General features: G+C 37.6%; 3 protein-coding genes across 7 annotated transcripts; 2 read left to right on the top strand and 1 right to left on the bottom strand.

The window, feature by feature from the left end:
• The first annotated feature begins 4,459 nt into the window (after window positions 1-4,459).
• On the top strand, window positions 4,460-12,836 carry ACTR6 (actin related protein 6). Its single transcript, XM_041474378.1, has 11 exons — window positions 4,460-4,720; window positions 5,149-5,266; window positions 6,467-6,535; window positions 7,881-8,004; window positions 8,797-8,932; window positions 9,037-9,093; window positions 9,749-9,847; window positions 10,013-10,091; window positions 10,785-10,956; window positions 11,524-11,662; window positions 12,420-12,836. Exons 1-11 carry the CDS (start codon window positions 4,653-4,655, stop codon window positions 12,547-12,549), a joined length of 1,191 nt encoding a protein of 396 aa, XP_041330312.1. The 5' UTR covers window positions 4,460-4,652; the 3' UTR covers window positions 12,550-12,836.
• A 1,808-nt stretch (window positions 12,837-14,644) lies between these two features.
• Window positions 14,645-27,193, bottom strand: DEPDC4 (DEP domain containing 4). The gene is made up of 9 exons (XM_041474377.1): window positions 27,049-27,193; window positions 25,687-26,113; window positions 25,019-25,170; window positions 24,327-24,513; window positions 21,833-22,059; window positions 20,851-20,993; window positions 20,530-20,655; window positions 19,274-19,352; window positions 14,645-16,792 (listed from the first exon to the last, which is right to left on the bottom strand). The coding sequence occupies exons 1-9, from the start codon at window positions 27,131-27,133 to the stop codon at window positions 16,575-16,577; spliced, it is 1,644 nt and encodes a 547-aa protein (XP_041330311.1). The 5' UTR covers window positions 27,134-27,193; the 3' UTR covers window positions 14,645-16,574.
• A 24-nt stretch (window positions 27,194-27,217) lies between these two features.
• SCYL2 (SCY1 like pseudokinase 2) lies at window positions 27,218-61,861 on the top strand. Of its 5 annotated transcripts, XM_041474373.1 has the most exons (19): window positions 27,219-27,402; window positions 27,758-27,917; window positions 31,242-31,445; window positions 35,921-36,078; window positions 39,864-40,008; window positions 40,637-40,786; window positions 41,403-41,624; window positions 42,460-42,576; window positions 43,911-44,036; window positions 45,484-45,660; window positions 49,024-49,146; window positions 50,394-50,507; window positions 50,824-50,956; window positions 52,709-52,827; window positions 53,452-53,552; window positions 54,104-54,170; window positions 54,306-54,392; window positions 55,494-55,613; window positions 56,197-61,861. In XM_041474373.1, exons 3-19 carry the CDS (start codon window positions 31,269-31,271, stop codon window positions 56,845-56,847), a joined length of 2,787 nt encoding a protein of 928 aa, XP_041330307.1. In that variant the 5' UTR covers window positions 27,219-27,402; window positions 27,758-27,917; window positions 31,242-31,268; the 3' UTR covers window positions 56,848-61,861. The 5 variants fall into 5 exon arrangements, with proteins under 5 accessions (XP_041330308.1, XP_041330307.1, XP_041330306.1 ...); XM_041474372.1 differs by lacking the exon at window positions 27,758-27,917; XM_041474374.1 differs by lacking the exons at window positions 27,758-27,917; window positions 54,306-54,392 and having other exon boundaries at window positions 27,218-27,402.
• Window positions 61,862-62,915: the final 1,054 nt, after the last annotated feature.

Here is a 62,915-nt window from a genome sequence, read left to right as displayed (position 1 = left end):
GGGGGGGAGGGGGGGGTGGGAAGGAAAAAAATATCAGTCAGAAAACTAAAGTTTTTCAGATGTGACCTCCATATGCAGGATGGGCCTCTGTAATAGAGCTTGAGCTGCAGAGGAAAGACATCAGATGCTATTTGCTCTGTTTCTCATATACATAACATTAATAATTTACAAGTGATGAACCAAAACCCTAAGGACCCTTAAGTCAGAAATATAAAGCAGAATAGAAAATAGGTCAGGAGATGAAAATTTTCAATTGATTTTTCCAGACATTTCAAAATCAGTCAGTTGTATAATACTGACCTCATTATATTCTTAAGGAGATTTATAAAGTAGGAATGAGCTGTGTATGAAGCTAACACTTTTATGCCTGTTTTACATTCAGTTTTCTCAGCTAGCAAAAAGTCTACCAGTATCATGGAGAAACAATACTCATCATCGTGATGGGTCAGCTTCTCATCAAGAGAGAAAATATAAGGGGCAAGGAAAGCAGGACCCATGCCATGTGTTCTCTTTCAAGTGTCCTGCAAGCATAGCTCTGAAAGAACAAGGGAAGTCCTGGGGCTCTTCATTGATGTCAGAACTGAAGACCAGAAATATTTCTGTCCAGCAGGATTGATTTGTGACCTCATGTTGTATCCCCATGTCCTGGAGTATATTGTGTAGAGGAATAGAGGAAAATGCACAGATTAACACCCACCACACACCACACCCTCCCCACCCAGAAGGTAATTAGAAGGGCACCAACTTTTTCATGTTGATTTCAGACCGTTGCAGTCACTGTGGACCTGCATGGTGATCCCCAGACTATTCTGGCCCTTGCTAATCCCACCAGTCCTGATCCTGATTGTGACCTGAGGATTGTCTTATGTGCTTGATGTTCCACCTGCTTCATTGTCACGTTAACCTGGGCTCTGGGCTTCACTCCCACCCCTGTCTGCCTTGCTCCGTGGCTGGGGGTGGTGGGACAGGCCCTGGCTGGCAAGGCCCTACCCTGCTGGCCACAGTATCCCTCCTGGCTCCTGGATTCTCTCCATCTCAGAGCAGCTGGCACTCATGTCACTAAGAAAGAATCCCACTTGTGAGCATATCCAGGATGCTGAAATGATCTCAAAGAAAAAAATTGTCTTATATTTGCCACAGGTATTTTTAGGGCCTATTTGTGAACACAACAGAATTTGTGAATTCAACAGGACACCCAAGGAGCCATGGATCTGGAGTTTTCCATCAGGCAGTCATCTCAACCAGCACCCTGCCCTTCACCATCACGTGGAGCACTGTTCATTGATGCCAAATCCAATGTCACCCCTGTGTCAAAGGGTGCGGTAACTTCTTCCTTGAGGTAATCTTTCTTTGGATGCTCTAAACAACCTGGAAATTCTGTACTTGGCATCATTCAGTCATTCTGAGGCTGCTCGTTCCCACAGACTGGAGCACCTGTGCTCTGTAGAGGGTGTGCAGTTTGACACTCTCAGTTTCATGTGTTCATGGGGATTTCTTAACTGTAAAAACTGGAATGGAGTTGAGAGGAAAAAAACAAAACCAACTGGATCTCAAGCAACTTCAGAAATGTGAATTTTTTTTTTAATTGTTTTTTCAATTAAATAAAGCAGTAGGAGATGTATTAAGAGAACAAATTAATTTGGGCTAAGTTTCAGTGAGTGCTTTGTATCATACTTGCAGAATGAGAAATCTGGCATGCCTTCTTATAGATAATGCAAAAGATAATGGTCTGTCTTCAAATGTAGATGTGCAAGGCTTAAGTAGTCTGACAGACCATTATTCAAAGAACATCACAAAATATCAATTCTCACTATTTTAAGGGGCAATGTACAAGGTTTGCTACCACCTGGACTTTTGAAAGACCTATTTATGTGTCCTTGCTGTGTGGCTGACTTGGTCTGTGTTATGTACTCCAATAACAACAGAAAGTCTTATCAGAAGTGCCATTGGAATATATGGGTGAATGTGTAAATCTCAATAAATATGTACGAATTGCCCTCAAGTAGCAGTGACAGTAAATACACCAACTTTAGTTTGAAGAGATTTGAAATATTTATGTATATGAACCGCTTCCTATAAATCTAAGTAAACTCTTAAAAGCCTGGCACTTGTCCTAGATCCTAGAACAAAAAAAAAAAAAAAAAAAAAAAAAAAAAAAAAAAAAAAAAAAAAAAAAAAAAAAAAAAAAAAAAAACCAACAAATAACACAAGTCATTGGATGATAACTGATGAAGCTTCATAGAGCTGGAGCTAGTACTTAGAAGGGAAACAGTAATTTACTAAATTTTGGGTTTCACTTTTACTTTCACAAGGAAAAAGTTATCAATAGATATTAGGACTTTTTGAATCTAAACAATTATTCTAAGGACTTTATATTAGTAAAAGCATAAAGTAAAAGTTATGCAATTTTAAAAGTAGTACTTTATGTTTCTCTTTAACACTGAATACCTAAGAAATTTGTTACTATTCTATGTTTTGTATATTTTGGATTTTAATTACAAACCCAAAATTTACAATGAGTATGCCTGTCAGTAGGCAAAGAAGGAAAACAACCTACAGTGTTCTTTAAAGAGCACCCAGGAGCTCCTGAACTTGAAAAACAGGCTTCTGATAATTCCTGTGACCTCTTCTCAAGAATCAAATAATGTATCTACTACGGTCAGGATTAAGGAAGCTGTCCTTAAGATACACTTCCTTCACAAGCACATAAAGAGGATTTGTCTAAAAGCAGATTGCCATGTGTTCCAATGAACATCCTAGCTCGTGGAAAAACATTTTATATTTGTTAGGGAGAAGAGTCATCATAGAGTAGCAGATATTTTTAAGTTAAGGAAAGTCAATTACACACAAATACAAAACTCTTTCTGTTTTACTGGAATACAACAAAGTGATGGTAAGTAAAACATATAAACAGAACAAAATTCATCACCAAGACAAATGCAAGGTGCTGCACCTGAGATGACATACCCACAGAGCCCAGTGCGGGCTCAGAGGTGTGTGGCACGGAAACAGCCGTGTGGAAAAGGGACTGGGGTCTGGATGGACATCAGGCTGAAACACACTTAGCAGTGCACCACTGCAGCAAGGAGTGCAAAGCAGATCCTGGGTTGAATCTACATGAGCATTGCTAGCAGGGACAGAAACTTGGATCATCCCACCCTGCTTGGTGCATTTCAGGCCACACCTGGAGTATTGTGTCCAGTTCTGCTTGCAGCAGTTACAAAAAAAATTGTGGGCAACTGGAGAGCATCCAAACTAAGGCCATAAAAGTGATCAAAGGCTCAAGAACACACAATGAAGAAAGACTGAAGGACTTAGTTTTTTTCTGGAGAAGCTTGGGGGGACCTTATAACAGTATTGTGGTACTTACAGAGTGACTACAATGATGGAGGCTCTCTTTTCACAAGAAGACAACAACAAATGTTAAGTTGTACCAGCAGAACTTTGGTCTCGATATAGGGAACTTTTGCCCAGTGAGAACAACCAATCACTGCACAAACCATTCCTCAGAGAGTTCCCACTGCAGGTTTTCCAGATGGTGTTGGACAGGGTGTTAGATTATCTCATCATGGTTCCCTTTAGTACGAAAGGTTGGACCAGATGATCTTTCAGCACCCTTCCACCTGGTGCTGTTCTGTGGTTCTGTGATTCTATAAAGCTGTGTGCTGCTATATTACACAGACTTCAGGAAAACAAAAACTGGTCAGAACAGAGAATTCCAATAATACTGTTTTCCATACTATTTGTAATAAAAATGTTAATTATGCATGCTTTGAAAGACTTTCTACATGAAGGAAGATTGTAGCCAGTTGGGGTTGGTCTCTTTTCCCGAACAACGAGGGACAGGATGAGAGGACTTTGTCTTAAACTGCACCAGCGGAGGTTTAGGTCGCATATCAGGAAGAACTTTTTTTGTTGTTGTTGTTGTTTCACAGAAATGGTGATTAGACATTGGAATGGACTGCCCAGGGAGGTGGTGGAGTCACCATCCCTGAAGGTGTTTAAGGAAAGGTCAGGCATGGCACTTAGTGCCATGGTCTAGTTTACATCGTGCTCAGTTACAGGTTGAACTCAGTGATCTCAATTCGTTTCCAACCGAATTGATTCTGTGATTCCGTAACAGTGAAATAATGATGATGTAATTTAGAGCTGTATCCCTTACCATTGTGTCACATTCTTACACAGCCCAGTCCCGTGTTGCTGTGCATTTCTCAGTGAGATTGTCACTCATCACCTGTATCCCGAGGCGCGGGGTTCCCGCACCGCAGCATCCCGAGCCGGCAGGGTCACCCGAGGCAGTCTGTAACTTTAAACCACCCCCGCCTTGTCCCCAGCCGTCGGTGCCGTCCCCGCGGTGCTGACGGCGGCGGGGAGCTGTCCTCCCGGGCCGGGCGCCGTCGGCGGCGACGCCGTGTCACCTCCCCGCCCACCCGTGTGACGAGCGCTGCCGGGTCACGCCCGGCCAATGGCTCCCGCAGCTCCGCGAGCGTCACCGGCACGGCGCGCGCCCCGCGGCAGAGGCGGAGCGCTGCCGGCACTCCCGCGTCCCGCGGCCACGCGCGCGCTGCTCCTCCGCTCTATGGTCACCGTAGAGATCCACGGCGGTGGCGGATCAATACTGGGACGGCGGCGGCCGTGGCGCCGTGGGGAGCATGGCGACGCTGGTGCTGGATAACGGCGCCTACAACGCCAAGATCGGCTACAGCCACGCCAACGTCAGGTGAGGGGTCGGGCCGGGACGGGGCGGGGAGGGCGTTGGGCGTCCCCTCACGGCTTCGCCACCGCCGCTCTCCGCCGGCCCCGCGCCCTTCGGCCGCTCACCGGCGCGCGGGCGCGCAGCACGCCTGCGCTCGCCGCGGGACACCGTGCCCCTCCGTGTCACACTTCCGGTGGCAGGGGGTGGCGGTTGCAGCTCAGCGCAGTGTGCGGCAGAGGTGGGGGTGGAATTTGGTTTTCCAGCAGGTGTCTCGTTTGCACTGGAGTTGTCAGAAATTAAAGATTTCCGTCATGACTGGCTCCAGTTAATGGACTAAAGCCAAAATACATCAGCAAAAATATTATTGAAAGTACATTGTTAAGGAAAGTGGCGTAAAGAAAGTGAATGTGTCTCATACCATGTTTAATAGGAAACTTCCCAATCTTTTCCAGCGTTATTCCCAACTGTCAGTTCAGGTCAAAGACTGCACGCTTGAAAACTTTTACGGCAAATCAACTGGATGAAATTAAGGATCCCTCTGGTCTTTTTTATATTCTTCCCTTTCAGAAAGTAAGTAACATATCTCCAGTTTAATAAAGCCAAATGTAAATTGTTCTAAGGAATAGCTTTCGTAGAGTACATCCCAACCACGGGGTTATATGTAGTATCATATAAGAATCAGTCAGCAGTGTGAAGTTTAACAGTAATAGAATTGTTTAGGTTGAAAAAGACCTTTTAAGATCAAGTCCAAAAGTTAACCTGCACTGTCCAGCCCATCACGTAGCCATGTCCCTAAGTGCCACATCTGCACATCTTCTAAATGCCTCCAGGGATGGTGACTCACCCAGTTCCCTGGGCAGCCTGTGCCAGTAGTTGACAGCCCTGTTGGTGAGAAAATGTTTCTAATCTAAAACTCTCTGGTGCAACTTAAGGCCATTCCCTCTGGTCCTGTCACTTATTCCCTGGGAGAAGAGACCAACCACCGCCTCACTACAACCTCATTTCAGGTCGCTGCAGAGAGCGATAAGATCCCCCTGAAGCCTCCATTTCTCCAGGCTAGACAGCCTCCCTCAGCTCCCTCCTCACAGGATTTGTTCTCTGAACCCCTCACCAGCTTTGGTGCCCTTCTCTGGACTTGCTTCAGTCCTTCAATGTCTTTCTTGTTGGGAGGGAGCCAAAACTGAAAGTAGGATTCAAGGGATGGCCTCAGCAGTGCCAGGCGCAGGAGGGCAATCCCTGCCCAGGTCCTGCTGGCCACACTATTGCTGATCCAGGCCAGGATACTCTTGGCCTTCTTGGCCACCTGGGCACGGCTGGCTCATGCTCAATGGCTGCCAACCCGCATTCCCAGGTCCTTTTCCGCTGGGCAATGTCCCAGCCACTCTGCCCCAGGCCAGCAGTGCTGCATGGGGTTGTTGTGACCCAAGTGCAGGACCCTGCCCTTGGCCTTGCTGAACATAATAAGATTGTCCTCAGTCCATCAATCCTGCCCATCCAGAAATCTTTACAGAGCTTTTCTACCCTCCAGCAGATCAAGTCCTACCCAACTGAGTGCTTTCTGTTGAACTACACCTTGTTGATTCCCTTGTCCAGATTGTTGATAACAATTTGTTAATCCTAGGTATCATTTACTCTTTAGAGTAAAAATGTAAATTTAGACATTTTAACTCTCAAATTTTTATATTACCAGCCTCAATTGTTGATTTTTTTTTTTGAAGTATGATTTTATTTTTTTCTAAATAGTGTAAATTTGTTTCTAAATTCCTACAGGGTTACTTGGTGAACTGGGATGTTCAGAGACAGGTTTGGGATTATCTCTTTGGAAAAGAAATGTACCAAGTAAGAGCCTTTTCTTAATTACATATTTTGTGGAGATTAAATACTGACTAATGGAATTAACAAATATTAAGTAGAACAGGTGATCTTACTGTTCTTTTTGAAATTGCCTTCAATTAGAAATCACAAGGATTTAAGTTTTTGCAAATGTTTTTGAGTTCTGGTGTAGAATTTTGAAAAATATTAAATTTTTTTAGTCTTGTAGGTATGTACTGTTGTGAGTGCAGGTCACATAAGAAATTCATATCAATATCATTAAGAGGTCAAGTTAATTAAAAATAATCACAGACAGATATAATGTAGTTAAGCTATCAAGAAATAGTTAATGTAAAAGGGAGGGATGAGCTGGGTCAGTAAGCCAAAATACATACACACTTAGTAATTACCCTTTGGCTAGCCATTTTCTACCCCTGAATAACTTAAATGTATAAAATATGAAATATCTGATACTTTATTTTTTTCATATCACGCAAACTGGATTTAGCACAGGAAGTATATTAAGATTTTATTTTAGTTTTTTTCTTTTAAAAATGTTACGTTCTCTGTTTTTTCTAACACCTGTGTACTGAGAATGAAGGTAATCCTGCAAATTAATTTATATTTTTAAATATAAAAATGTACATATCTGTACATTTTTATATTTAAAATGTAAAATGCTGGCTTTTGATACATAAATTTCATTTTAGTTTTGGAACTGTATTCAATGTAATCATGGTTTTGAGAATTTGTTTTTAATTCTTCTTCACAAGTGAAGACTACAGAGAGATATATCTGGTAATGTTTTTAGGGCCATATCCAGTTATGGTTGAAGTAACCCTATTAAGTCTTCTCTAAAGGAGTATTTGAGATACTGGTAAATGTGGGAAGTCCAGGATCTTTTGCTGGCCTCAGCAGAGGTCACTTGGAGTTTTATTATTGATTTTTCACTGTACAGGGCTTTGGTTATTAGACAGGTAATATGTGGTGCAAGTGCTGAGCTGTCAAGGAGACTTAATTTTCTGTAGCTGACAGGATTAGTGTAAAGTATTTTACATTAAAATTGTAGTGTTCCTTTGTGGTGTCTCTTTAAAATGTTGGATTAGTTTGTAAGGATGGGAACAGAATCGGGATATATAGGAAAGGCTTCCCTTCTATTATGTTTTTTACCCATTAATTAGATAAACTTGTATCACTGATCCTGAAGCCTTTAAAAAAACTAAAACATTCTAAGTCTAGCTTCTATAAACAGATATGGCAAGTGGTAATCATGTCTTCAGATTTACATGATTTTCCATGGCTGCAAAAGATGGTAAGGGATTATTAATTTTTACATTTTGTGTAATGACAATCTTAATGTGTTTTTTTATAGGTGGATTTTGTAGATACCAATATTATTATTACCGAACCTTATTTTAACTTCACTTCAATACAAGAATCTATGAATGAAATTCTATTTGAAGAATATCAATTTCAAGCAGTTCTTAGAGTAAATGGTGAGTATATCTCCTTCCAGTTTGCATTTATGTATTTTGAAGCGTAACTCTTTAAATAAATGAATAAACAAGCACACACGCACATACACACACACACACACACATATATATATATATAGTAAAAAATATTACTTCAGTTGCTTCTTGGCTCTTGAGTAAAACTGGATTAAACATTTGAAAAATTCTTTCTTTTACAAATTCCAGCTGTACTCTTGTACTACTTCCTAAAGAGTGTCATTGTATAAAATTACAGGAAATTTGAGGAGAGTAAGGATGACAGAAGTAACAGATGGATTTTGGAACGGGATAGCATTTAAAGAATTCTAGCAAGACTTTGCATGAAGTCTTTGATAATTTTCCTTTTTTAAAGGGGTAGGATTAGTTTTTTGTTTGGTTTTGTTATTTGTTAGCAAATAAAATGCAGCATTGCAATTACGAAATGTATTGTGTCTCACAGGGAATGGGTAAACAACCATACCACCCTTCTGACAGGTAACTGGATATGGGATACTCCTTTAGATGAGTTTGATAAGTTTGTAACATGATCAGTGTGATTATACTTTAGAGGAAATGGGAACATGAACTGGAATTCCTGAAAAAAATTAAATAGGGCCATATGTAACACTTAATTTTATCCACTGCCAAAATGAATAAATGCAATGGCTGTATTATTATGTATTGAGGTCTTGAAAGTCTGTCAAAGGCATTTAAAATATGAATCAAGTACACCTTCATATCATTGTAAATTATAAATGTTCATATAAAAATGGAATTAAATTTTGTGTATTTCAGCTGGAGCTCTTAGTGCACACAGATATTTCCGGGATAATCCATCTGAGCTGTGTTGTATCATCGTGGATAGCGGATACTCTTTTACCCACATTGTACCTTATTGCAGAAGTAAAAAGAAAAAAGAGGCAATCATCAGGTATACTGCACTATATATGTTCTAAAAGAACTGTTTGCTGTGCCTAAGTTAATAATGAAGAAGTTAATAATGACAGAATTCCTCATGTTACTCTTTTCCTGTAGGATTAATGTTGGAGGGAAACTCTTAACCAACCATCTAAAGGAGATCATCTCTTACAGGTAAAGCATGCTAATTTTCACTCTGAAACTTGGTATGAAATGAACCAGAAGTTTATGGGGTGTTCTTACTGGTTCTGTGAATTTTAGATTAATTGTTGTTTAAAGGAGAAGGGAATTTTTTGTCTGTTAACTACCATCTTGAGCTTAAGATCAAGATGAATTAAGATTGAAGAATTAGGCTGTTATTTTTCAAAGTGCCAGTGCTTTTGAAGTTGTTGGGGTACCTGTGTGTTCACAATTATACAAGTCTTAACATATTGTGTCTCAGTAGGTCATCAGGCAGTTTGTTGACTGATTGTGGCAATACCACAAATAAAATGCAGTAAGATCAACCTTTCATTGGGATCCTTCAGCTTGGAACTTTATCTAGGTACAGGTCTTTTCCAAAGAGCTACTGGCAGGATTACAGCTGTGCTTGTTAGCAAGACAGTGGGAAAATGCAAGTTGATGTATTTAGTGAACTGTGAAACAGGACAATATTAAGCTCCAGTAGGCCAGGAATGCTTTTGTAAATTGAATACAAGTTTAGATATTGAGACAGTAGCATCCTGCGGCTGAAAAACAATGGTTGCTTAGTTCCAGAGGAAAACTGGACAGGAAAGGGAGCACTTAATTATTCTCAAACTTCTGTGGTTTTGGTTTTTGTTGTTCACAGGCAACTACATGTTATGGATGAAACACATGTAATTAATCAAGTGAAAGAAGATGTGTGTTATGTTTCTCAAGACTTTTACAAAGACATGGACATTGCCAAGTATGTGTGTGATGGTACTAAATGTAGAATAATCTGTTTGTAACAAACAAAACTATACTCTTAATCATAAAACTTTCCAGTTAAGTTAAAGAAGTCTTCTTAGTATAAAATAGTTGGAATTTAGAACTTGTTCTTTATTCTGTTGAATTTTACATTCTTTTTCAGATTGAAAGGAGAGGAAAATACTGTAATGGTAGATTATGTTTTGCCAGACTTCAGCACAATCAAAAAAGGATTTTGTAAGGTAATAATAGTTCTGAAGGTTTTTTTGACTGTTCCCTGCACAAGTCTAGTGGAGAGGTTAAAAATACTCCCTTTTTTCTAACGCTGTACTGTAACATCTTCCTTGCTATGCATAAATTGGTAAAGTTTTTCCTCAGTAAGTTGGGATGACAACAAAATACTGTTTTTCCAGCATAGCATTTTATGTTCTATTATTTAACAGTTGTAGCTTTCTCTGTTTGTGCTCTGTCATATAACTTATCCATATAATTATTAAGATTTTTAACATTAAGTTATGAAATGTTATTTCTGCTTTGATGATTTTTTGTAAGTTTCTCTGAATTACATTTAAACACCCAAATAAGGTTGAAAGTTCAAAGTCATGTTATAGAAGAGCCTGAAATACCAGAGAAGAACAGTTTAACAGTTTTATCTCATTTACTGAGCCAGCCATAGTTTTGAAAGCAGTCCTGTACTTTAAGGCCACTCTCATGCAGTTTTATTTTGCTTTGGGCAAAACTGCAGTTGATAAGAGCAAAGTCACTTCAGATTTAATACCAGAGGTATGCATTATTCTTAAAAGATTTGCTGATAGATAATATGACAATGGCAGCACACACTGCCTACCCCTGCAGGACATGAAATAGATGTCTGAATATTCTAGGATGTGATTTCTCTTCTTAAGCAGTGGGTACTATTCATGTCTTTAATTTAGCCAAGGGAAGAGATGGTGTTAAGTGGAAAATACAAGACTGGTGAACAAATACTTCGTCTTACAAATGAAAGATTTGCAGTTCCAGAAATACTTTTCCATCCTTCGGATATTGGTATTCAAGAGATGGGAATTCCTGAAGCCATTGTTTATTCTATTCAGAATTTACCTGAAGGTATATCCTGAAAGTATTTTGAAAAGGACAGGGGGGTGGGAGAAGGAGGGATGGTGTAATGGCTTGTTTTCATTTGGTGTGAAAGTGACCAGAAGTCAGTAATTTAAGCACCAAAGAGTAAAACCTTTCTGACTCCTGTTTGTCAGAAGTAATACTAAGGCTTTAATTTCATAAATTAGGTACAGGTAATTATTATTACAAAGAAGATTTTCATAGGTTTTATGATGCCATGTAAGTATGGCAGCATTTAGGCTATTAATGTACTCTTAATATAAAAGTGTCACTTAAAATCCCTCTTGAAAGGGGAATTGTGTTGGCGAAAGTGAAATTTAATAAATACAAGAAAGCAGTAGTTATCAAAGCCAAATTCTGAAATCAGGGAGAACATAGGGTGATTGATCACCTTCTCATATTTCTATTTAACTGATACAGTGATTAGATTATCATAAATTTTTTGTATGCATATTTCTTCTGTTAAATTCATAACATAATTGGAAAAATTACCACCTTTAATCTTTAGATATATGTTCCATCTCTTAACTACAGATTTACTTAATTATTTTACAGAAATGCAGCCTCATTTCTTCAAGAACATAGTTCTGACTGGGGGAAACACCCTTTTTCCAGGCTTCAGAGATCGGGTTTATTCTGAAGTCAGATGTCTCACTCCAACTGACTATGATGTTTCCGTTGTTCTTCCTGAAAAGTAAGTCCTAAAATACTAAATAGAAGGGACTTTATCTTTCTAGCAGAATAAACAACAAAGTAGGGTTTCTTTTGGTGATTAAGAAAGTAGATTGAGTAAAAGTTAAGTGAACAAAAATAGTGCAAGAAAGATGTTTTAAATCAGTGTATTTTCAGACAAACCAAATAAAGTAGAGATCACCTGTTTGCTATGTACTTTACCCAATAAAGTTAAGGAAGTGTTTTTAGGGTCAGTCATTTAACTGTAAACAGATAAATAAGACTGTATTGTAAGTATGTAAGACTAGAACTTAAGTCTTTTACTTAGAATTTTCAGCATCTGAATGCTGCCATGTCATTATTAATGTACCACTTCAGGGATTAGGAAGGGGTAACATCTCTGCAGAAGGAGTGGAGACAAAACAAGTACATTTTGAATATGCCAGAAAAGTCTTACTTTTAAAAAGTACTGTTAAGGAGTATTTTTAAATACTATTACAGAATTAATATCTGTGCAAAGTAAATACAAAGGAATATCCATGTTGTTCCCTCTTCACACCTGCCTTCAAATAGGGCCTTTTCTAAAAACCAAGTCAGCTAGCCCTGCTACAGTTTCAAACTTTGTCTCATAACTTCTCTGGAGCTGGATGGTTTGATGTAGCAATCAAAAATGTAGTTTGAATAGGTGCAGCTAAAGAAAAGTCTTGGAAATCATCACTGCTTATTTCTATTTTAAATGAATCTATAGAGGAGTAACAATAACTTTGTTCATTTTCCAGCCCAATCACTTATTCTTGGGAAGGTGGGAAGCTCATTTCTGAAAATGATGATTTTGAAGACATGATAGTAACTAGAGAAGACTATGAAGAACATGGACACAATATCTGTGAAGAAAAATTTGATATATAGGTAGCATAGTTGGATATGTTGTTATTCCATTGATTTACTTAGAATGGAATTCTTTGAAATACAACCTCTTTTCCATCAGCTAGGATTGTGTTTTAGCTTTCCTGTATTGAATTGGGTTGAGAAAAAATAATTTTAAGTGTTTAGAAATAAACTTTTACACATGTAATACTATGAAATAATATGTTCATTGTAATTTCATTATGTTTGTATCTTTTCTGATAGCTTCACTGTATTTTTATTGCAGAACACCTCAGTGCATGAGGCAATAAAAATAGCAAGTGCTTGTACTGGTGTGATGCTAATATATAGTGAGAAGAAATGGTATTTTGTTTTTTTTTTTCCAAATGAGTATTCTAACTCTATACATATTCCACTAAAAGAGCATTAAACATGTCTCAAAAGGACCCTTTGATGTTGCCTCTCCTGAAAAGAAACACGAGTTTTATTTTTGGTTATTTTAGTGAGTTATTTTAGCTATGAGGGAAATATACTTGAAATGTGACCACTATTGACAATATGCTTAGGCTTTGAGAAAAGAGTAGTTTGAACAATTCCTTTTTCTAAAGGGTTTTTAATTTAGTAGGTTGTGGAGTTTTTTGTTTGGTTTTTGTTTTAAACAATGCCTGAGCAAATAAGCTTCCTACCACTCCCATCTTTTTGATAAGGTGCCACAAAGGTGAGCAAAGCTTGCAGCTGTGTCCTGGGCAATGACCCATCTGTGTCCTCTCCATGCATCCTAGATAAACACAAACATCCCAGAACTTGTTATTTCTGGCATCAAAAGCTGTGTTCCTTTGCCATCAGTTGTGCAGCATGGCATGCAGGAGAGGGAAGAGCCAGAAGGCTGGCAGGGCCAAGTGAGATGGGGGTGCCCCACCTGGCCTGCTTGCTTGCCAAGACAGACAGGGTGGATAAGGGACACTGGAGTATCCTGTTGTGTTTCATATTCCCTCTCTCATCTGTCCTAACATAAAGCCAGTAGATATTCCTACACAGTGCACTTACCTGGCTACCTTGCATAAGAGTAGCATGGAAGAACAGCCAGTGCTTCACAGAATGGGAGATGATCTTTCTTCTTGAGTGTGACTTTTTTTACTTTGGAAAAAGTTCAAGGTTGCTTTCCTCTAGTCTAACCTGCTGAAAGGAATGAAAGGGGTACCTTCCTCCTGCTCTGAGCAGCTACATGAGCCACACAGGAGGCAGCTAGGGTATGAAGGCATGAGACCAGCACCTACAACTTGTTGGACGCAGATTGTATGACTTCGTGGAGGACATGAGTAAGTCTGGTACACTGTCACTTCGACAGCCACATGGAGAAGCCCTTGTGTCCAAGCTCTAGTTTTTTAACTTAAGTGCTTCATGAAACTGTCAGCATACTTTAGCTGGGACTTAAAGAAACATACACATGAAAGCACTAATTAACTTTTTGTAGGAGCAAACATGAATGCTCTGTGAATAGAAGCAGGCCTCCTTTGAAGGTGGCAGCACTTGTACTTTGATAAGACTACTGAAAAGTACCTCAACTAAACTCTTCACTCTGAATATTCTCTACCTCAAACTGGCAATTCATACTGGCAATTAATTTGATAGCTCTATGCTAGAAATCATAAACAGAAATGAGTGGCAGGTCCCAAGTTTCCCTACCACATGATTCTGTGTCAGACACTATTAAAAATACATGACAGAACTTTCTATAGTCCAATAAAATTTTTCTAACTTTGGAATTTAACTGAAAATCAGTAGTCTATAGTTCACCAAACTGTTCTGTTCAGTTCTGCCGTTAGATGTAACAGGCTTCTGTCAACAGAAGATTAAAAGGTGAGTAGATCCTCCTGTTAGGGTATGTGAATAAAAGAGGGCTTGCAAGAGCTCTTCCTTTCCTTTGCAGAACTGTATCAATCTTAGCTTATTGTCCCATGAACTGAAGGGAACCACAGGGCAGCTATAAACTGCTGCTTGGAACACTTCCTTACTGTTTAATAATACCTTGTTCTACCCCCCCTGAGTTGCCTCTTCCCAGCGAATACATTATGAAATGAAAGGCTCATCACTTTTTATACAATTATTTATTATATTTAAATTAGCACAAGAAAATTCTAAATCAAGTTACAAAGTGCAAGTTTGTTTTTTAACGACACAGTTTTTACCCAAAGCAATTCCCAGCCCACAAATTACCATGTTATCACCCCTGCCTGTTACCAGGTTTAGTATTTTGAGTAAGAGACAGTAAAGGGACTGAAGAAAGAGAGAGAAAGAAAGAGAGAGATTAGAAAAAAGAACCGAGTAAAAACCTCTTTCTTCTACTGCTCAACACCAGAAGCACCTAGTTAGGAAATACTTTCCCGTTTACAAGTCTCAATCGCCTGCTTCTGTATGGGCTCCCTCTTCTGGGAGAATGACCAAAATCCCACACAGGGCTAGAAAAAGAATACATGGCCCTGTACTATAGAAATTAAGGCATTCACCTCTGGAAGGGGAAACTTGGATGTTTTTCCTCCTCTAGAAATTATTTCACACTGCTGAGTCACACTTAAATAGCAAGTGCATGAACAGGGATTCATGGACAGAGATTTCAACTACATTCCCTGATTTCTAATAGGGCCAGGTAATTTAAATAAGGCTACTTCAAATATGCAAGTTAACTAAGTGTAAAGGTAATGGGTTGTGTTGTTTATATCTTACACTGTCACTATTTCAATTTAAAAACAAAACACTTGTTCTAAGAAAGCTTTGGTATCTTGTTGACTTGACTATATTTGAAGCCTATGGGAAGATGGAGACAAAGCAGCACACTCACAAATAGGGAAAAAAAAAATCATGCTTGTAGTGGAGCTAGTCCAGCTCTGGGACCAAGAAAATGATAGAGAAGTAGAGGATCTGTCACACAGGGAAGAGGCTGAGAGTGCTGTGATTGTTTACCCCTGAGAATGCTCACAGGAGGGAGTGAAGACTGAGCCAGACACTTCAGCAGTGCCAGTGAAAGGACAGGAGGTGGTGCAAGAAATTCTTCCTAACCATAAGGCAGTTTATTTTGATTGGGTTTTTTTGCTTTTTTGGTGTGGAGGTTTGTTCGCTTGTTTTTAAATACTGTGAGAGTGGTCAAAGTCTGGACCAGACTCACCCAAGAGGCTGTGGGATATCTGTTTTTGGAGATATTCTAAACTCAGATGGAGAAGTCCTTGAGCAGCCTTGCACTAATCAACTCCAACCTGGCTGGTGAGACTAGACCAGAGGTCCCTTCCAACACCAAGTCTTTGAGCCTTTGTCCAATACATGACTAAATGTCCGTTGCAAGGATGAAAAAAGTAATGTAACCCCTGTCACACTAGATCACATATTTGTTTATTATACAAAAAGGCTGAGAGAGCATGAAAAAGAGAAGGCTTTGGGGTGACCTAATTGTTGCATTCCGGTACCTTAGGGAGAGCGTTTCTTCAAAATGTAACTTTTCCCTTGAATGAGCAGCAGCTCAGTCTGCCAGAGTGGGAAGGCAGTAACAAGAGGTTGTAATTACTGACTGCAAGCACACACAGCTCGCCTGCCTAATAAATCCTTCCTGCTGCAGATTCAAAACCCACTGACCTGCTTCCAACATTTTTTACACACTTTTACAATACCCACAGGAGTCATAACCTATGGTTTAAGATAAGATGAAGTTATTATTAAAGATAGAAAATATTAAAACCCCCTACTGATTATCAACCCAAGCATGGCTCAGAACATAGATGTGGCTCAGATAGAAAGCCATGGGGTTGTGGGACAGATTGAAAAAAGTGCCAAACCCTGAAATCAAGGCAGCCCAAGCAGTGAGCTGCTGTTACTTCCAAATAATTAAGTATATTTTCCTTAAAAGATTAATTAGATTTAATGCTTTTTAGCAGCATAGTAATTTTGATAGTTGTAGCTTCCTGAAACTGATGTTCCTGAAGATGTAAAGATGTAAGATAAAAACATTTTTAATGAGCAATTTTCATGTGCCTCCTTCACTCCTTGAAAAAAATATTAAAAAAAGGCTGTATTTAAGTCTAACCATTTGGAGTACAAAATTCACATGTAGTTTTACAACCACTACAGTAAACAAAAGAATGGTATTTTCGGAATTCTTTGATTAATTTCTTCTTTTGCTTCGAAGGAACAGTAGGGTCATTGTCTATCTCTTGAACCAGTGCTAGAAGATACTGATTGGTTTGTTGCTTTTGATCTTCATATTCTTTAGTTGTAATGCGCTGACAGAAGGTGAAACCTTTGTAAGAAATCAGAGGTTCAGATTAAGTTTTCATGCATCAAATAAAAGCCTTGTTAAAAAATATGATAAAAAACATAGGTATATTGATATTCCAGTTCAGATGTGATTACATCTGCCAGTAATGTCAAACTTACAGCTCTCCATTGAGAATGGATGGAAATCTAAACATGAATTGCAAAAAAGTTGAAAGCAGTGTTACAAGTACAGTATCATAGAAGATTCTGTATTGCAAAACAGGCCTGCAAGAAAAGAGCAAATACAGCTCTCACACAGAAACCACAATGACGAACATTACACGATAAGAACGGCACCTTGCATTTATCAGGATCCAAAGATTCCCTGTGAGTAAATCAGATCTTAGCAAGGCTCAGTACCTAATGCAAGTGAATAAATATTTTGGAGATATAGTTGCCTCTAAACCAGACTACAAAAATTTGGAACAGAATTTAGGAGCTTCTACGTGAAGCTCCTGATCTTTAAAAAACCTGATCTTTACAGAAGAGAAAAGTTTGAAAAAAAAGAGGAAAATAAAAGTTGGTTAAATCCCAGAGGACTACAGAAGCAGTTTATTATATAGCCTGTTATAGCCTACGCGAGTGGACAGCCGAGCATGATTTGGGCACCAGAAGCAGAGGTGATACAAGAGAGATACATAACCCAGCACAACTTAGCTATTAAAAGGTTGTGAATCTCTGCAATAAAGTACAGCCCTGCAAGGACTCAAGCCCCCTAACTGGGCAGGTGAATTCTGGCCTGAAGAAAGACTGGCATTCAGCTACTCCACAGACACTTTTTCTCCCTATACATATTAGAGAGCAATTTGGTTGAACAAGGGTCAGTTGCCTAAAGTGGAAAGATTTTTTACTAATCCTTCTTTACAAACACCATCTTCTTCAGGCTTCACATAGAGAGCAGCATTAACCTGAGCTGTCAGAGTTTTTATGCGGACCTGTCCTTCCCTTCTTCTAAAGTAAGTCTGTCAAACATCAATACTTTTATGGTTTAGTAGAATCAGATGAAGAAAAAAGACAACTCTTTCAAACGGGAAGGCTTAACAACTGACAAAGAGATTAATTCTTAAAACTTCAGCATGGATCTTTAGTTCTGTGGTTTCAAGTGTCTTACTAGATTAAAACCAATTCCACAGTTCTCTTGCTGGTTTTAGTCTTGTTTATTTCCAGCAGACCTAAGGATTACCTTCCTGCAAGACAGACCCCTTTTCTTATCTGGGTCTCCCAGCCTTCCCTCCCGCTCCCACCTGGACTTAAGAAGTTCACCAGCTAAGAACGCTCAATAGCTCCTAGGAAAGATTTTGGAAAGAAAAGGGAAAATGACACCAGCATATGAGGCACACAGGAAAACAGGAGTATGCCATGCCAGAGTTTACAATCAGATCAAACTATTTCAACAAGTAGATGGAACCTATATGTATTTACATATTGGAACCCCAAAACTTAGTAGGAAAAATGGAATATGGGGTTTGTATTTCTGTTGTCTCGTCAATGTGTCAATGGAGATGACACAGCCTCCAAGAATATTACAGACAGGCAGCTCTTCCCACTGCTGCTCATCTCTGTATTCTTTGGCTTCATAATAATGTGATTCTCAGAACACTGAACCAGAAGGAATTTGGCCTCATTCCAGAATCCAACACAGATGTAAAAAATTCTGTACCAAACTACTTCTCTGGCAGCTGCCGTATTAAATATATTATTACACAGCAAAATAGCTTAGTGTAATTTGTTTCCCGAGGGGTTTCTCTGCAGTGTTTAAACACACAATGCACTGGCAATACAGGAGTCAAAGAAGATAAAAGAGTCAGAGAGAAATTCAATTATTTAAGCCAACCCTTTTAATCAGTATTGGCAGCAAGGCCAGACAGAATGTTAGCTGAAAGAAATAAGCTGAAAAGCATTAACCCCACATACAGAAGGGTAGTGTAGCCTAAAAGGAAGGCATTTGACACTTGGTGTGTAAGTCCTAAGATCTTAATAAACTTTATGCTTACCCAGAAAAAGGAGAGAGTTCTTCAAAACACTTAACAGTCAAAACACCAACAATCAAAGTCTGTGCTCAAGTCATCTATCAGAACCTTGAACTATTCAGTTCTGTGAGAATTTATAGGTGTCTTGTAGCAAAAATAATACTGTTCCTAAATACAAAGTCCCATCAAATTCCCAAACCAAATTAGAAGCAAATCACTCCAGGAAGCACATTTTGCATCACTATTTCCAGAAGTAATTATTTGGTAAAAAAAAATAAATTAAAAATTGTAGCACATCCAAACCAGATTAATAGAATCCTTGTTCTCCAATATTCAGACCAGTCTTGCAGACAGCATACAATTTAATTTAGTGCATTACCCACTAATCCTCCCAGTGCTTCACTTCCAACAAAGGAAAAGAAGTCTATGCACAATTATAGTCAACAATCAGTTCTTATACAATAATTTATATTAAAATTTATCCCATCATCTACCTGAATTGATATCTGGATCTTGCCCTTCTAGCAAACTCTGAAGTCTCCTACTTGTTAGCTCCAGAAGAGTTAAAGGAGCCTGAAAATACAACCCAACAAAGAAAAAAATTACAAAAGCAATACTTCTGTATTTCAATAATCTAAAGCTTTCAGATAACCACTTTAAAAACACATAGTTAAATGCAGAAGAATTTATGCCCACATTTATTTAGGTCAAAGACTCAAAGTCTCTCATAGAATTGCACTAAAACACTTAGTTAAACTAAGATACATGTACTTATTTCTGGTATTTCTGGCCAAAGAAATAGGAAGCAAAAAGTTCTAGATGCTGTTTTCCATGGCAAAAACTGCAGTGCAAAACAAGCTGATTTTGGCTTTCACACAAGGCTCTCAGTTGCAGCTGTCAGAGTGAACCACTGTCTACTTGCTGTCACTGCTGCACAGTTCTGGCCCTAACTCCAGTGGGGAATCAAAGGCCCAACCCTCATGTCAGAACCTTAACACAAATTAAAAAAGGGGGGTTGGCTGTGTACTAACAAATACAAAACCCTCACTAACCACGTAATGCTTTCTAACTAAAATGGAGCTAATAAAAAAAAAAAAAAAAAAAATTCTCCCATGTCTCAACCTGAACTCAGCAGTGGAAATTAATGTGTTATATAAAAGTACAAAAACAGTATTTTACTGAAAGCAAATTTCTGTGTCATTACAGAGTAAAGTTTCATCTTTTAATCTGTGATAATATGATGGAACATAAATTAAGGAGTAGCATTTTGTAGCTGTATTTGTTTTCTTCAATTTAGAAGCTAACATTCCTAACTTCTGAAGGATCTTTTAGAGTTGTCAAAGCTATACATATACACTGAGGTACAACAGCATGCCATTTTTCTACCACTCAGAGTATGCCAGTGAACTTCTAAAGGAGAAAGGCACTAAGATACCTAAATATTTAGTAGGCATTAATTACCAACAAGGTGCCAAAATGACCCTATAAAGATTATTAATATTTTAATTATTTTCCTAATACAAATCATGCAAATATAAAGAGAGGATATAATTTATAAAGGATTGCAAAGCTCTCAAAAAATCTGTCCTATATAGTCTGGAATAGCTTCTTACTCTGTTTGGCTATACTAATAATCTGTAAAAAATGGAACATTAAACACAGCTCCTCAGACTTGCCATACTCAAAAAAAGGCAATTCATAGCATTTAACATTTAAAATGACAAAGCCAATGATGTAAGGAGAATGATACCTTGAAGAGCTCAGAGTGATTGTCCATCAGAAACTGAGTCAGCAGTTCCGCCTGTGGTTTTGACAGTATCCTGTTTTGTAAGATGAACTTTGTACAAGTCTTGATGATCACAAATCTGTTCTCAAACTAGAAAAAGTAGCACCCAGATTTGGCATTAGACTGACTTGCAGCGTGCTAGCAAAGACTAACTACAACAGGACACTACCAGTGGGAAACAGATTACACGGAAAGGCAGTAAACAGAATACTTCTAACTAGACAAAAATTTTAGCTTTACTATGAGAAAGTGCTATTTTTCACATTAAGCAGAACAGATACTTACTTGTTTTTGCAATCTATAGCCCTCAGATTCTGATGCAATGGCCAGGAATGTAAGGAGCCTGTGGAGTTCTTCACTGATATTCGGTGCTAATAATTTTAAATAAAGTTGCAATGCCTCTAGAGCTTGATCTGTTTTTCCTTTTTCTGCCATGGAGTAGAACAGAATATCCAATGTTACTATTCATTTTCAGAGTCATGAATACTTATTTAAATCCCAATAATAATCCCAGTTTTGGGGCTGTTTCCTTCTAAACAAAATTTCACGTTGTTCCAATTATTAAAGGATTCTTTTCTCAATTCACAAGTCTTAATTTTTTCTCCCCCACCAGGGGCAGGGTGGCAGCAGGCAGTGAGTGAGCAGCTTTGTAGTACTTAGTTGGCAGCTGGGCTTAAGGCACAACAACAACCCAATAGGACTGATGCAGGAGCAACAAAGCCTATTTAAGTAGGATTAATCTTAAACTTGTATTTAAATTAAATCCTTCTGGTTTACTTGTATGCATACAATAGGAGGGTTCTTAATAGGGCCTTTTATAATTTTAAACAATTTCTATTACTAAAAAGGACCCTATGCCCATAACTTTAAAAATCTTATTCTGGTTAAGAGGAAAAACTTTATAGCAATGATTTTAGTTATATATTATTACTTAGTAGTAGCAATACGGCAAATTCTGACCTGAGGTAAGTAACTTTCACAATGGGAGTAGTTACATATTGAAAGCTGTACACATAGAGGTTGGTGAATCTCTATCTTCCAGATTTTCAAAATTCAGATGGACCAGGCCCTAAGCAAATTAATATAACTTTGGAATTTGTCCTTGTCTTGAGTACAGGTTCATAATAGTGATCTTCAGCATTTCCTTCCAACCTAAAAAGTGCATCTGCAATGGCATTGCAAATGGTGTCATGATTCACTCAATTGATACTTAGTGGCATCCTCTACACAGCTTTCATCCTTATTTTTTGTTCCAGGTTGCTCTTACCTATAAGTTTTATAATTTCTGAATGAATATCAAAATCCTGGGTGGCAAGAAGAGAGTCCTTCTTTTGACTGTAATACTTCATTATAACATCAAAAAGAATCTTCTTGTATGTATTCAGACTGCTGGGGTTGTTAGTGCTTTGAGGTAACTGCTGACTAACCATCACTAGGAATTGGTCAGGAAAATACTCCAAGCATTCAATTGCAGCACAGAGCCACCTGTCAAGCCTGTAGAAGGAAAAGGTTGTTTTAGTGCTTGCTTTAAAATGCTCTACCTATTTTTATTTTCACAGATTCATAGAATGTTCTGAGTCAGAAGGGACACACAAGGATCATTGCATCCAACTCTTAAGTAAGTGAGATTGAATCTGTAACCTTGGTGTAATCAGCACCATGCTCTAAACAACTGAACTATCTTAGGGTCCATTTAATTCTTTAAAAGAAAACTAGAGAGAAATAACCATGCAGATATAGTCACATATATGAACCACAATGCTGAACTGGTTTATTAAGCAGTTTGTGTAACTTATTTCACTACAGCAGTTCAAGAATCTGCTCAAAATGAGCAACTTCCATGTTTTTCCTACACTAAAGGCAATACACCTGAGACAAACCCAGACCAAAACAAGATGCAAGCATGCCAGACTGTCACTGACCCCAGGAATACAGCTAGTATTTAAAAACCAAACACCACCCCACCATTACTCCAGCACACACATTGAGAACCCACCAGGGCTAACCAGGGTGAAAAAACCAGATCTTTACAGAAAAAAAGACAGTTAGTTTGAAAAAAAGAAGGAAAATAAAAGTTGGTTAAATCCCAGAGGACTACAGAAGCAGTTTATTATATAACCTACTATAAAGGCATGAGTTTTGACAAGCATCTACTGGTCTCTACATCTTGACTAAGGGAAGAAAATATAACCTAATTATGCCCCTAAAATTCGGGTGCATAATTTATTGTTGAAAGAAGCCAGAAGATCAGAGGAAAAAGTCTCTCAGAAGGGACACACAAGGATCATTGCATCCAACTCTTAAGTAAGTGAGATTGAATCTGTAACCTTGGTGTAATCAGCACCATGCTCTAAACAACTGAGCTATCTTAGGGTCCATTTAATTCTTTAAAAGAAAACTAGAGAGAAATAACCATGCAGATATAGTCACATATATGAACCACAATGCTGAACTGGTTTATTAAGCAGTTTGTGTAACTTATTTCACTACAGCAGTTCAAGAATCTGCTCAAAATGAGCAACTTCCATGTTTTTCCTACACTAAAGGCAATACACCTGAGACAAACCCAGACCAAAACAAGATGCAAGCATGCCAGACTGTCACTGACCCCAGGAATACAGCTAGTATTTAAAAACCAAACACCACCCCACCATTACTCCAGCACACACATTGAGAACCCACCAGGGCTAACCAGGGTGAAAAAACCAGATCTTTACAGAAAAAAAGACAGTTAGTTTGAAAAAAAGAAGGAAAATAAAAGTTGGTTAAATCCCAGAGGACTACAGAAGCAGTTTATTATATAACCTACTATAAAGGCATGAGTTTTGACAAGCATCTACTGGTCTCTACATCTTGACTAAGGGAAGAAAATATAACCTAATTATGCCCCTAAAATTCGGGTGCATAATTTATTGTTGAAAGAAGCCAGAAGATCAGAGGAAAAAGTCTCAAAGATTTTGTATAGAAGGAATATAAAATCATAGAAATGTGTGGGGCAGAAGAACAATTACTTTTATCTGATTCTGGATGTAAAATAATTTGATCTGAACCAATGACAAGTTGCAAATATTATTTAAGATCCACAGAATCTTATTTTTATCATGGAGAACAGAAACAAAGATTGTGAAATTGCAGGTAAAAACTGAATTAATTTGACAAAAATAGTCATTTGACAAAAGACATTCACATCAGCCTTGATGTATTCCTCAGAAGTATATGCAGGATAGAGATCAGCCTAAGTACACTAAACAGGAACACTTACTTAGAAAAGTAAGAGAAGATTTAAGGAAAAGAACACTGACAACATGCAGCCACATGTATATTCTCATTATATAAGCATTCTTCAGTGCTACAGCTTAGTCTCTCCTTTTCTCTTGCTAACAACAGATGCCTTACTGACTGTGGATCTTCACACCACAGCCACCAGGAACTGTGACAAAGACTCAGAATAAAGTTTTCAAGTTCTGATGTCTGTTACAGGGACCCAAGAGTAAAGAATCTGGTCTAGAAACTAGGAGTGTTTACAACATTCAAGGTTAAAGTTTTAATGTTTACTTGAGATGCTCAAGTGTCCAACCCTAAACATATACTTTTTGTGAAATCACTTACCACTTCTGAAAAGAAGTCAATCACACTAATGCCACCCCTGTCTACAAGTACACAAGCATAATGATGTCTATCTGTTGACTTAACAAAAATCTTTGATCAAGACTAAAATAAAGTCTTTACTAACAAATTCATTTCATAGATGTATAACTTACTCGGGCAAGTTTAAGCTACACGTAACCTCTCTGTCCAGGAAAGTATTTGAGATAATCATGTCTTCTTCTTTGCCAAAACTGTCTGATTTTGTCTTCACTGAAGACACCAAGATATCTTCTAGAAGGGGAACATCAATTAACTGCAGCAGTCGTAGCAGAGCTTGCTGTTTCCAGACATCTTCTATTACTGATACCATAAACAAACAAAAAACCCTCAGAAACAATATCTTACGTAAACAACTAACCTTTGTTTTTACTCACTAAAGAAACTTTTAAGTGTTCAAAGAAAACATGGTAACAGCACAGTGTAAAGTTACTGTGCTGGGTAAGAAGGAATCAAAATAGGAATGCTAAAAAAAAGTCTCTACCATCTTATTAGGATTCAGAATAAACTATTCTAATTAGTAGAAGAAAAAAAAAAAAGACAAGTGAAAAGCAAAGGACTCACATAATAAAGACAGTCCTAATCTTAAGACCTACTTTCTTCTGAAGTAGTATTTTCATAAACAGCACCATTATGCAAAAACATAACCCTGCTGTGTTTCCTTCTGTTTAGTTACTACAAGCATTAACCCCTTTAACACAGGTTAAATTTAGGTCTCTGTGGAGCATTGTTTAACAGAAATGGGGCACTCACTCCAAGATACAGTGAAGAACAATCAAGTTTTAAAAAGAAAAAATTCAATCCTCACCTCCTTTTGAAAGCAAGCGAGTTGGTTCATTAACCATGATCTTTGGAGGTAAAGATGCATGAACATATATTGATTGAAGAAGGTCCTCAATCCTCTTTTTATCAGCTGCTTCCAATGCTAAGGGGTTTGAAAGTGTTGTGCCACACTTTGTTCTGCTTAGGGAGGAGAGAAAATACATGTATAACAAATAGTATTAGAACACATTTTTCTTTCTATTACTTACTAAATTTCTCTTAAATCAGAACTTTAGGGCTACATTATATCTAGAGTCTAATCTGCTACTAGAATTCCTATCATCCACACCTACTTTGTGGAAAGGGCAAGGATATTGATTCCAAATACTGTTTGCTAGTTCCACTTTGTTTACTGGCTTTCAGCAATGAGCTCATTCTTGCTAAGTCTCAGATTTCAGCACAATTGGTAGCAAAACCAAATTATTCCTAGGCTTATGCTACTGTGCCAGACTCTATTCCAAATAACAAACAACAGATCAAAATACCCAAAAATACCTGGAAGCATCTACAATTTAGACATAACGTTTCACAAAACTGGCAGAGACTTTTCAGAATTCTCCAACACCTGGTTTAGACAGACATAGCTTCATTTAAAGGAAACCCTCCTTATTAAAAAAAAAAAAGAAAAAATTAGAACAGTTCAGAGTAACTCACTTAGAACATCTTTTTGTTTTCTGTTTGCAGATTTGCTCAGGAGATAAGCTTTCATTGTCCATATTCTTTCTTGGAAGAAGAGGATCAAGACTGCTATTTACAAATCTATAGAGACTAGAGTCCGTGTCTTCAAACTCAGTTTCCTTCCCATTCTTGAATAAATAAAGCTTGGCTCCAACTGGCTCAAACACTTTGTGATCCATCAACGCTTGGCATACACGGACCCCCTTCAGCCGAGAAATATCATTGCAGCTTAGGTACATGCTTTGCATAAGATGGCTCAGTACCACATCAACAGCATTGGAGCCGGTGAAGCAGTTTCTATATGTTTTCAGGTGTTGTCTACGTCTTTTGATTTCCACTTGATTGTGAAGGGCATGTATAATACTATTCCACAGCTGAGTTGCTTGAAAAGGACCATCACAGTCTGCAAAATGATTACAATGAAGTTTTACAAATTTATAAACTTTTACTTTAATACTTAAAAATATATACTGTGATTTTAGTTCTATATTTTTTTTAAATATTCAGAAACCAGCTGAATTTTACAAAGATAATATTTAATGAGTCAGGCCTTCTTGTAAGCTCACACCCACTATAGTAGAGTCAAGAGAAGAGAACAAAAATCCACTAAAAAGAGGTGACAAAGGTTTTTTTTGTCATTGTTACGATGACACATATTACATCTAAGTGCTGTGTACATACACATTAAATGATAAGAGAATCACAAACCAGCCGAGGCTTGCAGGGACTCTGGGGTCTATCTAGTCCAACCTCCCTGCTCAAGCAAGGCCACCCAGAGCTGGTCGCCCAGAACCAGGTCTTGAGTATCTCCAGAATCCGAGATGTGCACACACGACATCACAACCTCTCTGGGTACCGCTGAGGAGAGTCTGCCTCCATACTCTTTGCACTCTCTCTAGATCTTTGTAGACACCCCAAACCATCTCTTCTCTCGGCTGAGCAGCCCCAGCGCTCTCAGCCCCATGGGGGAGGTGCTCCGAAGTCCCCAGTTGATCCTCACATATCATGCCCAGCTCAGCAGACAACAAACAAGGGTTAGCCGTGCATTAACCGCGCCTGGCACCCAGCCCAGCTCCGCGCCCAGCCCAACCAGCGGCGTCTCCCGTAAGCTCAGCTCCGGGGTACGGCCGGAGGAAGCTCCTCTCCCCCCCGTTCAGCTGCCGAGCCTCCCTAGCTCCGTTCTGCCCGCCGCCTCCCGCGGCACCGGCAGCCGGGGGTGCCAGCACAAACAACGGGCAGGCACCGGCGCCTCGCAGCCCGCTCCGCTCCCCGGCGCCTCCGACACTGCGGGGGAAAACCTGCTGCGGCGGAGAGACGGGGATGACGCTCTTCGCCCACCTCGGCGCCGCCCGCTCCCTCGCCGAGGCTGCAACTCGCTCTGGCTGCGGATCCTCCTGAAGCGCGGAGTCAAATACCCCGCCATGGCCACGGCCGGGCCGCTGGCGGAAGCCGGCGGAGCGCATCACTTCCCGCCCGCCGCCCCCGGCCGCGCCCAGCGCCGCCCCTGCGGGTCGGAAGTGAGCCGAGCTCCGGCCGCCCCCGCCCCGCCGCCGAGGCTGCCGCCGTCACTATGGAGTAGTCGCGGCAGGACGGGGTCCGAGCGAGAGACGGAGCCGGCGTGACAGGCGGCCCGCCGGGCCCACAGGGCGACGGGCAGCCGGGCTCTGCGCCGGCAGCTTCCCGCGGGCTCAGGTGAGAGGCCGCGGCCCGGGTCGACAGCGGCTGCCCGTGGCCTGGTGGCGCTGCGCGGGGCGGGCAGGGCCGGCCGGCTCCGCGGGGGCGGTGAGCTCGGGTCCCGGGTGCCCAGCGCTGAGGGCTGGAGGGGAAGGGCCGTCCCGGAGGCTGGATCGCCGCGCGGGCAGGGCCGGGCGGGGATCGCTGAGCTGCCCGAGCCGGCGGATCGCGGGTCACCTGCCGCCTGTGCCCACCCCCCGGCGCGCTGCTCCCGGCTGCCCCGCGGAGCAGGGAGCGCAGGCACCGGCCCTGCGGCGCGGAGCGGTGCGAGTCCGCTCTCGCTGTAAATAACAGTAAATACTTCATCCGGGAGGGCTGGCCCGCAGGAGGCTGACCGGGATTTGTGCAGCGTACGGGCTGGGTTTCACCTGTCACCAGGCGACAGACAGAACCGTGTTCATGGATCTCGTTCCGTGAGGTTTTGGTAGCGATTCAGCTGAAGCGCAGTACCGGGATGGTGCCTGAAAGTTAAGGTAACGTGCGGCGAGGGCAGCCTTGCACAGTGCTTCATTGTATTTGACTCTCTCGATGTTTTTGTAACAAATGCAGAAGTCTGGTTGTGCTTTAGAAATGCTGGGGTTTTGTCCTTTTGTTTGCTGTGACTCAGTTGTTCCAGCGCTTACTCCTGTGGATTGATCCTGGCTTGGGGCAGGTGGATGGGATGCGGTTGAGTGGCGTGAAGTAGCTTCGCACCAGCCTGCTGGTCTTGGCTCCCAAAGGGGATCCCAGCTTGTTATAGTTCAGAATAGTGGTAGCGTGCGTTGTGCTACTGTGCAGTGTGCACCACAACCATACATCAGGTGAAGCTATGAATTAGTTTGAGGTTAAACTGCTGGGTTTGCATTATGGTAGTGGTAGCATGCGTTGTGCTACTGTGCAATGTGCTAATGTGCAAGGTGAAGCTATGAATTAGTTTGAGGTTAAACTGCTGGGTTTGCATTATGCAGGTTTTTTTATGAGTGAGAGTTGAAAAATGGTGGACAGTCTTTGTTTTGGATTTCAACAGTCTGTATTTCAGCATTTTGAATGTTCTGCCTCCTGTGTGAGTGCAGTGTTGGTTGTTGCTTACTACCTTGCTGAGTGTTTGTTCTCATCATGCTGCCGTATGATTGCTGATGTACAGCATAAAAACCATTACTGATTGTGAGGGGCATTCATGAAAAAACATATTGAACATTCAGCATTTTTTAGGATTAGTTCCAGGTTTCACGAACTCAGAATCAGTAGCATTAATATTTCTCATGAAATTCAAACAGGAAGAGTTCTTAAGCATTTACTGCCTGTTCTGTGTTGCTTGTCCAGACATTGTTATACTTCAGATTTTGCATTTGTCTCATTTATTACCTTTTAACTTGAAATGCAAATTTCATTGTGGTTGACTGGCTTTATTGCCACTTGGTTTTTTGGGGGTTTTTTTGGAAATACTAGACCTGTCTTAACTGAACGAACAAGTTTTCCTACAGATGAGAACTAGACTTATGTATTTCAGATATGGTTAACTTGTCATTATTTGTGATATTAGAGGTACTATCCAAAACAGATACTTTTGGTGGGGTATGGATTTTCTAGGTACATTGTTCCTGTTGACCTGTATAGATTTTTTATTGAAGTTGGTAATAGCAGTTGTTTTTATAGAGCAAAATACACAATTTTAGCTTACATTCAAATGTTGATAAGAGGATTTCTACGAATTTACAGTTAGGTAGATGTAAACTTTAAACCCCATCTGCTTATTGAGAAATAAGTTTCTTGGTACTGCTTGCTCAGAAGCTAAATTAAACAGTAGTTTGCCTACCATCAAGCTGGAGGGGAACAGGTTGGACAGGGTCTGCCAGGCTTGAATTTTATATTCTAGCACTTCAGATACTGGAATGCTGTTGACATTCTCACCTAGTGGCTTTTTCAGGCTATTCACTGCAGTTTGTCTGTCATCTACAGCAGAGGACACTTCTGATTTAATGAATTCTACACCACTTAACCACCATCTCTATAGAGAAGCTTCCTTTTACATTTACACAAAGGAATTTGAACATGCATCCACATGCATTTTCTTCATAATGCAATTAATTTTGCAAAGTGTTTTAGAGTCCTAACAAGATGGTCTTGCATTGGTACTAAAGAAGATTGGATGGCTGGGAATGAACAAAACAATGGAAAAAGCACGAGATCTAAACCCAAGTAATTTGATTTGGGATTATCTTAAACTCATTAGCATTGACTTTATAGTCTTTTAGCATATAGAGTTTGCCCACAGAATAGCTGCCGAATAAAATTGCTGAGAGCTGGAAATGCCTGTAGCTCCTTTTTAGAATAATCCATGTTTGTGCCTATTTATTAGGTTAATGAAAAGTTTCTTCATATGGGGATATTAGCCAGTGTCTTCATAGAAGTTTGGTGTAGGGCTGCACAGTTAGGGCTTGCGTGTGTTTTTCCATATCGTGAATCATAATGTAAAATTAATTTCTTGTAATAATAATATTTCAATTACTGAAATAAAATTATGTAATAAAGGAATTCTGTGTTTCCATAATTTATTTAAAGGTATGTTCTCAACAAAACACTAACTAGATACCAGATAAGTTCTTAGCTATTCTTCAGATTGTCTTGTTTATTTCAGACACAGCTTCTCACATCTAAAGAGTCAAGATAGAGCAGCACAGCTATTCCTCATGTGCACTGTGCTAAGGTTTGCTTGGGGCTTGGCTAATACAGTTACACACAACTGCACTGGAGGGAATTGTCCCATAGCACAGGGAGCTTCTTAAAGAGTTTTGTTTAGTGTGTTTATTACCTCTTTTATATTTACAGACTTCTATTACAGGTCTGTCTTTGCAATTGAAACCTAATCAGCTTATTTGTCCTGATTTGTAGTGGAATCAAATCTATAGTACCAGGGAGAGAAGGAGTGCATGTCCAGGTAGCTTCAGTGTGGTTGATTTTGGTAAAGTTTGACTGAAGGATACAGTTGTCTTTACATCTTACTTGAAAGAGAGACTGAAGAAATATCCTCAAGTGTTGCTTTTGAATATTCTGCATAATACTGATTCCAGGAAATAATTTCTCTTTTTCTTTGCTCACACAGATAAGGAAGATGAATGTGTATATATATTTTTTTTCTGCTGTTTGTTTTCTGCCTTCATTCTTTCTTGTGTATACATTATCAGAGGAAACAATTGCATAAATGGCTTCAGAACTTGTATCTGGCAGAATAGACAAGTCAGATTTATTAAGAAAATATAGAAAACTCTGAAAGTCCGCACTACAGGGGAAGATGAAGTAAATTGGAAGTTGCCACAGTCTTTTAGCTCTAAAATTTGAAAGGTGATGTGAAAAAAGCTTCCTTGCACAATTTTGATAAAGCATAAAAAGATGGTTTCTTGTTTCCTTCCCCTGCACTTAATACTTAAGTTCATTAATCATTGGATCATACAAATGGCAATGTCAGCAGTCTGACGGGCAAAATATTGATTTTTGAGCTTGTATTTTGAAAAGCACTGCATAGGAAAGAATATTTCTGTTTTTACTTGCTGTCTGTATGACACACATCCATTATTTTGCTGGCCTGCAATCTTAAGCAATCCTTCATTTCAGACAAATGAGTAGTTCTGTGAGCACTGGAATTAAGGGAGTCTGTTTTCCTTCAGATTTGTTTTTCTGTTTGATGTATTCTAATACACAGAGTGTGAACCTTTCCTGTTGGGGGACAGTTTATAAATCCTTTGCATTATTTGGTTACAGTTATCAAGAAATGGTAGAATTGAGAGGGCTGTGAAACCCTTGTTTTCTTGCCTTTGTAGGATAAGCCATCGGTGCAAATTGAAACCATGGAGTCCATGCTGAACAAGCTGAAGAGCACCGTCACAAAGGTGACAGCTGATGTCACCAGTGCTGTCATGGGAAATCCCGTCACCAGGGAATTTGATGTCGGGCGACATATTGCCAGTGGGGGTAATGGTCTTGCTTGGAAGATATTTAATGGAACTAAAAAATCAACAAAGCAGGTGAGTTATCAAGTAAAGACCTGTGTTTATAAACATTAGATGACAGATTGATTGGTAGCAGTTGGTAAGTGGCAGTTAAAGTCCGACTGGACAGACTAATGTTATGGGTAGTGAAATGACACAAAAAACTCAGCACTATTTGAGTACGTTGTTCTCAGATATGTAAGTATTACTTGCTTTAAGCCTTTTGTTGGAGAAAGAAGTGGTTCTGCATTCATAGCATAAAATTTGGAACCAAAATGAAGAATTCATCTGAGTTAAAAGTGATCTGACAAGAAGGAAGAAGTTTGCTTTAACATGGATTAGTTCCCCAGTTTGTTGCAGCTTGCAGCTTTTTTTTGGTAACAATTCTGTCTTTTTACAGTTTAAAATAATCATAAAGTATGTCATCATTTGTTGTCAGCAATACTGTAGTTTTTTGCTCAGCTATGGTGCAGAAATTGAGCAGTTAGGGGTGTTAAGTTATGAGATACTGCAACAGGAAGGCATGGGATAGAGTAGGAGGTTGTGAAGAAAGTTGGTTATGCTTTCCATGTGCTGCTTTCAGATCAGTATTGTTCCTTTTTAGTTTCTTAAAGTATTGGGGTTTAGAGCACCAATACTCAAACTTTTGACTCACTTGAATATATGTATAAATAAATATGGGATTGTGACTTAAGAAGAAGGTTTGCAAAAAACAGAGTTTAAGAATTATTATTACAGAAAATTATTTTGTTGCACTAGAGAAATGTGAAAAATGTTTTTTCAAATTTGGGGAGGAAATACAAATTTCCAAGTGTAAATAAAAGTGTAATAAATTACAGTCTTTAGTTAAAAGTAAAGCTAAGTAATGTGGAGTCACTTAGACAATGCAACAGCTTGCTGCAAATGTACCAAAAAGAAATGGACACAAAGAAATTACTTTGGAAAATGTTTATACAGTCTGTTAGATCATAGGCAAATAAACAGTAGCAAATAGATACATGTAGTATATAGAATAAATAATCTGCAAAGAATGTGTGATCTGATTCTGTGTGACAGAGTCTGAGCAATGTTTAGTCAGGTACGTTTGCCATGTTTTCATGCATATTTTTAGCTGGTGCAGAGCTCTGTGCATCTTTTATTTACTGAATTTACCCAACACAGCAGTTGACTAGGGCTTTTTTTTGGTCTTACTCAGCTATAGAAAGTGATAACATTGGAAGCATGGTAGTTTTGATAGGTTTTATACAATCTACATGCCTAGTAAGCATTTGACCTGTAGCAGGTATATCCTTAAGGTCTGGAGAGTTGTAGCAAGTTTCTTTCACTGTATGGTTGACAGAGTATATGTAACTATATCACATTTTTCAAGCTTTGAATGTGTGCTCTGACCAACAGTTTTAGAGTTTTAGTTCAGGTGCTCCATGTGGTACATGGATCTGTAAAAGTTGACAGAGTATATGTAACTAGGTTCCTATCAATCACATTTTTCAAGCCTTGAATGTGTGCTCTGACCAACAGTTTTAGAGTTTTAGTTCAGGTGCTCCATGTGATCCTGCAATGTATCTGTAAACCCTGACTAACATCTGTGCAGTTGTATGCCATCATTAGTAATTGAAAACACAGCAGCAGTTGTACTGCATGGAATTTTAGATGGATGGTCTTTTGACATGCAGTTACCATTCATTATTAATATTACCAGTTAGGTAACATCATGTCAACATTCACTTTACCATTGCAAAACAATTGTGCAGCAATACAGCTTACGGTGTGTTGTGCTGCAATAGATGTTCTTTAACATTATTTTTTATTTCTTTCCCATATACCTTCTGAATGTTCTTTGGGCTGGCTGTCATTTTCCAGGTGATAGCAGTCACTTTTGTGAATTTGCATGTGTTTGCTGTATTACAAGTGTGTATATCTAAGTTGAAGCTATAAGGGTTTTTTTTGCAGTGTGTATTGTAATTAGACAAGTGGGATGTAAGGGCTTAATTGTTGTTGTCACTTTACCACAGTACATGGATCTGTAAACCCTGACTAACATCTGTGCAGTTGTATGCCATCATTAGTAATTGAAAACACAGCAGCAGTTGTACTGCATGGAATTTTAGATGGCTGGTTTTTTGACATGCAGTTACCATTCATTATTAATATTACCAGTTAGGTAACATCATGTCAACATTCACTTTACCATTGCAAAACAATTGTGCAGCAATACAGCTTACGGTGTGTTGTGCTGCAATAGATGTTCTTTAACATTATTTTTTATTTCTTTCCCATGTACCTTCTGAATGTTCTTTGGGCTGGCTGTCATTTTCCAGGTGATAGCAGTCACTTTTGTGAATTTGCATGTGTTTGCTGTATTACAAGTGTGTATATCTAAGTTGAAGCTATAAGGGTTTTTTTTGCAGTGTGTATTGTAATTAGACAAGTGGGATGTAAGGGCTTAATTGTTGTTGTCACTTTACCACAACACAATAGTTTCAGTCTTATGAGTCTAATAGACTTAATAGTTTAAGTCATTGTAGCCAGATAAAGCAACTAAATTTGGAGGTTTAATATTAAAACCGTAGATCCCATCAGAAATCTTTGTTTTCAGGATTATTTTTGTTCCTATTTTGAGTCAGTGGACAGTTACAAATATTCCATCTCTGGTGACAGTAGATATCTGTAACTGTATTTTTGTTTTCTGAGTTCTGCCTGGTTCCTGCCTTGCTGCTTTTCGAGGATTTCTGAATGTTTATCTGTTATTATTTTTTTAACATACCTTGTCTTTTCTTGCTTACTGTGTAGGTGACTTAGTAACAACCTAACAGAATGTGAGGAAATTACTTACCTGTGTGCATATGTTTGTCTGGTGCTATTTCATAGCTGATCTGCTGCTGTTTGTTTGAAAGATTTATGAGTCACTCTGGTTATATATAGGTGTATAATTTCACAGTATGCATTTCAGCTCGTCTTCAATTTATTAACTTAGACTTTATGCACTTACACTTTTTTTTGGCACAATATGGCACTTGTCCTTCTGCTTAGAAAGTGCAATCATAAATAGATAGGGTAAGGTCACAAAGCACTTGCCAGCTCAGTTGTAAAGCTAGCAGAATTCAGAAGGTAAGTTCCAACAACAAGGCTACAGACAGTCAAGAGGGACCTAATGGCCTTGAGACAGCTGGTTAAGGATCTGAAGCACAAATTCTGTTCTGTTCTGCCAGGTGCAGGGAATTATGACTTTAAACAAACCATGCAGGATTGCAGCAAGCAGCAACAGAACTTACTTAGACTCGTCACAAAATATTCAAACCACAGTTGGTTTAAATACTCCCTTTTTGATTCTTTTCACTTGTAAACAAACAGAGGTTTTTTCAGAAGTGCAGTCTTAGTTTGAAATTTTGTTATTGGTCATGTGCTGCTCAGTGTATTTCTTCCATCTCCTGTCATTGCTCTGCTCTGCCTTGTGTTAATGTTTGATCCATCACACCTAAAACCTGGAGCAGGGAGCCAGTATGGATAGAGGCAGGAAAAGTGTACTTAGTTGAGTTAGTTACAAGTATTCACTTGCTAAGGGCTTAATGAAAATAACTAAAAACCATTTCTTTGTGTATTGGGCTGAATTTCATGTTTTGGATAGCCTATTTCTAAGAGTTTATAGGGTTTTATTTAATTAATAATGAAGCTGTTCCTGTGAGATTTTAATTAGAGTAATGGTTATAAAATGTGCAGTAAAAGAGCATCAAGTCCTGCAGACTGTATTTTCATATTATTTTCTGCTTTCTAACCTTTATTAGTATTCATAATGCTGTTGTAGCAGCATATAAAAGTCTGTTTCATGATGAAAGATTTTAATGCCTTTTTTTACAGTTGATAAATTTCACATTAACAACTTCCCAGATGGTGATGTAATCTAATTTTTTATGTTACATCAACCTCTGTAATTTCAAAGTTTTGTACAAATTTATTAATTTTCTCCTGCTCCAGTTGCTAAAGTTGGAGAGGATTTCTCTGTTTTTAACATTCTTTAAGCATTACAAAATTCTTAATGTTTTATCATGTGAATGGTCTGATCAGATTAATAGACTACTGTGACTGTTTTGTCAGATTGTACTTGTTTGGAGCAGAACACTGAGACAGAACCTGGTTTAATAAAGCAACACTTGATATATACTCAGAATGTTTTAACTGTTCATAGTTGATATAAATGCTTTCATCTACTTAAACTGATTTCTGACTGTGGATCTTCTGCTTTGTCACTGTGTAGGTAGGGGTTATCATTTGCACATTAGTGTTTATACAATAAAGGAACATTAGTACCTTAATTCAAAATGTCTATTTCAGGGTTTATTTATAGTAACCTCTCCCATGACTGGGACTAAGTAAGAACAAGTCAGTTTCTTTGTTTGGTTATTGTATCAGTGGGATTGTACTGTTGATTCAAAAAACACATTTGTATATAATTATGTGTAGGCTTAGGTTTTGGCTGTGTTATATACTGAGAGAATTCTGTTGCTTATTTTCAGGAAGTGGCTGTTTTTGTCTTTGATAAGAAGCTAATAGACAAGTACCAAAAATTTGAAAAAGATCAGATTATTGATTCCTTAAAACGAGGTGTTCAACAGCTAACTAGGCTTCGACACCCTAGACTACTTACTGTACAACATCCATTAGAAGAGTCCAGGTAAGCTGTAGTAAAGTAGACAACAGTTACTTTTAATCATTGTTTTGGTAGTGGATGTAAGCTGTCTGGAGCATTCAATACATACATCTGATGAGATTCAAGTTTAGTGTATTTGTTCATCTGACAAGGTATTCACCCTACCCCCCTATTCCACCCCCTCACCACAGAATGCAGTTCGAGTGTGGATCAATAATCTATTGCTTGATTTTAGTCCAGTTGCAGTTCCATATATACATTCCATACATTTAATTCCATGTATGAGATGTATTTAGTACATGTGAGATTAGGGATTTTTGATAAATTTTATGTGTTGTAGCTAAATATGTGTTGAAAAGACCCTCAAGGACCAATCAAGAGAGACAAAATTCAGCATGTTCTTCTGGTGCTTATTTGATTTATGAAAGGTTGGTCACTGGTTAGTCTTTCAGATTTATTTTTCAGCTGTAGGGGTAACAACACACTAAAATCTAGCAAAGAAAATTGAGGTTTCATGTTAAAATAGGAAGCTGATCCTGATACTACCAAAGAAGATCATGGAGGTTTTAGGGCTTTTTTCCCCAAAGAGGAAGGGCGTTGGACTAGATGATTTCCAGAAGTGCTTTCTAACCCCAGCCATTCTGTGATCCTGAATTGTAGCCTGATGAAGGAAGATTCATTACATAATGTCCTTCCTTTCCGTGTTGACTTTTTCCAAATGGTTTCTAGGAGCTGAGAATACTATAGGAATGCTTCTTCATCTTTGCAATGCCTGCTTTGAGGCAGGTTTATTGGATTAAATTACACTTGCATATTCATATCTATCTTTCCTCCAGTGCTAAACACATTTCACATTAACAGGGGTTCAAAGCTGTCATTGCACCTGTGATCTAGTATGCCCCTTACAATTGCCTAAAGAAAATCAATTAGGTAGTTGAAGACAGCTCTCAGTACTCTACAGCAGTAAATAAACTATTACATGCTAAATGGCCTAGGGTTATCTCAAATTATAGTGTGTGCATGTGAATCCCAGAGTATACCTCAGGCTTCTTCCTAAAATTGTCACAGTTTTCCAGCTGACTCAGCAGCTTTTACCCTGAACTTTGCCCTTCAGAAGAAGACACCAAGATTCATACCTTTAAGAAAGCTTTGGTGGTGTTCTTGTGAAACATTTAAACCTTTTGAGTAAAATTAACAGTGTAGTTACATCAGAGTTCTTGTGTGTGAGTTTTTAGTAATGCCTTACACTTTGCTTCTGCTGTTTTTGTTCCCATACTCAGCGCACTCAGCTGCTGGTAGAAACACCAGAAGCACAAAACCTGTACAGTTGCATGCTGTGCCAGAAACTGATGTAACAGTTTTTGGAGAAGATTAATAAAAATAAAGGTTTATGTGAAATATATGTGTGTGTACCTTGTGCAAGCATGCTGTAAGATTGCTTCAGGATTTCAGGTCTTTCCAGAGTGCTTATTCTTGAAGAAATCCCTTGTGGGCCTCTAGCTAGACTGTATCTTTTTTTTTCTTCTATATTTCTTCTTTTCTGTTTCCCCAAAGTAACATACAGTTGTAATGAGCTGCTTGCAGGTCATCCATTATATTCCTCCTTTATGGTGCAAATAGATATGTGGTGCTCCTGGGGGGCTGAAGCAGATATAGAAAGAAAGGCCATACCTTTCTGACCCTAGTGTGTAGATAGTTTCTCCACTATTAATGGAATGTTTTTACTACAAATTATTGATATCCAACATAGTTATATTTAGTATAAATGTACGTAATATATATAATGACATAAAACCTCATAACATGCATTTAGATGAGTAAGTCCTTATTTATACTAAATATTTAATATGGTTATGTTTATTTACAAATGGTCTTGAATTCCATTAACAGCACTGGAAAACATTATTAATTTATATTTTGCTTGTAATTGAAGAAAAGGATAAAAAACAAAAATTGTGGGTTAACTCATAATATCATTCCTACCCTTTAAAAATAGTAGTAGTGTGAATTGTCCCTTATAATTTACTAGACATTGCATTTGCTACATTGTTTCCTTGTAGAAAGCATATGTATTTTTGCTGTCACTTTTTATTTTTAAAATGTTTTTGTCTTATTAAAGACTCTGAATTTCATGTTGATGTTATTCAGGAAACTGTTAAGGCAGCTGCCCTGTGTGGCAGGCATCACCTTCTGCAATATTCTGCTATTTAATTAGATTTACTGCATCTGTGGCTCGGGCCCTTTTTTTAAATTACCTCCTAAAGTAAAAAATAAACGGCCATATTTTTATTCCCTTAAAACAGCAGTAATCAGAGAGTTTGTTATGAAAACCACAGAATAACTGTTCCCTAGGTATTTTCATCTGTGCCTTAACCATAACTAAATGGATAAGCTCAGTGGTAAAGCTGAAGTCAGACTGAAAAGAAAATACTTTGTCTTTCTATGTTCTCATTTTGGCTGGTGTTTATGACAGAAACAAGTTTTATAACCCTAGTCTTATTAATAGAAACATAAAAGGTATGTCATTATCAGAATGGAAGGGAGGAAACCCAGCAAAAAAATTCTGTCAGGTTGGCTTACACTTAGCATTCAATGTATTTTACTTTTCGGATGTTTTTCTTCTAGAGAGGCAGTAGGTAAAACTAAAGTCGGGATGGATAGTAAGAGGTTTGCATGTTTCAGCAGCCTTATTTTACTTTAAAGGTCAAGCTTGTTAATTATTGAAATACTGAAAAAAAAATGTGGTAGTTTCATGCTGAGACGTGTCTTCTGATGTTTTTATGGAATGATCAAAAAGTTGGGCTCTGTCTTCTTGCCTAGAACTTTATGTTCAAAAATGTATCTTTGTTATTCTTACTTGGTTTCAGTTCTCTGTGTTCACACTGATGCAGTATTTACTGTTCTCATGAATTAATGATCCTTAAAGCAGGTATGTGTGCTAACATCCATATAGTGCTTTCTCAAAAAAAGCGCTTTAAAAACAATTAAGGGGTGAATTGCAATGGCTGTCCAGGGCCTCCACTGCTGTGCAGAGCAGTACGAAGAATGTGGATGTAAAGAATGACTCTGTCTGTGCTGCATGAAGCTTGGGAAATTCACATATATTGGATTCAGGACCAATTTTGAAATTTGAAATTTTGACAGTGTTACGACCAGTCTTTATGTATGGAAGTTTGCTTCTTCTGAGATTTTCAAACACAATTGGCACAAAAATGCATAAGCAAGACCATTAATTTTTCATGAAGAAAAAAAGTCAATAAAATAATTTAGAGAACAGTCACTTTACATGCAAGCTGACATTCATATTACAAGTGTATTTGTGTTTTCAGATCTTCTGTGTCAGTTGTTAAAGAATATTCAGGTGCTCCCTTATATTAATTTAGTTTCTGATCATTGTCTGACCTCATTAGGTACTGCTTAAGTCAGGGACATGTTTGTTTTAGGCATAAGTAGAAGTCTGATTTTACAAGTTTTAATAGTAGGAAAAATTACTTGATCAATTTGTCCTAGATCAGGACAAGGAAAGCATTGTTTTAAAAAAAAAATTACGAAGTGTTGTGTGACTCATTAGTGATTTATGTGAATGTTAAAGAATAAAATATCGTAATTCTAGTAATTTTTTAAAACTTCAGACATTTATGTGTTTCTCTTTAGTATAATAAAAGAATTCAAAACCTGAAATATAGCATGGCTTTTGGTAGCACCAGGTGCTTTGGCAATATATATGCTGTTTGTATGGTTCTTTATTTGCAGTCAAGAGATATATTACAGTTATGTACAAGAAATTTTTTAATGCATTTCCTATACAGGGATTGCTTGGCATTTTGTACAGAACCAGTCTGTGCAAGTTTAGCTAATGTTCTTGGCAGCTGGGACAACCTACCTTCTCCTTTACCATCAGACATTAAAGAATACAAACTTTATGACGTGGAGACCAAATATGGTTTGCTTCAGGTATGGTACAGGTTGTCTTTATAATTTTTTTGCTTTTAGTATTAATGATTTTTTTAATGAAGTCAGTACATTGCCAAAGTTTTATCTGCCTATAGTAAATCAAATAATAATGAGGTGAGACATAATAGTGCCCTGATCACTCTAAGTGTAAAAGAGGATAAACACTAGAAGCTGTAAGCTGCTACTCTTTTTTTGATTGTTCTGATATGTAAAATAGAAACTTAAATTAATTTTTATTTTCCATGTTAATGTCTATGCTACAGCTGTCTCTTCCATATGTGAATCTTTCCTTTATGTTCTGTGGAGAACCATTAGCTCCCAGGTTTTGTTTGGTGAATATGTTGACCAGCTTCATAAAGCATGTTTGCTCTTCTGAGATGGTGTGGCCTGAGAGGGGAGGGGGATGCACCACCACACTTAGGCTGTGATAGTTCATTAACATTAGTAATCTCACCATCTGTGTTTAATTTCTCTATGCATAATTTTTAAGGCATAGGCTAAAATATGAAGAATTGGTTTTTAGTTAACTTAGGAATTTAACTGTGACCATAAGAACAGAATTTTTGTAAATGTCTTATAGGATGTTTGGGGAAATGTTTAACCTGCAATAATGATCTTTTATGAACAGGTTTCTGAAGGTTTGTCATTTTTGCATAGCAGTGTCAAAATGGTCCATGGAAATATTACTCCTGAAAATATAATCTTGAATAAAAGTGGAGCATGGAAAATCATGGGCTTTGATTTTTGTATCCAATCAACAAATCCATCTGAACAGGAGGTAATAATCTTTATTTTTATCATAATTCAGTTTCAAATTCAGGTCTTTGCCTGAAACCAGTTTTATGATTTTGTATTCCAGTATATAGCCATTTATTTAATCACCTCTGTATTTTGTTGGCCAGAAGTTAGAACATATGGCACAGGTCTGGATTGAAGTGCTGCATTTGATCATCTCAGAAAAAGAGCTTGAGTGGACTCAGTGGGGTCACAGTAGTCTAGTGATGGTTTCAAGCAGAGGCTGGAACGTGTGCCACTTTTGCTCCCCTTCATGTTGGATGACTTGCAAGCCTAACTGAGTGTGTTGCACTTACTCAGTACCTGGCAGCTACCTTTGAAAATGAGTTCTATCATATCTCATGTTTCCCCATTACAGCAGTGCTTTGATTTTACATTACACTTCCCAGCTCTAATATTCAGATAAATCTGCATCAGCAAATCATTCTTAAGCTACAGACAGAGATTCTTAACAGTTTTGCCTTACTGTGTTGCTGTTTGATTCATAATTGAATTTGAGTGGCTTAATTATTTTTTGCTGCTCGAGTTTCTTTTTGAAAATGGTCTTTAAAAATCCTTGATAAATGTACTTTGTTTCACTTCTTGTAATTCTCTTGTAGCCAAAGTTCCCTTGTAAGGAATGGGATCCAAACTTGCCATCCTTGTGTCTTCCAAATCCTGAGTATCTGGCACCAGAATATATTCTATCTGTGAGCTGTGAGACAGCCAGTGATATGTACTCTCTGGGAGCTGTTATGTATGCAGTGTTTAATAAAGGGAAACCAATTTTTGAGGTCAACAAGCAAGATATTTATAAAAGCTTTAGTAGACAGCTGGACCAGGTATTTGTTCTTTTTATGGTTATTGTTTGTTGATTTTCATATTTGAAAAGTTACTACTTTAAAATAGATTTAAGTATTGAGAACACTATCAATGTTCAAACATAAACCATCTGATAATGTTATCTTACCCTGCATACTGTTGTTGTAACAAGAAAAAAGGTGGTAGCAAAATATGAGCAATAAAAATTTGTTTAGAGGAGGTTACATGTACCAAATTTATAAACTAAAAATTGCATTTTTCACCTGATTTCTCAGTTAACCTGTTGAATGCTGGTCTTGTGAAATAATGCTTACCTGTTGGGGTGAACAGTAGGAAACACCTGGCAGTGAATTACCTATGTAGGACCATGGAAGAGGGCTGGGTTTAGAGTGATTTGGTCACTTGACACAGCAGTTGGTATCCGCTTAGCTATCACTATTTCACATTCTTTGTGGACTGGGAGTATTAACAGAGGACAGTGTCGCAGTTAATTGGATCAGCTGACATAATGCAGGTTTCCTTTGTTGTAACTTCTTTGGGTGCCTATTGCCACAGTATGTACTGTGTTTTCATGTGTGCAGACAACACCTCAGATAATGACATTTGCCTGTTTAAAATACCATGTTTGTGTTCTCTGATAACCTGAACTGCAGTGGGCAATTGAAAAGACGGGTGGGACCTAAAACAGGTAGGCTCTTGGGAAACAGAGAAGACTGTGAGCAAGAAGAGAGGGATATCAAATGCGTGGATGGAGAAACCATCAAGAGAACAAAGTATAGGCCTGCTGTATATTGGAAATCGTTACATGCAGAGTTTTCTGACTTCATGGTGTTCATGCATGAATTACTTCCACAGCTGAGCCGTTTAAGCTCCAGTACTCTTGAGAACATACCCGAGGAGGTGCGTGAGCATGTAAAGCTGCTCCTAAACGTAGCTCCGGCAGTCAGACCAGACGCTGATCAAATGACTAAGGTCAGTCTTTGGAAAATACAGTAGCCTTAGGAAAGAGAGAAATTAGTGTTTGATTTGTAGAACTATTTTGAAGTGTTTTCTGTTAATAATTTTATTTGAAATGTTAAATATTTTTTAACCATTTAGATGTAATGTTAGTTGATGCCAAAAGTTATCCTTATGCTGACATTTATTTATATGGAAAAAGTGGGTGCTGAGGCAGAATTTAGACAAATTATTATATTATTCAAAACTTATTCAATGCAACACTCTTTTATTCCTTTCCATTCAAGAAGATTTTTGGTGCTATGATTTAATACAATTCAGTCTTTGAAATTTATATCGGAAGGATTTGAAAGTGAGGAAATTATAAAGGACAGTAAATGTAAGGATTAACTTCTGGCTTATGATTTTTGGTGTACTCTTAAGTATGCAGAATAATAAAGTATATTCAGAAATTGTTTGCTCTAACAAAGCAAAATTTAATTGCAAGCAGGATATAATGTAAGTTTTAATTTGGCAAAACTGTTGCTCTGTTTTCCTATCGGAAAGTAGCATTGTTCTTCCCTTGTCTTATGCCCCATTTTCTCCAATCTAATACCCTTTTCAGATTCCTGCTCATAGTTTTGTTTTGCTAAAGGATTTTATTATTTTGCTGTGGTGTAAAAAGATGGTATGCAGAGATAGGAATCAGTGTTTTAACTGTTGAAGGAAGCAATGGGTGAAGAAGGGAGAGGGAGCAGGTGATGGTTTTGTCTACCTATATGCTGAAGGATGGGAGTGAGGAAATTGGCTGATATTTCTCAGGTATCAGTTGTCTGAAGGACTACAACAAACAAATCTGTGAGGGGTTGTACTAAGCAGTATGGTTTTATAAAGATGTTGAGTCTCTTTTACCATATCTGCACACTGATTCATAGGGTAAAGAGATCAGATTTTCCAGGGTTTCTGGAGTTTCCAGGGGTGAGAGCCAGGAGTAGGTAATCCTGTGTTGTAATATAATGTAGCATAATTATTCCTGGAAGAATATTTATTCAAAGTTTTATTTTTACATTACTTTTTTTTTTGTAAGCCACTTACTGTATATGAAGTAATGTTTTATCTTAGATACACATAACATGCATGGGTTTTTGAAAAATGCTAGGAAAATTCTGTCTTAATCATCAACCTGTATCTGAATATTTTACTACTTGGTATGTAAAAATTCAATTTTCTAATTGTTAGTTGCAGACATGTCATTGCGAAGGCTTACTGTTATGCATTGAAAGGGTAGATAGATGATTTTATTTTGGAATTATTGTAGCAGTGTCAGCGTTGTCTCTCTCCAGATCAAAACCTTTTACTCTTATTTTTAGATACCATTCTTCGATGATGTAGGAGCAATGACGCTTCAGTATTTTGATTCATTATTTCAAAGAGATAACCTGCAGAAATCACAGTTTTTTAAAGGACTACCAAAAGTTCTGCCAAAACTACCTAAGGTATGTCTGAATGATGTTGTGTAATAGCAAGCTTGAAAATATATGAACATCTGTTAGCATTTTGACTCTTGGAATGCTGGACTTTCTGTAGCATTGTATCATAATAGACTGCTGTGAGACTGTCGGAATAGAGTGGAAGGAAATAAAGGGAGATTAGAACATGCTTATTCTAGAAGTATTCCTCAGCAATCCATAATACTTTAAATGGAAAATGGCAAATAAGCCAAATACAGAACCATCGTTTGCGTGTCCTGTTGTAGTTTATCCCAGTTTGAAAGGGAGTTGTCTTCTCTCCACTTAAAGGCTTTCCCTGTGTTTCCAGATGCCACCATAGCTCTCTGAAGCCAATTTGCCACCTTTTCTTCCTATAAGATTGCTTCAAGTTTTTTCATAGCAAGGCAGTACTTTAATGCTGAATGATGCAAAGCTTCCTTCCCTCAGTAGACGAAGTGCTTTCTTGTGCTGGCAGTGCTCAGAAATCTCAAAGGCAAATGCCTGTCATTGCTTATTTCTCCTGTGCAGTGTTAAGCAATATGTCTAGACTGGGTCCCTTTCCTTTTGTGGTACACCTTAATTTATATAAGTCGTAATTCATATGTGATAGAAAAGTAGAATTAGGTCAGTACATAATAGAATAACTGAGCTTCTCAACTAGTGCATTAAAAGTCTATATTTTTAATTCTGTTTTGCCCTACACAGTGCAACATTAAGACTCCATAGTTAATACTCTACTCTTTTTAATTTAGTAATTTTTTCATTTGATCAGAAATGATTGCTGCTTTGAATTTGGCATGTGTTTTACCTAATTTTGGACTGGTTGACCAAATCATCTTTAGGGCATTCTTTTTATTGTTTTTCTGTCTTGAAAGTATATTTTATGAGGGAAGTGACTGTGCCCTTGAACCATATATTTCTGTTTATTGACTTCAAAAGCATTTAAGGATGTCTTAATGCTACAGTAGACATCCACAATTTTAATATCTATTTCATCAGCAGAATCCTATTTAGGGAATGTATCTGGAGTTTTATAGGAAGGTATAGTGGGATTATGTGTTTGTTCAGTGAATAATGGGATACAGAAACAAAAAAATTACTAATTCGGAGGATTTAAAGGGTATTTTGTAGGGTCTTGTTAGGATATTTTTAAAGAAAGCATATGGAGTATGGTATTCATAACTCGTGTGGCTCAAAGTCCTAATTTCTGTGCAGTTAATTGCTTTTTGTTGATCTTCACAGTTGTTAGTTTTGAGTGCAAACAGAGAAAGTTAAGCAGAGTAGCACAGTGTAAATTAACTATAGTGTGCTGTGCAAATAAGAGATCAAAACTGAAAATTATCTGTCTACTTTTGCGTAAGTATCAGGCTAATAGAAAAGCTACTGAACTGGCACAATGGTAACTTACTGCAGTGCAGTGCGTGATTCATACTTGGGGTTTTTTTTCTTTTAGCGTGTTATAATTCAGCGAATTTTGCCTTGTTTGACTTCTGAATTTGTGAATCCGGATATGGTACCCTTTGTCTTGCCTAATGTTCTCCTAATTGCTGAGGAGTGCACCAAAGAAGAATATATCAAGCTCATTCTACCCGATCTTGGTCCTGTTTTTAAGCAGCAAGAACCAATCCAGGTATGTTAATATTATTTATATTATAATTTTTATATTTGGTTTTGTTTTCCCTGAAAAAACGACTGGTTATTCTATTTCCCTTTTCCAGTTTCACACACATTGCCAAGTCTGCTCTGTAGTTGTCCAGGCAGTCAGTCTTGATTCATTCAAAATAGATTTTTCTAGGAAATTCTCAAATCCTCTACCTCTGCTTGTTTAGATGGGTTCAGAGGGTATATTGCATTTATAGATGAGATGAGATTTGCAAAAAAGGGTTAATTTACTACTTGGTTTTGGTTGATTCTAGAAGATATATTTGTAAGCATTTTAACACATATCTGGGCAATCTGAGCAGGGTTGTACAGTACAATGTTTGCATGTATTCTACCAGTAGATGAACCTGGGGTTTTTTTAGTTGGGTTTTTTCTTGTATTGAGTTTGCTGACATTGGGATCACGGGGTGGAAAAATTGTGGCTTTGACACTCTCTAAGAAGTGCTATTTATTCATATTAAGAGTAGTATTTGTTTGAAGACTGCAAAAATTTGTGAAATTAATTTCATTTCTATTTGACAAATGTAATGTGTAAGTAAAATATGCTGTTTCCCCTGCTGTTTAAATGTATAAATGTATTAATACATAGTCATTACTGTAAAGGAGCAAAAATTTGCATCCTTTTGTCATCACCATGATGATTCCTGAGAAATCTGTCGCAAAGTAGGGCATTGTGCCTCCACAGATGAGAGACAGGTATGCATTCCTTGTAGCTCACTCCAGTGTGCCATTATTTTTCTGCAGAGCACTGAGAGGGCAAGGTAAACATAGCAGACCTTTTATTTCTGGGTTTCAAAAAAACTGGACCAAAGGACTGTCATTGTACTGTGGAGCTGGGGAAGTGGATAGCTGTCTGAGAATACCTCAGGAAATTTCAACTACTTAATGCTGTTTATACTTGGTGCACTGAAGCTTTATGTTAGTTTTTTTGTCTTGAAAAAATGCCATGTTTAACCAGCCAAAAGCCAGTGAACATCCCATTTGTGCTGTGTCATCCTGAAAGGTAACTCTGCCTTCAGCATTAGATTTGTGACACAATCCTTGCTGCAAATAGTTCACAGCAAAGTTATATCTGGAGCGTAATGGACACAAAAGTTGGTTTGTATCTTGAGCGATGAAGGAAGCAAAATACAAACTTGGAGTCAGCTCATAAATACAGATCTTTGCAAAGGTTTTCTGTAACTATCTAGACACTGTTAAATTCTTACACTGGTATTTTTAATGCAAAGAACTGCATGGCTTATTAAACTATTATTTCTATGGTCTTTTTAGTATTGCAAAGTTTAAATAATCTAGGTCATGTTTTTAAAGTTAATATATCAGGAATTCTGGAAAAAATTACAGAGGTTCAGAATGCCAGAGGATAGATTTCCAGGTGTGGCACACATTTCTTTGTGCAAGGCAGAAATGTCTAATTTCTGTGTGCTTGTAACTCCTGGAGAAGAGCATTCAGGGTACATGCCACTGTTTCTTCCAAACACTCTTTCAGGATGTTACAGATTTGTATGAGGGGCCTGTTGCTTGACTTCAGTAGGATATTCAAATTAGGAAATGAATGCATCATAGGAAAGCTGCTCTAATTCAATGTGAAGAAATTTAGGGTTCACAGTGTCTTTTTGTAAGGGAATTCATAATGTGAAAATGGAATATTTAGATAAACTTATTCTCTGGCTTAGTGTGGAGTAATGTGTGCTGTATGTTAACATCCTGGCTTACTCTGACATATCTTCCCAGACAAACCCTTAATTTGTCTCTACAGGATTCCACAGACAGCATAGGATCTGCTGTAAATTCTTTTTCTAATTCACTACACAGAAGTGTTCCCTGACAAGTACTGGGCCCTGCATTAATGAATGAAGCATTATTACTTAGAGTGCAACTGCTGTGTATTGCTTATTGAATGGTGTGTGTGAATCTGTGACTGTACCTTCTTAATTTTTACCTAAATAGATAAAAAAGTATCCTGAAATAGGATCCTGGAAGCTTAAACATAGAAACTGTAATTCCACAATATTACATGGTTAGGGTTGTTAGGGAAGAACAGGTGTTAAGAGAACATGTAAGTCTTAGAATCTCAAGTTTAGGACAAAGATTGTGTATTGAAGACATAAAATCTAGCTTTAAAACTGGTCTCATCTGTTTCTCCCTGATTTTCCTAAATAATTGGAGTATTACATGAGAATCAATGTTCATGGAATGAATGAATGAATGATGTTGTGTGTGTGTGCAGTTTGGGAAATTATAAATTTCCAATAAGAAAACACATATTAGCTGCACTGTAAAAATCTATTTTTCTTCTCTGTAAAGAGAAGGGGGAATGAATAAAAGGGGAGAATCTGTAATGGGGTCTTGGTACATTTCTGTTTCTACACTTCAGTACTTCTGTTTATTTGACATAGAAGCACTGATTGCCATGTATTTTTGGACAAAAATGTAAGTCTTCCTATAAAATACTTGGCTTTTTGGTATAAATGTGATACTTTTAGACATAATTTATCCTTCTACTTGAACCTATTTTCTGAGTTCTGCTATCAATGGATGTGCTCACTGTCCCCTCTAGTACCTGTCTGAGTTGTAGTATGAATCTTATGAGTTACATAACGCTCTGTATTTGAGACTGAGATGGCTGAGTGATTTAGAATAGTGTTTAACCTTTAGATGGCTGATCTTAAGCAAGATGGATCCCACTATGCATATGTGCTATTATTGTGGGGTTTTTTTAAGTTAATGTGATGGGAATATTTTGTTTTGAGATCATTATAATTTTATGATACACAGTTTCCATGTTAAATAGAAAAAAAGGCTTTTTTGTCCATCTAGTAGCCATAATATTGTTTTTATTATGTCCCTATTTTGATTTTAGACACAGGGAATACAGCTTGTATGTGTGGAGTTGTGATCAAATGCTTTGAGGACAGAATCTGAGTTGCAGTTTTTTGGAAGTTTAGCTTTTGTAGCAGTGATGTGTGTATAAAGATTTTCTGTGGGTGTATATTAACAAAAAACCATATAGAGAAACAAGAGCTATTTACAAGTGCTTGTAAGCAGAAACAAGAACTCCTACTGAGTCATTATGATTTGTTATTTCAGAAGAATCAGTCTAGAACATGCATATTTTGTTTGATTTGTATTTGCTGTTTTTAAAATGCAATAACATGTCAAAGTGTTTTTTGTCTTCCATGCCTTCAGGCAAGCAACATGGTAAGTGATCACATTTACTGAGTTATAAGAAAACTTCTGAAGTTTTTTGATACGATACAACACACTTCAAGTTGTAAATATATCCTTTGCAGTTAAAATTTTGGCTTCTGAATTGTCTTTCTCTGAATAGATATTGTTAATCTTCCTGCAAAAAATGGATTTGCTTCTAACCAAAACTCCACCAGATGAAATAAAGAACAGTGTTCTACCAATGGTTTATAGAGCCTTGGAAGCACCTTCGATTCAGATCCAGGTGTAGTAGTTGCAGCCTTTATTAAAACTTCCTTTTTCCTCTTTCAGCTGACATGCCAACTTTTTGTATACTCATGTGTTTGTTTACTTAAAAAAAATATAAAAATGTATATGCCTGAATGTTGAAAGAGATGAATGCTTTATTAAAGAACATTTGTTTCTGTTAAAGTAAAATTTAGTTTCCTTGTTTTCCAGGAAGCTAACCACTTGACTGTTGTTCTAATACTCTTATCTTAGATTCCTACAAGGCACCATAGCAGAAAGTAGGATATGCATTTATATTTCACTGCCTGTGCAGCAGAAACCATGCAGGCATGCATGCTTGTACCAGTCAGTGAGAGGTGGCTTATTCTGAGCTCCTGCTGGTGAGAACATCTGTGCTGACAGTTACCTCAGGAGACCTGATGTGCTGTAAAATCATACTAATATACATTGCAGTGACATTTTTATATATCCATTATTTTTTTCTCCTCAGGCTTTCTCTACCTTTCTGAGGTTCTTCTGGGGATTTTTTTAAATCATTCAACTGCAATTAACTTCCAGTTACCCAAAAACGTACAGGAGCGGGAAATAAAGAAACAAAATATTTCTCAAAGGCAGTTTTGGATAATCAGATGTGACTTTGCCTTTGCAAAGCCTTTGTAATATTAGGGACAAAGGTTTTTGTTTCTAAGTATCTGTCATGAGTTACTTTCTGCATCAGTGCTTTGGTTACTGAGATGTTTACTTACAACATACGCTTAGTATTACTGTCTCTGTTTTTTTGAGATTGGTCTGAAATTATGTGTTTATTTTTTCTCTGTTGCTAAAGTATGGTTAATTTTGACATTATATTTTATTATTCAGTCTATCATTGTACTGCAGTCTTATTGATAGTACTCATTGAAATTTTCTTGATTTATGTAAGAGATTGATAGTTTGATGTAGTAAAAGCTGGGTTTTATATAAAGAGCCTTGTGAAAATGCAAGATATTCTTGCTGTTTAAATAGTATGAATTTATGAACACTCTTTTTTCTGATATTCATTTTTGAAGCTTCTGCATACATACCATGATGCTTTATTATTCTAGCTATTTTTAAGTGAGTCTGATAGATTAAGGGCAGCTTAGTTGAACATATTTCTTTTAATATTTCCTGAAGAGGAAAGCTTAAGACACTTCAAACTAACTGATATTGAGTTATATTGGTACTAATTTTATAATAAATATGCATGTTTCTTTTTAAACTTGTGTGGATTTTTTTTTTTAGGAGCTTTGCCTAAACATAATTCCCACGTTTGCCAATTTAATAGATTATCCATCAATGAAAAATTCATTAATTCCAAGAATTAAAAATGCATGTTTGCAAACTTCTTCTCTTGCTGTAAGTATCATAGTAACATTCTCTAGTGTTCAGAAAATGTTGTAACCTTTAATTACTTTGGATTTACCATGTTGTATCTTTAAAGAAAAGCCGATCATTGTGTTCTGATTTCTTAGTGAATTTTTTTTTAAAAACTTCTGAAAAGTGCAGAAGCAGCATTTCTTTGCTCTAACAATTTTTAAAGTTGTTAACAACTTAGCATTTTTTAACTTGTCTTGAATTTTTCAGTACAGAGATTTTCTTACGAGTTTTGTAAATTTGTTTTGGTTTTTTTCTACAAATAAAGAGTTTGTTTAATTCTTATCGTACTTCACAGGTCCGGGTAAACTCACTAGTGTGTTTGGGCAAGATTTTGGAGTACTTGGATAAATGGTTTGTGCTTGATGATATTTTACCTTTTCTACAACAAATTCCGTCAAAGGAACCTGCGGTGCTCATGGGAATTTTAGGTAACAAATACTTGCAACTTTCTCTTTTGTGCTTTGATATTGTTAATCCAAGAGCTTTTTGTGTTACCATTGAACATGTTTACATCGTGTATCCCTAAAATGGCTATCAAAAACTTTCTGATTCTTGAATATGTCCTGTTGTAGTCCCTGTTCTGTTACCTTATTATGACATTTGTGCACTAGTACATACATTTTCAGTCCTTAGGGCCTGGTGCAGTTCTGAGTACTTGCTGTAGTTCTTGGGCTGTGACACTTACATGGACTGGGTTCTCCACAGAGTCAGAGAGGCCGTTTTGTTCAGAAGAATATATGAGCTGTCATCTTTCAGATGCTGGAGCTTTTGAGATGTTGCAGTTGCCTTCTTTTACCACTCTTGCATGGCAGATGCTGTAAATGATGGTGTACAAATCTGCTGTTCTTTACAGCAGGTTTTGTTAGACTCATTTTGTTGGATATTTAGGCATGCAGTTGTGCCTGTGGGCAGAAATGAACACAGTCTGGGTGAGGTCTCCCAAAATGACTGACAAAGCCTAATGGTTTGGTACTTCTGGGAGGGGAGACCTCACTCCCACCTGAGCTTTCCTACTGCCACTTGGTGCTTGCCTGTTTTAGGGTGTGTGATTTTAGCAAATTGAATGGCCTTAAGGAGTCCAGATGACCAGAGCCACTGCCAAGGAAGAGTTGTGACTCCATTGGAAGACAACGACTATTTCTCCTCCTGACACCAACGTGGTGTAGACCAATTGTAACAGCTGAGCTGCACTGCCAGTAACCCTCAATAAACACTGTAATAATATGTGATAGCAGCATTATTTTTATTTGCTCAAAAGCAGCAAGAAGGCATCTTGTCTGTACTGATCTAAAGCTGCCTGTTTCCCTTAACCCTTGCAGCTTTGACTTTTATTTGCTATCCAAGAATAAGGGACTCTTTTTGCTTTAGTTGTGTTAATTCTGAATTCTACTCAGATACAGTAAGTGAATCCTAGTTTGGAAATGATGGGCTGAAATCAGTTTTATATACTCAAGCTCTCCTTTCTTCCAGAATAATAATATCATCCTTCACCATCTTTGTCTTGGTGACAGCTCTCTTCTACTACCATAGGAAGTGAGGAAAGCTGCTGTGTATTTTATGCTAATATGTTCAGTTTTTGCCACCAGAATTTGGACTATTTCAGCAGAGTTTCACAAGAGAAACTCTACAGAACGTTTGGGCTTAACACTGGGTCTTTCATGCCTGCCAGGATTCTTTTTTCAGTGAATTTGAAAGAGATAAAGTATGAGTTCTGATACTATGTGTAACAGTCCAAACCTTCTAGTTAGCAGTTTTTGTTAAAAAACATCAGAGAGCAGGATGATAGTTAATCCTAGCTACTTGTAGTGAGCCAGGAGAGAACACATCCTTAGTTGATGCAACTTGATTTCTCAAGTGACAGCATGTCAGTTTGTGGCAAATCACTTGCACATTCAAAGATGTATATTCTCAGATAATTGGCCAGAACAATACATTCACTTATACCAGGTTTCATAGCTGCAAAGTGTGACTTTGGACATCTTGTTCTTAACTGTAGCAAAGCCTCTTGCTATTTGTCATGGGTCAGTACTTAGCCTTTAATATTCTCTTGGTCATGTTTGTCCCTGCTCACACACAAGCACAGTGGTTGCTCAGATGATCAATACATGAGTGTGCTACTTCAAGTTTGTTCACATTGTTTACTAAACTTAACAATTTCGCCTATTTTTGTCCTGTGTTAGGTATTTACAAATGTACATTTACTCACAAGAAGTTGGGAATTACCAAAGAACAGCTTGCAGGAAAAGTGTTGCCCCATCTGATTCCTCTTAGTATTGAGAACAATCTTAATCTCAATCAGGTAGGAACATGACTGTTTTGTACACTTTTCCTTGACAGTTATCAGAGAATAAATTTAAACTGTTGTCATAAAGAAACTCATACATTACTGCATGTCTGTGTCTATCGTGAAAATAAGCAATAGAAAGACCCTTCCCAATTTTACTGTATTTCCATGTTTGAAGCTTGTTATTTTTTAGTGTATTTAACTGATCTGGTGTGAAAGACCCAAAATTATTCAAAATCATTCAAAATTATTACTGTCACCTTCCAAATACCTGCAAAAGCAGTTAGCTACTAACATAATAAGCATTAAAATAAATTCTATGATGCTATGAAGTATTGGGAAAGGGAATAATAGGTTTGTTTGAATATGAATCCGGTAATACTCATATATGGAGGTTTTGTCTGCATTCACCCATTTCAATTTTTTTTAGTGGCTTGTATTTTTCCCTGTTTCACTGTATGCACTCTGCTTGTAATTTGCTATCTACTGCACAAGAATGAAGGTGGAGTGTAAATAATTTAAAAGTCTGCACTTCATGTTACGTTGTATATTGTAGGTTTATGAGGTATTACCTGCTAACTTACACCTATCTGATTCCATCACTGCAAAATCCAAACTTCGTATTTATTTCTTTTCCAGTTCAATTCTTTTATTTGTGTTATAAGAGATATGCTCAATAGATTGGAAGCAGAGCATAAAACAAAACTTGAGCAACTTCATGTCATGCAAGAGCAACAGAAGTAAGTGTTAATGTTTGTGTTGGAGAAGTAGTCATTTTTTGGCAAATGTTAGAGAACTCTAGCCATAGCAATAAAAAAATCAGGTAATTCTAAGTTCAGTAGTTGAGAATTATCTCAAATAAGTGCAGTTGTCAGAAGATCTGCTTCTATGTGCTAAGCTGCTTTCCTGTAGTTGCTGAGAAATAAACCGTATCAGAGAAACATATACATTGCAGCCTTTTAGAAGGCTGTGATATTTTGAAGTATTTGGAGTTATTTTATGGAGCCTGATATGAAGTGAGATTTCTGAGACAAAATAATTTGGGATATCTGAAGTCTGGGTCACCCTGTTCAAAGTGAGAAATGAAGACCATGGGAAATTATTAAGAGATGTTTACTGTTTCTCAAAGGAACATTTGCCAGTCTCCTGAAGGCGCTATGGAGAAGTGGTTGCTCTCAATGCAATTTTTTGGTGTTATTTAAATGCAAAAGAATGATCTGCATTGTTAGATTAGTGTTGTAGATGTGATTGCAAATTTGTCTTGTTGTAATATACTCTGCACTATGTATAGATCCTTGGACATAGCCAACCAAATGAGTGGGGCTGAAGAGGCAAGATCTAGTGGTACAGGCAATCAGGTAAGTAGCAATATATAACTTACACATAGAACATTGACATTTACAATCACTTAGTTGATATTTACATAGCCTTAAATTACAAATATTACAAAGTATTTCGAATAACAAAAGTTTTTTTTCTTTGAACTTAAACAGATTGACAAAGTATTTAATAACGGAACTGACCTTCTAACTAGCGGATCTGATAGTAAAGAGAATGAGATGTCATCAATACAGAGAAAGGTGTGCTTTGTTTTATTTTGTAATGCTTTTTTTCCCATCTGTCTAATCCAAGGCTGATGGGGTTGCAGAAAAAGAGTGTGTGTATATAGGTACCATATTTAAAGCTTTAGTAGAAAAGCTAACTGCTTTATATAGTCACATGAGAAGGTCCATGAAAAACGTTCAGATCATACCCTTCAATTTTGTTGCAAGCCTTTCCTTGAAAATATGTTTGTACAAAGTAGGCAACAACTAGGATTATAAATTTGTGGTCATTTTCTTTCTCCTTAAGTATAGATTTAAATGAAACTGAAACTTCACCACTGGATGTAGGTAGGAAAAGCAAAATAGGGATGCTTATGATAAAATGACAAAGAGAAATGAAGATAAAATGTAGAATTTTAGGTAGTAGTAGAGACTAACTTTTACTGTACCTTTCAAAGTTAAGTGAAAACAGTCAATATGTGGTTAAATACAAGAAGTGAAGGAAAAACATAGCAGAGCATAAAATATAAGCAGCAGTACAGTAAACATAAGCTTTAAGTATTGTAAAATTCTTTTTGTACTAATTATGGAAATGGCTCCCCAGAATCTGTATGTTTTATCATTTCTCCTTCTAGTTATCTGAATCCTTGCATTAATTTTAGGCTAAGGGGGAATGATTTAATTATTTCATCCTTCATTATTAACAAAAGTGGAGGTTAAATCCTCAAAAGACTCTTGAGCAGTTTTAAAATTAAATTCCTTTTTCAACTCCATGGTCAATTGCATTTCTAGATAAGTTAGTAACCATATAAAAACAAAAACTGTGAAGAACACTTTTTCTTATGCCCAGTATTAAGGAAACAAAGCTAAAGTGGTTTTGCTGATAGATCTGTTTTATTTGAGATCTGCTCAAATTTCTTGCTGTGCTGCTCTTAATATTATATTTATTTGCTTTAAGTACTTTCTAGCAATATGGTAAATATTATAGTAGATTTCACTTATTGCCTTTCTCTTTTGTATAAATAATTGTAATGTTTACCACATATTATTGAAACAATGGTGCTAGTATGAAATAATAATATGAATGTCAGAACAACCATTTTGTGCAACTTACTACCAGTACTTTCCCTTTTAAAGGCCTCACTTACACTGGAAGAGAAGCAAAAGTTAGCTAAAGAACAAGAACAGGCGCAGAAGCTGAAAAGCCAGCAACCTCTTAAGCCCCAAACAACTACAGTAACACCTCCAGTGAAGCAGGTGAGAGAGAACAACTGCACTGTTTCCATTGGAACTCTGATGCTTTTTCAAGAGCTGTATGCATTTAGCATTTTTTCCTCCAGTGAGTCACTTTTGTTTTCTCTGGTGGTACAACGGCACAGCTGAGAAAAGCTAAATTAAATTTTCATGTGCCTTCCATTTGCATCATTAGCAATATTCCAACTTTTTAAATTGCTGGAGTTTCCAAGGGTATCATTATTACCAGAAGGTCGTGGTACTAGATAAGGTAAAAGGACATACAAAGAAAGGTTTTTCTCTGAAGAGTTTATTAAGGAAATATATATAGGATTTGGGGATAGGAGTGGGGCATTTAAGCAAACAGTCACACTAGTGCTTTGTGTGTAGTCTGAGATGTGAAATTAAAGCTGCATAACAATTAGTGCAAAGTACAAAGAACACAAATAATTTCTCTTGTGTATTATATTACTTTCATGCCCAATTCCGTGCAGTGAATTCTAATTTCTGAAAAATTAATACCAGGTCTGCAGGGGTAACGATAAAATACTGTTGCCAGCGTGTCTGTAAAGGAAAAACATTTAACTGCATTTTATATGTTCTGCAGACAAAAGACTTGACAGATACCTTGATAGATAACATGTCATCTTTGACCAGCCGTCCTATCAACCAAGCTCAAGTTGCATCTTCAAACACCTTCTCTTCCATTCCTTCTGTGGGTGTTGGAATGGGATTTTCATCGCCCATTGACAACACAAAGAGAAATATGACAAATGGACTCAATACAAACATGGGATTTCAGACTGCTGGATTCACCATGGGATCAGGTCTCGCTACTCAGAATTTCTTCAGTGGTCCAAGTGCAACAGGAGCAACCAAGATGAGCATGGTACCACCTGCCAACATGCCAAATTACAATCCTATGAATGCTGCATCTGCAATCTCTCCACTGACACAACAAAACAGACCCCCAGATATGTCCGCTTTAGATAATCTTTTTGGTCCTCAAAAACCCAAAGTTAGCATGAAGCAGCTGGCTCAACAGAAATCAAGCCAGTGGGTTAATCAGTTTGTGCCACCGCCAGGGTCCCCAAATGCGAGCAATACAGCCTTGGCACCTCAGATGAACATGCTAGCACAGCCAGGCTTTGGGATACAGGGTAATCCTTTCTTTTCTCCTCAGAACTTTGCACAACCAGCAAACACAATGACAAACAGCAGCTCAGCTAGCAATGACTTAAAAGATCTTTTTGGGTAAAATGTTTTGTTTTCTTCCTTCAAAGATTGGTGAAATTTGGATCATGGGTAAGCTGATTAACATCTTGTTTTTATTAATAAAAGCATGACCTGGGGAAGCTTTCAACCCAGCAAAGACTTCTGGGCAGGAAAAAAGGCTGATGTTTCATTCACCTGGTACTGCAGTGGAATTGTGTAAGTCCAAAGTCATCTTACATGCTAAAGATTTCCTGTCTTTTTACCAACATGAGAGTGCTGAAGGTAGGATGCATATATTCATCTGAAAAAGAAGTATATTGAAATTTTTCAGAGCTAAACTGTTCAAGTCCAATGGAATTTCCTACACAATTTTGTTAAAGTTCAGCAAAAATGCTTAGGGGATAATGCTGCTGTTGGATGCAAACCTGGAGAATTACTCATGTTGCCTGAATTTGTCATAAGCTGTCATTTTGTCCTATGACAGTTTGCAAAAAGAAAATTCTTATGCTGGCCTAAAACTTTTGATAACCAAATTATACAGAGAGCACTCTAACGCATAACTATGGGTGAGACTAAGAAGGGAGCATATTTTGACTTCCTTCTCTCATATAAGCTAATGTAATGAATGTGGTAGTAGACTGCAACAAGATTCATCAGGCATAAGAAGTTGTTCTAAACTTTGGTTCAAGTTTGGGACAGGGTAAGAACACTGCTTCAAAGGTTGGTCATGCTGGTTTACAATCTCTTTTATAATGCTAGATCCTTCTTACAAGCCCCATAGCAAAAGCAACATACCACTTAAGCAGGATTTTAAAATACATGTGGTGATTTCATCACATTTACTGTATTTTCCATTGTTTTGGCTAATATGATATTGCTTCTAACTGATGTGAAAAAACCTGTAGTTATGAAACCTCAAAAATGAATGTAAATGTAAAATTCACATGTTGACTGCCCCAACTGTGTAACTAAACACACATTACATAGTTACACAGAAACATCTTGAATTAATTAATATTTTTAGCTCAATTGAGACGATGAAAAAGGATCACCTTACACAATTTGCACAGGGTTTTGTGAAAAAGCAGACTGCCATAAATTGCCTTTACTAGAGTGAGCTATTTCATTTTACTTTTGATTTAAATGAAGTCCTTATGAAGGATACATTGACATGAAGTGATTTCTCAAATATGGATTTGTAAGTTCTAGAGTGTATGACAAATACACAGGTATTTCAGATCCTTTTTATTGTATTACTCTAAATTCAATAAAGGTCTCCAGAAATCCAAATAGTAGTTTCTTCTACTTCCAGAAGGTGTATGTTCAGCTTGCCCATGGTGGAATCTCTGCTCTCTCAGATACTACTGTTGAGTTTTAACTTTTTTTTTTCTCTAAGAATTTCAAGAGCTTTCTTACCTAGTATTTTGAAGACTATAAATGGTTATTTTGAGAAGGAAAGAACTAGTTACCTTTTTTATGGAAAGCCTACTTGCTTTATTTTTCAAAGCCTTTCACTGAAGAAACTCTTCTTTCATTTGCTGCTTAAGAAACCAAAGGGCCTTATGCTGTAAATATGACTTGTATTTTGTTATACTTCCACAGTTCCAAGCTGTTATAGCATTAAGCATATTTCTTAAAGAATTATTTATGTATTATAGCTGCTGCATTAGTCCTATTATTTTAAAATACCCGGGACCAATAAATTCGTGGTCTGGAAAACAATACCTAATACATTGTGATGCTTATGTGCTGTTAATATTCATGGTAAGCATTGTAGGTTATGTTAAAATATCCATGTAAATCTAAGTACAATACCAGAACTGTTGAACTATTTAAGTTCATTTACAGTTGCTGGCACTCTATACTCTCAGTCACACTCATGTCTTCTTCAAAGCTGTGTTTTGTTAGGGTAACCTAAGGCAATCCTTTGAAGAATTACTTGAATCTGTATTCCTCTAAATTATTTGGAAAATAAGTTTATATTAGAAACAACATCTCATAGGACTCTACAATGTATCAAATTAATATATCTATGGCAAAGGCAGTCTTAAAAGTCAGTGTCCTGATCTGGGGTTTCAGTCACTGATGTCTCTGGACTGGGAGCTTTTCAGAACTGGATTTAGTTTAACCTATTGCAGGGAAAGTGGAAAAAAAATGATCTGATTTCATTCACTAGACCTCCTAAACTGTGTGGTTTGGGGTATGTGCTTTTGGCATGGGCTATACCAGAACATAATCTATTTTGTAAGAACAAAGTAAAAATAAATCCTACAGGTTCAAATTAAAATAAGCTCTTTTTTGAAGTCGTAATGCAATGGAATAAGGTCTTATCTGACTCAAGCAATAGGACTTTTTTCCATTTATATTTGAGAGCATAACTTTGATTTCTCTTGTTTGCTGCAATTTTCAGAATGCCCAGAGTGAAAGAACAAGAAAGAAAACTGGAAAGGGTGCTTACAAAAGCTCTAACAAAATCTTCCAGTTACTTAATTTTTTTTTTTTTTAAACCCAATAAAACAAAAGCAGTGAGTCCAATCCCTTTTCCACATAGATGCTTCTTGCTTAGTGTGTCAAAATGAGTGAGTTTGAAGTTCTCAAATTATTTTCTCTTAACTTAAAGGAAGGAGAACTTGCAAGAGGTAAGTCACCATGGCCATGTGCCACTTGGCTCCTGCTACAATAGTTTTTCTTTAGGAATCCTTGGCCAACTGATCTCTGCACTTACAAGTTGTGGTTCTGAGGCCCTGCAAGAGGCTGGAAGACTTGTTTTGTGGCCAGAGTGAATTGTTTGAGAGCAGCAGTTGTGCTTCGCATCCAAGTTGGTTTTTGGGAAAGACAGAGGGGAAGGGACAATGTTACAAAATGTGGGTATTCCAGGAGCCTCCTGTGGCTGAGCTTGGATGGAAAGCAGTGCTACATCTAGCTTGGTCTGAAGCAGAGGGTCTGCTTAGTCCTCATGTAAAGCAGAGAACACAGGTTTGAAATTGGTACCTGGTTAAGAAACTACAAATGCTGTTAATGAAATAGTAACCTGGTAATAAGTTATTCTTTACAATGCCTTGAGGAAGACAGTAAATTACACTAAATTTCTGCCCTTCATATTCAACCTAATTTAAAGGAAAAATGTGAAAGCCTGTCAGGTTGTATCATCACAGCAGCCACTGTGCACCACTTTGCTCACACACTGTCAGCATGTCTTCATTCTACTGTGGAAATGAGGACGGGGTCTGGGCTGAAATGCCCTGCCCATCTAGTTTACATTCATTTGTAAAGGGGAGGTAAAGGGAAGGGCATAAGTTCCTATTCTTTAAGTGATTCATCTGTATTTTGTTTTCTACAAAAGGAGAAGCTACGTGAAAATAGCTGCACATCTTATATCAGTTGTGCTTTGGCTGCTCTGGTGTATGCTAAGTGAACATGACTGCACCAAGACAGCAGTGTTTTCCATATTAGAGCTCTTGGTTCCATTTGGGTTTAAGTATGAAAGTGTCTGAAGCATCCTCTCAAAACTCAGTCACAGAAAAACTAATTCTGCTAGAGGGAAGGATTGTATTAAAGAGGCTTGAAAAACCTTCTCTACTTGGGTTGATGGAGAACCTTAAAACTACTGAGTTTCAGATTATCTGAGAAGCCCCTAGTTCTGACTCTTGAGAGAAACCAGGAATGAAATGGCAAAGGTGTCACTGGAGGAGGGAACCGATCTTCTGTTCCTTTTCATCACATAAGTGGTGTGAATAAGGCACAGAACAGCCCTTGGAACTTGCTTATGCAGGGGGCAGCAGTACCAGTGGAGTCTTTTGAAAGGTAAAGGAGTTACCAATTATTTGGGAGATGGGGAGAAATTCTACTGGGAGCATGGGTAGATGCTAGGTTTTTTAATGAAGATGCTATGTTCTCCTCACTGTGAATAAGAAATGCTGTGGAGAAGTTGTGGCCTTACACAGGTGTTGAGTACCCCAAGTAAAAGGCTGAATTTTTGGATGTGTAGGTGCACAACATTTCAAGCCTTATTCTTTAAAACTTTCCTTTTCTGTTTCGTCTTCTTAGCAACAAGTGGTTCACATTTTTCTGGAACCTTAACAAATACCCTGATTGCCTTTTAAAGTAAGAAAAATGTATGTTGACTTTTGTATTATAAGCTCTGTTGTAATGTTATCTATGTCTGTAGATAGATAAGTGTGATTATATTCTAGATTATAGGATTTTTTGATTTTTCAGTTCAACTGCACCAAAAAAACAAGACTAAATGAGAAGTTAGATTTGAATCAAATTCCATAAAGCTTCCATACAGGCTAAGAATTATATGATACTTGTGTTATCTATTATAAGTAATACATGCTTAGTCTGCCTACATCTGTGTGACTTGAGCAGAAAAGGAAAGTTTTTAAAACATAAGTTTATGAACACTTGATCTTGCATTACTGGATCTTGCATTACAATGAAGTTTTTGGACTTTGGAGTGACCTTTGCTTATTGATTAGGGGTTTTTATTGGGGTTGGGTGGGATTTTGGTCATTTGTGCCATTTCCAATGAAAGAAGGGCGGGGGAATACAGAAATAAATACCCTGTTGTATATGTAATCCTTCTTTTTCTTTGTTAAGAGATATGCTGCATTTTATATATTCATTGTGAACTTTTCCTTTGGAAAGCTGTGAGGAAACCTATCTGGAGAATTTTAGATGAGTTGGCTGATTTTCAAGTGAGGTTCTACCTTGTACATTACCTTCCATTAGGTGTTGACGGCTTTGAAAGAAAGTTACAGAAGGCAGTAAAACCTTGGATTCACACACCAAATCCTCTTGCCTTTCAGGCCTCACCCTTGTATCAACATAACAAATAAGCCCTGAAGTTGTATTTCTTTAAATTCTCTGGAACAGGTCTAACTGCTGTACAGATTTCTGAGATGAAGCTGTAAATCAAAATGTGTTATAGTGAACTCAGGCCTTGTGCAAAATATTTAATACTTGTTTATTTGTCTAATTGTACAGTCTCTGTACTAGTGGCAGTTTTATGTTCTGATTGTAAAACATTAAAATTCTCATGAGATTTATAGTGATACTGTTGTTGTGTCAGCCGTGATTCATAAATAGAACTGTCATAGCATGGCATTAGTGTATATCTGGTTTATTGGACAGCTCTTCAAAACCAAAATTATTCTTGTATCAACTTTTAGATCAGTTACTTTAAAGCTATGTAAAAGGTACAATGACAGTTTTGAGAAATACACATCACTTTGTACTCTGAATTAGGTTGCCTATGGAAATAAATGAATTTTCATATTTTCACGTTGGAAGATATTTTTATTAATAATTTTCATTAAATTAACTAACAGTAACTTCTGTAGAAGACTTTTCCCCTGTACATTTTGTTCGGAATACATTATATCCCTTGTCCTTCTGGGTTCATTTCTTTGAGATTGCTGTCCAGATATTTGTAAAATGTCATCACATATTGTCTTCATGCAGTGGATTAAAGTTCTGGGGGGAAATTGCCATACTAGATGCCTCTAAAATTAGCATTTGCTTTTTCTGATGACACATAGTGATCTCAATTTGCATTTCACAGCTCATTGACCCAGAAACCAGCCCTTTCTCTAAACCTGAATTTCAAGATACACTGCTTTGGCAGGTTAGAGTTTGCCAGCACTCTGAAGAAATGTAGTTCTCAGCCTTTTGTATCGTATACATCGTTCAAGTACAAGACATCTGGTGTCTGATGTGATTAGAAGCATCATTGTTGGCCAGAGATGGTGTGGGAGAAGAGAGTAAAAGAGCAAAAGATAGATGAGGTGAAAATGGAAAGGTAGCATCAGCTGGCTTCAGTTCTCTTTTTGTTTTCACTTGCTGAGGATGACAGCAGCCCCTTTCCTTCCACAGTTGTATCCATCAAGTGAGCACAGTCCTGTCATCTGCCAGCCCCCTGCTGAGGAAATACCTGCCTTAATTTGGTCAGCTAATTACAGTCCTGATCTGACTGGTATGTCCTTCACTCTGGTAATGTTCTCTTTGTCTCTCCATTTCTGGATATTGGTAGGATCCGTAACTCCTGCCTGTTTCTTAAGGTAGAAGGTTTCATGTGCTGAAATCCAGATGTTCTGGGTTGGTTTGTTG

This window comes from Pyrgilauda ruficollis, unplaced genomic scaffold (genome assembly GCF_017590135.1).
Source record: "Pyrgilauda ruficollis isolate IOZ18807 unplaced genomic scaffold, ASM1759013v1 scaffold32, whole genome shotgun sequence".
In the NCBI taxonomy this organism is placed as follows: Eukaryota; Metazoa; Chordata; class Aves; order Passeriformes; family Passeridae; genus Pyrgilauda; species Pyrgilauda ruficollis.
The sequence above is the reverse complement of the archived record's forward strand: the minus strand, read 5'-3'. Positions and strand labels throughout refer to the sequence as shown.

Coding starts and splice junctions, on each gene's coding strand:
- DEPDC4 (XM_041474377.1), bottom strand. CDS start 27,133: ATGGCGGGGTATTTGACTCCGCGCTTCAGGAGGATCCGCAGCCAGAGC. Junction 20,994..21,832: donor AGAAATTATAAAACTTATAG/GTAAGAGCAACC, acceptor ACTCCATGGCAG/AAAAAGGAAAAACAGATCAA. Junction 19,353..20,529: donor ATCACTCTGAGCTCTTCAAG/GTATCATTCTCC, acceptor TTGTATTTTCAG/GCTCCTTTAACTCTTCTGGA.
- SCYL2 (XM_041474372.1), top strand. CDS start 31,269: ATGGAGTCCATGCTGAACAAGCTGAAGAGCACCGTCACAAAGGTGACA. Junction 40,787..41,402: donor CAAATCCATCTGAACAGGAG/GTAATAATCTTT, acceptor ATTCTCTTGTAG/CCAAAGTTCCCTTGTAAGGA. Junction 55,614..56,196: donor TAACACCTCCAGTGAAGCAG/GTGAGAGAGAAC, acceptor TATGTTCTGCAG/ACAAAAGACTTGACAGATAC.
- ACTR6 (XM_041474378.1), top strand. CDS start 4,653: ATGGCGACGCTGGTGCTGGATAACGGCGCCTACAACGCCAAGATCGGC. Junction 8,005..8,796: donor AGCAGTTCTTAGAGTAAATG/GTGAGTATATCT, acceptor TGTGTATTTCAG/CTGGAGCTCTTAGTGCACAC. Junction 11,663..12,419: donor TCCGTTGTTCTTCCTGAAAA/GTAAGTCCTAAA, acceptor TTCATTTTCCAG/CCCAATCACTTATTCTTGGG.